The 72089-nt window shown below is 36.4% G+C and overlaps 2 protein-coding genes across 2 annotated transcripts; both read left to right on the top strand.

The window, feature by feature from the left end:
- Nucleotides 1–5003: 5003 nt before the first annotated feature.
- Nucleotides 5004–29817, top strand: LOC121422663. The gene is made up of 15 exons (XM_041617824.1): nucleotides 5004–5107; nucleotides 12476–12922; nucleotides 15069–17014; nucleotides 17690–17845; nucleotides 19231–19347; nucleotides 20072–20228; nucleotides 20801–20928; nucleotides 21284–21334; nucleotides 22108–22294; nucleotides 22850–23022; nucleotides 23998–24089; nucleotides 26645–26726; nucleotides 27155–27304; nucleotides 28297–28378; nucleotides 29124–29817. Exons 2-15 carry the CDS (start codon nucleotides 12505–12507, stop codon nucleotides 29195–29197), a joined length of 3813 nt encoding a protein of 1270 aa, XP_041473758.1. The 5' UTR covers nucleotides 5004–5107; nucleotides 12476–12504; the 3' UTR covers nucleotides 29198–29817.
- An 8875-nt stretch (nucleotides 29818–38692) lies between these two features.
- On the top strand, nucleotides 38693–71620 carry LOC121422920. The gene is made up of 6 exons (XM_041618162.1): nucleotides 38693–38822; nucleotides 43675–44125; nucleotides 44857–44986; nucleotides 60390–60486; nucleotides 68114–68348; nucleotides 69121–71620. Exons 2-6 carry the CDS (start codon nucleotides 43794–43796, stop codon nucleotides 69734–69736), a joined length of 1410 nt encoding a protein of 469 aa, XP_041474096.1. The 5' UTR covers nucleotides 38693–38822; nucleotides 43675–43793; the 3' UTR covers nucleotides 69737–71620.
- The last annotated feature ends 469 nt before the right edge of the window (nucleotides 71621–72089 follow it).

Here is a 72089-nt window from a genome sequence, read left to right as displayed (position 1 = left end):
TCAAGGCTCACCCACTACGCCCAGATGCTGCATTTCATTACACACATCTTTTGGACATCATTTTGTCTTCCAACTACTGAAAATTTTGTTTGCTCGCTCGAATATTGATAACTGTAAATAATTTCTTTAAAGCCATCGAAAAAAATGGTCACAGGGTTTTAACTGAAAGATGGTAGTATTATGTAGTATATGTATATAGTCATATACCCCCGTATATACATAGCCCTTGGCGTGGGGGTGTCCCCAAAATGTTGAATTTTCAGATCAATATATTGTTTGCTATCATATCCCCCCATCGGCTCATCGGATTTACGCCAGTGCTACAGCGCAGTTCGTAGTCTTTGCCACGTACAGCAGTGGCGTAACTAACAGGGGTCGGTGGCCAGGGGGTGGGGGAAGAGCCAAAAATGTCCCGGTCATACCATGGTATGAACAAGCGTAACGGTTTAATAAGGCGACGATTTTGAGAGGGCCAGATATTGCGTATCGGGCAGAATTTATCTTTAAAAAATAAGTTGCGAGCGAAGCGAGTGAACAAAATTTCTGACATTTTTAGTACAAAAATCCACTTTTGTATATACATTTTGACATGATATTTTCCATTCATTTTTGTCTCACCTGCGAAGCAAAGTGAGACTATAGGCGCCGCTTTTCCGACGGCGACGGCGGCGGCGGCGGCGTCAACATCAAATCTTAACCTGAGGTTAAGTTTTTGAATGACGTCATAACTTAGAAAGTATATGGACCTAGTTAATAAAACTTGGCCATAAGGTTAATCAAGTATTACTGAACATCCTATTAGAGTTTCATGTCACATGACCAAGGTCAAAGGTCATTTAGGGTCAATGAACTTAGACCATGTTGGAGGAATCAACATCGAAATCTTAACCTGAGGTTAAGTTTTTGAAATGTCATCATAACTTAGAAAATATATGGACCTAGTTCATGAAACTTGGACATAAGGTTAATCAAGTATCACTGAACATCCTGCATGAGTTTCACGTCACATGACCAAGGTCAAAGGTCATTTAGGGTCAATGAACTTTGGCCAAATTGGGGATATCTGTTGAATTCCCATCATTACTTTGAAAGTTTATGGATCTGATTCATGAAACTTGGACATAATAGTAATCAAGCATCACTGAACATTTTGTGCAAGTTTCAGGTCTCATGATTAAGGTCAAAGGTCATTTAGGGTCAATGAACTTTGGCCGAATCGGGTATCTGTTGAATTACCATCATAACTTTGAGAGTTTATTGGTCTAGTTCATTAAACTTGGACATTAATTAGAGTAATCAAGTATCACTGAACATCCTGTGCGCGTTTCAGGTCACATGACCAAGGTCAAAGGTCAATGAACTTTGGCCGAATTGGGTGTATCTGTTGAATTACCATCATAACTTTGAAAGTTTATGGATCTGATTCATGAAACTTGTACATTAGAGTAATGAAGTATCACTGAACATCCTGTTCGAGTTTCAGGTCACATGATCAAGGTCAAAGGTCATGTAAGGTCAATGAACTTTGGCCATGTTGGGTTTTTTTGTTGAATAACCATCATATCTCTGTAAGTTTATTGGTCTAGTTCATAAAAAGTGGACATAAGTGTAACCATGTATCACTGAACATCTTGTGCGAGTTAGAGTAGTATTCAAAGTCAGCACTGCTGCTATATTGAACCGCGTGATGCAGGTGAGACGGCCAGAGGCATTCCACTTGTGATCTTTACAACTTTGTACCTGTCATTGTCAAATCTCCATTATGTGTATTGCATTGGGTATGGATTTAAGTCCTTCTGTTAGTCATCATGTTCGCTAGGAAGATCAAAGGAGTCATCTTGCTACGGGGAATCCATTCACATGAGCACATCTTTTCTAGGACACCCAAGGTTGGCCTACTCATTTGAAGAATAGTTGACACATCGTCACAGCCTAATTGCGATTGGCGCAGTATAGCGCATGCATGTGCTAAAAAGCTGCTTAATATAAGTCCAGCGCAAGCGAAGCGAGCAAGAAAAAAATAATCTTTTCATGAGAATCTAACTTTGAGATATTTTTTGACATTATTCAGTAAATAAAATTATATCCTACACTTTTCCTTTTCTTTCCTCTTTTTTTTTCTTGGTTGTAAAAGTTTTTGGGACCATGGCCCAACCTTTCCATACAGTGGCGTACCTTGGGTCACGGGATTGGGGGGCACCAGCAAAAATTTCGAGTCACTTAGGAAGCGCGCTCAGTTGCCAGGTATACTGACCTAATAGAGATATTTAAAGGACATGTAGTGCCATTAAACAGATATGTATCTCACTGACTAGATAATGCGAGCGCGAAGCGCGAGCTGAAAATTTTTGATATTCAGACCTAAAAAAGGACATTATAAGCAAATTTTTGTAATCATGATCTGTCTCGCTAAACAAACAATGCGAGCGCGAAGCGCGAGCTGAAATTTTTGTATTTATTGACCCAAACAGGGACATTTTAAGGACTATATTTTAGGAATCCATTTAGAGTATAAATATCTCAGCATAGTCATCTAATGCTAGTGCCATCCTTTGCTGATTTTCTTAGAATTACATCTTAACACATGAAGCACTTTTTGTAGTCATTGTATCGTGATTATCATACGCATCTCACTAATCAAATACTGCGAGCGCGAAGCGCGAGCTGAAAATTTTTTAATTCACACCTGAAGAGGGGCATTCTAAGGCTTGTTTTGTAGGAATTCACTAAGACCTTACGTATTTCACTAACCAAATAATGCGAGCGCGAAGCGCGAGCTGAAAAATTTTGATATTCAGATCAGAAAAATTGACATTTTAAGGACAGATTTTAGGAATTCATGAGGAGCAGACATCTCACCAATCCACTAATGCGAGCATAAGCACGGACAGGAAATGTTTTATATTAAGACCTTAAAATAGGGCGATCACTTTAGGTAGTCATGAAAAGAAGCAAATGTCACTACATAAAACAATAATAACTCGAATTGCGAGGAAATATATTTGGTGTATATTGATTTGAAAACGGGAGGTTTTAGTACAACAGGATCATATATCCCGTTAAACAGTCTATGCGAGCACCAGGAACAATAAAGACATAGGCCCTAAGCAAATAATGTTTCATAACGTTATGAAAAAATGCTTCTTACGTAATATAACATAACACAATATAATATAACATTTTAATGAACAATAATTTCTTCTTTCCCCACTACGTTTCTCTTCCTTTTCCCTCTTTTTCTCCTTTTCCCCGTTTTTTTTTTTTTTTTGGCCAGCCGATTGGGGGGCACGTGCCCCCCATGCCCCCCCGTAGTTACGCCACTGTTTCCATATTCATATACGGCAGTTCTATGCGGTTGGGGTCCGGAACAGAGCCCCTGGAACTTATTAATATCACAACCATTTAAACTTCGCAGATTGCCGCTATTTTTAATCAAATCGTGGGTATATACAGAATAAAGCTTTTTAACAACACACTTATTTAACCCAGTTGAATCAAATATTTTGAGGGGGCAAAACATAGCAATGTGTGATAATTGGTTAAAAGTCGCCAGTGAGCAAAGCGAGCAGAAAAAAATTGCCTAGTGAAATTAAATTCTGTGATATAGATTTTTCATTATATCCAGCAAATAACGCATTTCATTGTTTCCATTCAATTCATTATACGTTGTCTCTTATAATTTCTTTTGTTTCCTTTTGGGTGTGGAACCAAGACCCCCTCACTCCCCCTGCGCGCCTGTACGCCAGTGATTAAAGGTAAAGCTAGTATGAAGGTTCCCTACAGGGGGGGGGGGTTAGAGCCATTTGAAAGTTATAGATGAAGAACCCCTACTGCGTGGAGTCTGGGGCAAAGCCCCCGGTACCTTATTTGCATAAAATTTAGCAAGCTTATAGCGCAATTTGTATGCAGTTCATCTTTCTTCCCGCTCTTTATTTTCAATCCTCGGCAGCCCGGTCGATTTATTAAGTTTGTTTTTCGTGTCCCTTTAAGTGACTTTGTTTTCCAATTTAGCTTTTGACTTATTTAATTCCACCTTCATTTCCCGCTATTGTTTGCCATTTTGTCATCTTTTAATTTATTTCCCATCATGCTATATTATATTATGCTTATTTCGGAATGATTCGTTCTTTCTCAAATGTTCTTCCTTTTCCATTGCAAAAAAAATCGCGCTTCGTTTTCTTTTCACTTAATTTCCCTTTCCTTTTCCCCTTTCCTCCCCCTTTCCTAGCTTTCTTTCTCCCTCCCTTTAGCTGTTTCCCTTTTTTTCATTTTCCCGGTGAAATCCGGGAGGGGGGGGCAGCTTGCCCCCCTGCCCTTTGCCTGTTACGCCACTGCCCCCGGGCCTAAAAATGGACATTAAAAAATGAAAAAAAGATGCATGGATATCCCGATGGATATATGTACCGTCTCTAAGCGGCTTGATATATAGGACATCAGAGAGAGGTCGAGTATTTTCCCTATGAATAATTATTAACAAGAAAATTTGGTTGTTGTTTTGCTTTTCGTCATATTTCCCGGGCATATTTCCTGGATAGAGGATGTGACCCATAGTGAACACTAGTTTGCATACATGATGTGACCATACTTGGGTGTAGCCGTAGGCGGTGTAGGCCTTCCGATTGACCACAGAACTTTGGCTGTGCACCAGGGGATCCCCCACTGATGACGTCTGGGCTTGTTAGAACTTGAGCGCGCTCAATAGGCCGCTGGGATAGTCTCCATCAAGTATAATCATCCACCGAGAAGAATATACAAAAATCATTAGAATATCAGTTAGGGCTATTAAAAAGGCTGAGTAATAGTTTCCCTAATACTTTCATTATTCTATTTTTATTCAGGACCGTGCAATCCTTTCTATTAATTAAAAGGTACACCATTACTGGTATGAGGTATAACTTTAAGAAAAAATCTCTTAAAACAGCTGAAACAGTTCTGACCAAAATAAATCGGGAGATCGAGAGAGCTAGCTAGAGCTAGAGCTAGCTCGATACCGATGATTTGCAAGCCTCGTATATTTATACACAGTGTTCAAATGCCTATGGACAAACGTGGTCGTGGTCTCCGAATTGTCGCAAAGAGCCTGATCAAATTTTGTCTAAAAATATTGGTAAGTAGCTTTAAAGATTTAAATTAACAGGTGCAGTATAACGGAAAATGCCGGTCTGCCGTTAATGTTATTTGGGAACCACCGTTCACTTCATACAGCAGCGGTTTATTCAGTCACACGCACGGTTCCTTATTTCCACCTCCATTCACTCTCTCTGTACACAAGTGCGCGTATACCCCCGGTACAATACAAATCGACGAGTGGTTCCCCCCCCCAAAAAAAAAAACACGATTTCATCATCATCTGGTATACGGGAGTGAGGTAAACCTGTAGATCTCCCGGTCGTCAACGGATAAAATTGCAAAAACTGATACATGATGCGTGTGTGCGTGGATGTCGTCATGGTTTGCTTTGCCAAAATTTGTCCAAGCCATTTTTGAAAGCGACAATATTACGTGCAGAGATAAGTGTTTCAGGCAAGGCATTCCATGAAGTAATAATACGTATGCTGAAGTAGTTACTTCTAACATTGAGTCTCCGATGTGTGCTAAAAAGCTTCAAAGAGTGACCACGAGTTGTACCATAGAGAGATCTTTCGAAAAAGTAATCTGGAGCAAGTCTGTCTAAGCCATTAAGTATCTTGTAAACTTGAATCATATCGGCCCTTTCACGTCGGTAGTGAAGAGAGAAGAGTTGAAGCTTTTTCAATCTTTCAGTGTAGGTTAAAAAAGACATACCAGGAACCATTTTTGTAGCTCTCCTCTGCACTGCCTCAATTTTACGGTCATCAGTTACAAAGCGTGGATTCCAAGACACAGTACAATATTCGAGATGCGGACGGACAAGAGTTTTATACAAAGGTATGAAGATATCCGGAGTTGTATTTACAAAGGCTCGTTTAATGATCCCTAGCATCTGGTTAGCCTTCTGTACCATTGCTGCTATGTGCTTATGGAAAGTCAGATTATTATCAACAATGACACCGTTTCATTCCATAAAGTAAAGCCCAGGGCCTGGTCAAAGTTAGCCAGGTTCAGGTTGGATTCTGAATTCTTAATTTAAAAAACAAAAATCTAACCTGCTAATATTGGTGCTTTTCTATGGGAGTTTGGACGGTGCTAATGTAGGCTGCATGATATTTGCGCTCATCCAACTCCAAATCCAATGCTGAATGCAGAATTTCCAGAAACTCGGACACAAGACTCGGTTGGCAGATCGCACATGTTTTTGTAATTCTTTTCACTTTTCTAGTACACTTGTCATGCTTGTTATAGGGGGATATCACAATTTTATGATAACCCAAGTGGAATTGCACACAACTTGAAAGTTAAATTTTAAAAAGCTTCTGAATCTGATTTTTGGAATATATGTTTGTCACTGCACAGTGTCTGTGTGATTGATTTGGTGAGTCACTGGTGTTGTGAGTGTGACAACACCAACAGCCCACTTACATTGACGAGTGGATACCATGCGCGACCAAAAAAACATGTAAAAAGGATGTCTTTTTCACGATAGGGCACGTAAGTAACGTGATAAGGGTGTCAAAAACACAAAAATAATGAAAAAAGGGTATCTATTTCGCTAGGAAGATTACGTGTTTAGGGTCGAATTTGCGGGGATGATAAAACAAAATTAAAATGTTTTATAAAGGATGTCCTTTTTGCCCCAACACTTCGTGTTTAGAGTCCGATTTGCGCGAGGTGTAGAAGGACGTGGGGTCGTACTAAACGAAATAAGGTAAAGCTGACGACCGAAGGACCCGTAACAATAAAACATTCCTGTACTTGTTTAGGGGTTCATTTCAGGGAATATTTGCCAAGAGTATCGTTTTGTTTCCAATACTTGTTAAGGGTAGGGTTTCACACGCCAGTACTTGTTAAGGGGTGCATTTTCAGAATATGGAAATTACGTGTTTAGGGTGCTTTTCGAGACCACATGGTCGCGCATGGTATCCACTCGTGAATGGAAGTGGCCCCCCACCCGGGACCAACAGCCATGACAACACCATACTTGAAGTGATGCTGGTGTTGGTTAGACCAAAAGCTTCGGTTTGTGTGTTATGTTGGTTGTTCCGCTGAACTTCGTTGGCTCCACTCACCAAATACAGAGACCGAAAATGTAGCTTGATCTGTACAGGACTCAATGACCATATGTTTATGTATTAAGCAGTGTTGTAGTCAAGGCTCAAACCTCCAAGGCCAAGGCCAAGGCCAAGGCTTTAATACCCAAGGCCAAGGCTTCAATAACCAAGGCTGAGGCCAAGGCATGGAAACCCAAGGCCAAGGCCAAGGCCTGAAAACCTCAAGGCCAAGGCCAAGGCCAAGGCATTTCAATTGTACAATATATGGAGAAAAAAAAATAGACAACAATGCTTAGGCGGCATACATGACACACAGGACCAAATGTATAAAAGGTGTGAGCGAGCAAAATTTTTGACCCTTGTACATTTAAAACGAAAATAATTTCATGATAGATCATGTAGATTTAGCCATAAAATTAAAATAAATATGTAGTTACCTTTGTACATTTAATTATTGTTCTAGGCGATTCACATTGCAATAATTATTACCAAGGTGATCTGATCCTGGCATGCCCATTCTTAACAGGTCTTTCTCCTCTACCTGGGACAGGGGAGGCAGAATGTATTGTTTTTGTGGGGGGGGAGGTCAAAGCCAAAAATGCACTTACAGTATAAGTCAAAATGAGAATTTTGGTGCAGTTCAGCAAAGCTTTTTTAAGTGATTTCTAATTGATAAGACATATATTTTGATTTAGGCTTTAATTTCCCGCTATAGAAAGCATAGCGAGCAAGTGGTTTTGAAAAAAAAAATCAATTTTGAAGTTGTAAAACTCGATTTTGGGTCAATTATGGTGCTAATCACTGTTAAAAGGGCATCCTTGCGAGATATTGTAATAAGATGCAATAAGAAATGAAATTTAAATATTTCGAGCTGTTTTGTAATCATGAAAAAGGTGTGCATCTTACTAAACAAATTAACGCGAGCACAAAACACAAGCTGAAATTTTTACTGACCAGAAAAGGAGGCTGTTCTGGACTGCATTTAGTGACTCATAAATAGGATACATAACTTACCAATCAAATAATGCGAGCGCAAAGCGCGAGCTCAAAAATTTGTAATATTCCGACCTTAAAACTAGACATTCTAAGCATTTTTTTTTTGTAAATTGAATGCGAACCTTACTTAACAATAATTTATGCAAGCACAATCCAAAATTTGTTGATTTTGAAACCTGAAATTTTGCTCTGTATGCCATGCTTGGCCCCTCAAAATTGTTTGGCTCATCATGCCATTGATGCCATAGCCCATTTGGAAATGACGAAATTGAAGTTTGTGTTTAAGTTTACCGAATCTTTTCAGAATATCATTAAGACTTAAACATTCTTGTTGGTCAAAGAAAATAATACAAGGAAAACCTAATGGAATAGAAATCAACCTTGTTATCATTCTTTAGAGTAAGCTATTTTTAAAGTATGAAAATTGTTGTCAAAATTGCAGTCAAATCTGTCAGAATTATTCCTGTCATAAAATCACTATAATCAGTGGCGTACCGTGGGTCACGGCATTGGGGGGCACCAGCAAAAACTTGGAATTGCCTATGAGCGCGCGAAGCGCGCCCAGTTGCCAGGTATACTGACCTAATAGAGATATTTTTATAAGGACAGTGCCAATAAACGGACATGTACAGTGTATCTCACTTGTCAAATAATGCGAACGCGAAGCGCGAGCTTAAAATTGTTGATATTCAAACCTAAAAAGGGACATTACAATCAATGTTTTGTAATCATGATACGTACCTGTCTCGCTAAATAATAAGAGCGCGAAGCGCAAACTGAAATTTTTGTAAATATTGACCCCAAACAGGAAGATTTTAAGGACTATATTTTAGGAATCTTTTATCTATTAAGATTATACACATCTCACCATAGTCATCTAATGGGAGTGCCAATAAGTGCTTGCTGATTTTGTTAGAATTAAATCTAAACATGCACATAAAGCGCTTGTAATCATGATTAACCTACCCATCTCACTAATCAAATCTTGCGAGCGCGAAGCGCGAGCTGAAAATTTAGGGAATTCAGATCTGAAGAGGGGCATTTTAAGGCTTGTTTGTAGGAATTCAAGAAGACATTACGTAGTTCACTAACCAAATGATGCGAGCGCAAAGCGCGAGCTGAAAATTTTTGATATTCAGATCAGAAAACAGAAAAGGGGACATTTTAAGGACTCATTCTAGGAATTGATGGAGAGCAGACATCTTTCAGAAATCCACTACTGCGAACGTAAGCACGGACAGGAAATGTTTTATATTAAGACCTTAAAATGGGACAATCACTTAAAGTATTCATGAAAAAGAAGCATACTATTGTACATGTAAAAGAATAACTCGAAGTGCGAGCCAATATATTTGGTAGTTTGGTGTATATTTGTTTGGTGTTAAGCGCATAGAGAACTAGACCAGTTATTATCATTGCAGACAAGAAATAAGGAATAATAATAGGATCCAGATTTAGTATCCTCTATTATTATTATCATTATTGACTTGAAAACAGGAGGTTTTAGTATAACAGGATTATATATCTCGGTAAACAGACAATGGGAGCACCAGGAACAATGAAGACATATGCCCTGAGCAAATTATGTTTCATTTATATGAAAAAAATGTTTCTTATGTAATGTAACATAACATAATTATAACATTATAATGAACATAAATGTCTTCTTTCCCACTACATTTCTCTTCCTTTCTCCCTCTTTTCCTCCTTTTTTTTAGTCAGCCGATGGGGGAGGGGCACGTGCCCCCATTCCCCCCTGTAGTTACGCCACTGACTATAATCCTAATCATAATTATTATTATTGATATTGTCATCCTTATTAGTCATGATTACATCATATTACCAATAAATAATATTAATTTTCATCACTTCTCTTTGTTACATAATTATGTGATGATAATTGCAATTGATGGCACTGCTAAGTACACTTACTGCTTCTGCTGCTGCTGACTGGTAGTATTTAGTGTCATTAGATGTACAGAACAATTGAAACATTTATAATTACTTGTATAAAACAAATGAAAGTACAAAATACAAAATGCCTTGAAAAAGCCTTGAAAATGCCTTGAAAATGCCTTGAAATTTCAAGGCTCAAAATCCTCAAGGCCAAGGCCAAGGCCCTCTCAAGGCCAAGGCTTGAATGTTCAAGGCCAAGGCTTTGAAAAAATAGGCCTTAAGGCGCCTTAAGGCCAAGGCCGAGCATCAAGGCACTACAACACTGGTATTAAGTTCAGATAAAACAGGGAAGTGAAGTTGAACGACCGCCGACGTAAGTCACTGTTCCCCAATTTGATGCATATCAGACCAAAATGGAATACTAATCTTTATTTTGGTACAGTTCTTTTTATATATTTTTATGAAATAAAGACAAAATTCAATGAGCCCCGTCGGGGATTTTGCATTGTTAACCCCTAATGGTGGCTGCACGATAGCGAGCCGTCTGTGTACGAGAATAAATTTTCAAAAATTAAAAATGTTAAAAGACTCCTCGAAACAGACGGCTGCCAGATGTCTAGTGTTGGGATAGACCAAAAGCTTTGGTCTCTGTTATATTGGCTGTTCCGCTGAACCTCGTTGGCTCCACTCACCAATTAGTGAATTAAAGAGGAGAAATTAAAAAAAATGTAAAAAAAAAAAACTCCTTGAAACAGATGACTGCGAGCTGTCTAGTGTTGGGAATGGGATTGACCTGGGAAAATATGACGTATTTCTGGCAGTTTGTGTTGAGCGCTGATGTTGAATGTTGTCTGCGCTGAACCGAGCACACTGCTGGTGTTGACGATCTAATTCCCCATTCACCATCACCCACCCCCAGCGATTGGGAAAATCGTTATTTTAAGTTCTGTGTTCGTGTTGGTGATTTGAAGTCCACAAACAGGTGGTGAACATTAATGTCGTATCAACGTACAATAATGTGTATTTTTCGGATTCTTAAAGTAATTTTAGCCTTTGCATTCTGTTCAATGAGATTTTACACTAATTTCTCTCCAATTTCACTTTCGTCATTGAGAAGTTCTCGCGTAAAGTTTAAATGATCAGCAGGGCGCGTAGTGCACAGGCATGACCTCATGGGCTATCCAAGCCTCCACACTAACTTTTTCTTGGTGGCCGATCAATCCACCAGAATCATCATTCTTGATGACCTGCAAAGCAAATTTGGTGGCCCTCAGGCCCTGAAAGAAAAGAAAACATTACAATTTATCAAAAGTTTGGTTGGCCAACTGGGCTATCAAGTGGGCTTTTCTAGAATTTTGTGACCTGACTCTAGTTGTTGGTTGCCCCGTGCCTCTGCTAATGTCAAGCCCTGGGCTATCGATAACATGATCAGTATTGTTCCTCTGAACTCAGCTTGGTGTTGGAGCTCGGTTCAGCAGCCTTTTCACTGATAGTATGTGCTGCTGCTAGTGCTGGCTTGTGAAAATAAGATTGCCTGTCATTCAAATCTTATTCTTGGCACATGTCATACGTGTTTCTACTTAAAACCGTTACTGTTAGATGAAAAAAGGAAGAAAGACTTGAATCTAAATAAATATTGATAAAATGATTTTTTACAGCTACATGTAATAACAGCAATACACCAGACAGTGGTCTGTAGGCCTGTTAGAAGAAGGTTTTTATCTGCCATACAAATTTAAGCCATGTCCATGATGTTTGAGCACTAAGTAAAATATCCCTCCCAGCCCAGGTTCTAACGTTACATGTGATGTACATTCACTAAGTTGTAAGACATGCAAAGATCCATGTGCTGCAGATGGTGTTGGCTGCCGACACAATGTTTTACAACACTTACACAGTTCTATGCCATGTTCTATCAGTTTATCAATGCATCAGCTGCTTGATCCTAGCAGGTTGGTTCTACTTTCTGCGCTGTGTGACGTGATGTTGGTAGAAGTGGGCCAGCGCCAGTTTAGTCAAAGCAGCACAGCGTATGTGTGCTTGTGCTGTGTGAGTAGCTGATGATTGACAGCTGTATGCAAATTATGTTGATCTTCGTATGAAGATGGCAGTTCATAACAAACTGTCCATTAGTGCCTTTTTGAGTTCCCGGGATAGATTATCTTTAGGAGACATGAATTCCTTTTTACATATGACACAAAAGTTCCAGTAAATATTGTTCCTTTAATTTACACCCGGCTTGCACGAATGTCCATACCAATATACTCCATTCTCCTTCACCAACTGATTCACCACTTCTTGAAAACCAAATAACTAATAAAATAGACTAGTTTTGTAGACCTTGATATTGATTTATGAGTCCTGTTACAATGGTAGTACAATGGTATAAAGTTTTATGCACCAGATCAGACCCGTAGTTGCAGATTTACAGAATTTTCCAATCTTCTCATCAACAGGCATGAGGTGAAGTAAAGAAGCATTCAGAATGGAGACAATCCAAAACAACGTAGCCCAGAACCTGATGGCCATGTTCCCCATGCGCCCGGCAGAGCTTATCTTGCAGTGTGTCACACATCCCAGAAACACATATGAGCCTGTTGATGAAGGAACACTCCTCAATCGCTGCATTGATGATCTCCTCTCAAGAGAAGACTCAGTAGCTGATAATGATAAAGTTGATGTCCAGAAGCAGGAGCCTCTCCTCCTCAATGAGTTTGTGGCCGACGATAACTTTGATTTCATGGTCGATGATATTCCAGATGGGGATCCTGTCGTGGTAGAGGACCCAGTGGTTGTTCCTGACCCAGAGGTCATTCTAGCGTCTGCTCCAAATCACAAAGACCTTGAAGTCAAGCAAGATGTGTCCAAGAAAAGTGACATTGTCATTGATCTCACCGATGATGGTAAGTTTTTGTCTCACCTGTGAAGCAGAGCGAGACTATAGGCGCCGCTTTTCCGACGGCGGCGTCAACATCAAATCTTAACCTGAGGTTAAGTTTTTGAAATGATGTCATAACTAGAAAGTGTATGGACCTAGTTAATAAAACTTGGCCATAAGGTTAATCAAGTATTACTGAACATCCTATTAGAGTTTCATGTCACATGACCAAGGTCAAAGGTCATTTAGGGTCAATGAACTTAGACCATGTTGGAGGAATCAACATCGAAATCTTAACCCGAGGTTAAGTTTTTGAAATGTCATCATAACTTAAAAAATATATGGACCTAGTTCATGAAACTTGGACATAAGGTTAATCAAGTATCACTGAACATCCTGCATGAGTTTTACGTCACATGACCAAGGTCAAAGGTCATTTAGGGTCAATGAACTTTGCCGAATTGGGGATATTTGTTGAATTCCCATCATAACTTTGAAAGTTTAAGGATCTGATTCATGAAACTTGGACATAATAGTAATCAAGCATCACTGAACATTTTGTGCAAGTTTCAGGTCTCATGATTAAGGTCAAAGGTCATTTAGGGTCAATGAACTTTGGCCGAATCGGGGGTATCTGTTGAATTACCATCATAACTTTGAAAGTTTATTGGTCTAGTTCATGAAACTTGGACATATGAGTAATCAAATATCACTGAACATCCTGTGCGCGTTTCATGTCACATGACCAAGGTCAAAGGTCAATGAACTTTGGCCGAATTGGGTGTATCTGTTGAATTACCATCATAACTTTGAAAGTTTATGGATCTGATTCATGAAACTTGTACATAAGAGTAATCAAGTATCACTGAACATCCTGTGCGAGTTTCAGGTCACATGATCAAGGTCAAAGGTCATGTAAGGTCATTGAACTTTGGCCATGTTGGGGTTTTTTGTTGAATAACCATCATATCTCTCTGTAAGTTTATTGGTCTAGTTCATAAAAAGTGGACATAAGAGTAACCATGTATCACTGAACATCTTGTGCGAGTTAGAGTAGTATTCAAAGTCAGCACTGCTGCTAAATTGAACCGCGTGATGCAGGTGAGACGGCCAGAGGCATTCCACTTGTTTAGAACAAAATTTTATTTTGTCAAAATTTGATATTCTAATTTTTAAAGATAGATTTGTAATTTTGCAAGTTTCCTTTCATGAAATATTGATGTAATGGTTATCAAGTATCACTGCGGGTATCAATTTAATTTTAGGTCACTTGATGGAGGTGAAAGGTAATTATGGGTCAAATCATAATTAAAATTTTGTTGAAAAATTGATGAAACTAAAGTAATGATTGTTATCAGTTATCATTAATCTTTTTATATAAATAGCATGTTACCAAGTCACAGTCAAGGGTCACTGAAGGTAATCAAACAGGTTTTTGTCATTAAAAAAATAATTCTGCTCTAATTTATTAACAAATCTAGACACTTAGTCTTATCTGTTTACCTATAATTTAAAGTTCTTGCTTAGTTTGGAGTTCATCTCTGGATTAATTAAAGATTGTCACTTGAAGACGTCAAAAGAAATACTGTGTTTTACATTTTAGTTGTACATGTACTGTAGGCTAATTGCATGAGATCAATGAGCTATGATTTTGAAAATAAGGTCAAATTGATTAAATTGCATTAAAAAAAATGAATACCAAATTTCTTCCATACAAAATTCAAGAAATCTCAGTACTTAGTAAAAGTAGTTCTTGGTAAAAGGATAAAATATTATCACTTTTAACTACACTAATGGTCTGATCAGATCTTGCATACTGTATTACATGCCATCTTTTCAGTTAAAGCTATAGGCCTACATATTATAAAATGCATTCACCTTTTTTTACCATTCATCAATTGAAAAAAGACTTCCACACACCTTTGAAAATAGTTAATTTGAAATCATTTATTCATATAGCCATGCCGGTCAAACAATTGTTAACACACAATAGCTCATGTTTCCAAACCTTTCTCTTACTAGAATAGACCCTCCAACTTCATTCAGTCTTGCTAAAAAGGCACTGTCTGTATTAAAACAAGCATTTGCTTGGGAGACTGTGATAGCCACAACTTTAAAAAAAATGTATATTTTTGTCTATTCTCAACTGATTTTTTTTTGTGTGGTGTCAGGTCCTGTACAAGAAGTGGAACTAGATGAAGTTGTTAGTACAGAGAAGGAATCAAAGACCACTGCTGGTAATAGCATCAATGAAACTGATGTAGGTCTTCCAGGTTTCCTCGGAGTTTCAGTTCAAAACCATACTTCACCTCATCTGAATCAACCCAAAACCAAATCACCAAGTGATACACTGCCAGCTGCTTCTGCGCTAACTTCTGGAAATCCACTACCATCAGAGATCCTTGTAGAATCTGTGAGAAAGACTGATCCTTTACCCAGGAATCAAACAGATAATGCCTTCCCTTCGGTAACAGGCAGTGTGGCTCAGAATAATATGAAGTTACATGATATCCACGGTTTTCAATCTAATTCAATTGAACATGGTATTCATTCCAGAGATAAGACTCCATTTAGTACAGGGATGTCTTTTCCTTTCAGAGAATCAGGAGCACCATCTGCCAGCACCAACTCCAGAACTATGCAGGTTGAGGTTGGAAAGTACCCTGGACAAGAACTGGTAACACATCGTGAAATTCCTCTGAATCAAAGCACATCAACGTTTGCTACATCAACATTGTCAGCTGACCGAACACTAAATGCTAATTCAAGACCTGTTTTCATTAATGGACCTGTCGGCTTGAAGAGTGTGAATGATAAGGTTGTGATTCGAGTTGGGAAAAACGGAAACTATATGGTACCAAGTTCGACTCCAAGGGTATTGACAGTTAGGCAAGAACTTGAAAGGAAGAGAGCAATTCCTGCAACTCTAAGTAGGGCACCAAGTGACGAAATGATATCAAACATTCAGGTTCCATCCCAAGCAAGCTCTTCAAATCCTTTCACACCAAAGACTGATGTTAAGGAAGATAACCCTACAACATTTGTGGTCAGAAGTGCCAATGCTGTTAATGGAGTGAAGAATGTCAGTTCTACAATAAGTGTTGGAAGTACTGGTATTCCTATTAAAGTCCCAACTCCCAATGGCATCAAGGTGCATTCCAAACCAGCAACATTAAGCAGGGCCCCTTCAGGTAATCTTTTGAGACCAGCAACTACAGGGCTGCAAGCAAACACAAGCGTCAATTTGTCTACACCAAACTTGAAGATTGGTTCCAGGCCTGTAGGGGAACAGATTAGACCTGTAATACTGACGCCTGCCAAGCTCCTAGGTAGTGGCACATCTCAAGGAAAGGGGAGGGGTGTGAAATTGAATTTACCCCAGTCCAACCAAACAGCCAATCTAAGACCTACCCCAAATAACAGCTTGGTACAGAACTATTTGCTTGTATCGTCAAGTTCTTCTACTCCTGCCCAAGGAATGGTGAAACAAAGCAATGCCCAGTTTGCACCTGACACCACCAGGAAACCTACTCCTGTTCTTCCTAAGAGTACAATCAATGGAAACGTTCCACACAATAGTGCCTTTAATGTCGTTAGACAAAGACCAGTAGTGTCTGTTCCACAAACTACTGCTCATTCGCAGGTACAAACTCCCCAAACCATTGGAAACCTTGGTTTGAAACAGATTAGTAAAACTACAGGAGGTGCTTGGGCTCAGCCTTCTAAACAAACAGATACCCTTCCAGCAAAGAATTATGCTGACCCATATCAAGAGCGATTGCAAGAGAGCTTACGTCAGGTCCAACAGCTGCAGAATAAGATAACTGAAAAACTAATGAACATTAATCGTGCAACTCACCCTAAGCCTCGGTCACCGATTCACCTACTTCCTCCTGTGGTTCCTCTTCACCCTCCCGTGCAAGCTCCTCCACCACTGCCACCACCGATACAGGTAGATGACCCGGCTGGAGGACTCCTCAACGTATTGATCCCAGAGCCTAACCCAGCCCCCAGACCTGCAACAGCAGCACAAGCAATGGGTCAAACTAAACCTGCAACTGATGGGGAAGGGATGAAAGCTGCTTCAACAGAACTTGAAGAAATGGTGCAATTAGTGGTAAGTGACTTTTGCGTGGCTTACTTTGATTATCTTGTAAGTTTTTATGCAGAATACAAGTCATGTATGTTGATCTCTCGTTTTTGAAAAGGAGAGAAAAAAAGAAAATAATCAGTGCTACTAAATGTTGACAAATTTCAGAATGAGATCTTGTTGATATATTAGACGTGTAGTTTGTGTATATTCACTCAATTTTATTTGCTACCTCATATATTAGTGCTCCCCTACAATGGTGAAAAAAACTTTTGATATAGTTTGCACCGAGTTGCGTTTGAATGCATCTTTTAATAAATATCATGCATAAGTCTTAAATGTGCGCTTCAGATTGGTTAAGAATTCAGTTGCATTTGATTTTTAGACATGCGTTAGGGTGCAACTCTTTCCGCAAGACCCTTTTGGGCCTGTTGCATAAAACTTTTTTACCTGAGAAAATTCTGGTAAAAACTGAAAACTAAGGTTAGTCTGATTTCTGCCATTGACTTTAACACAGGGCAAAAACTCTGGTAAATACAACCTGAGTTTTCTCAGGTAAAAAGTTTTATGCAACAGGCTCCTTGTCTCTCATTTCTGATAATCCATGTCATTTGAAGTAGCTGTGTTTCCCTCTCCATGTAGTAAGAATCAAAACTACACTGGCTAACAGTCCCTTATTACCAATGTTTTTTTCCTTCCTAGATGAAGATGTTTCCCACTGCCGATAAAACAGTTGTCCGAGGAATGCTTGTTGAGCACAGAAATGTCAATGCGACATGCAACTACTTGCTAGAGAATCCTGACGTTGCCAATGCAGTTGTCCCAGCTGCGAACCCAGTAGTAACACCTGAAAATAAGGTAAGTAATGATAAATTATATTTGCTCATGTAGTAAGTACATATCCCTTTCTATATCTGGCGATTGTTTCATAAATTCTCTTTTTTTTTTCAAATTATAAATCCTATAATCTTTTACTCATATTTTGTATGTAATTTTCTGATAAAATGTCTAATGTCTATTTTAAGTTGATTTAATGACATTGGTATATTGGTTATGATATTGACTCTTTAAAGGACAAGTCCTCCCAAACAGAAATTTGATTTGAATAAAAGAGAAAAATCCAACAAGCATAACAATGAAAATTTCATCAAATCGGATATAAAATAAGAAAGATATGACATTTTAAAGTTTCGCTTTATTTCACAAAACAGTTATATGCACATCCTGGTCAGTATACAGATGAGGAGACTGATGACATCACAGACTCACTATTTCTTTTGTATTTTATTATATGATATATGAGATATTCTGATTTCTCCCCATTGTCAAGTGATACAACGATTACTTCCTCCCTGAACATGCAGAATTAGCATTATTTAATACTTCATGGTTCAGTGAAGTTGGTCCTTATTGTAAAATCTGAAAAACATGAAATATTGTATAATTCAAACAGTGAAAAACAAAAGAAATAGTGAGTGAGGGACATCATTGTCTTATTTACATGTCACTGAGTTGTGCATATCACTGTTTTGTGAAAAATAAGCGAAACTTTGAAATGTCATAACTTTCCCATTTTACATCCGATTTTGATGAAGTGTTCAACATTATGCTGGTTTGATTTTTCTCTATTTATTCAAATCAACATTTTTGCGGGGTGGACTTGACCTTTAATAATGCAGCATAATTACCCTAGCTAAGCAGAGCAGCTCTTATGCACTTCTGTGTTTCAACAAATAAATTCCCGCTTTAGTTGACGCTTAATACACCTGGGTTATGCACAGTACCATGTGGACAAATTTGTTGTTGAAAGTAATAAATGCATGTAAAGTGCTAGGATTTGAACCCAAGACTCACTGATTAAGTGATGGGAATTCAAACCACTACAAAACAAATAAAAAGAATGGGAACATCAAGACTAACTGCATTCAGAAAATATGGCATCTTCAATTCTTCATCCAAATGTGTCTAGACATTGGTAGCATAAGGTTGTGTGCATTGCATCATTGAGTATCATTTTAACAACTACAAGAAAATTGGCATCCACAAAATTACATGGTAATGTTATTCATCTTTGCAGAAAGCCTAAAGAGATTAGACAACCTTGAGTCTTCTGGTAGAAGTGTTGAACAATAATGCCAACCATATCTAAAATAAAAAAAGAGCTGAAGAACAAGAACATGACCAACATCAACAGCAGTAAAATCAGTACACAAGATTACACAACTAACCTTTTTTTCTTGCAGGAAACTGAAAAGGAAATTGACTACCTCAATGTTGATAATCGAAGGAGAGGTATCTTTCCAAATTATCACCAGTACATCACCCAAGGCATAGATCTACTTTCAAATGATTTTGTCAAGGTAAGCAAGCATTAGTCCACTTTTTTTCATTTATGCTCCAATGAAAAGCACTTTACAAATGTTAATTGGTATTGATGTGATTTAGTCATACCTTTACCTGTAATTACAAAGGAGATATTTGTTTTTCTAACCCTTCTGACTTAATTGAATATAAATTATCAGTTCCTTTCATTTGGATTTCAGATCGGCTATATCAATTGGCATATTTAACTGTACTCTATGAACTTTGACTCTAATACCAAGACTTGGTAGACACTCAAAGGCTCGTTACCAAATCTGGATCACCTCTCTCTTCATTGTGGCTTCGGATCAGCAAGACCATTTTGTACCATGTGTGCAGTCTTTGAACCATTGCTCCTGTTACATAGATCCTCAAAGGATTATAAACAAATTTAGGTTATCCTTTCTGCAATTGTACTTTTAGATTAGGAAGACCACTGTGCTCATTCAGTTGCTATCAAACCATGGTTCTTGCACCAAAGATCCTCAATGGCTCATATATTTTCTTTGACACATCTTGTGATGAATTCTTTGAACCATGGTTTCTATGCTAAATATTCTCAAAGGCTTATAACAAACTTCAGATCATCCCTTTCATTTTGATTTCAGATCAGCAAGACCAGTCTGCACCTTTTGACAAATTTTCTGATCCATGGTTTTCTATGCCAAAGATCCTCAAAGGCTTATAGTAAACTTCAGATCATCCCTTTCATTTTGATTTCAGATCAGCAAGACCAGTCTACGCCTTGTGATGAATTCCCTAAACTATGGTTCCTATGTCAAGACCAAGAAGGTCTTAGATGATGCTATCCATGCAGATCCCAATATCCAGGTGATGATGCGTGATGACACCAAAGGATCATTCTTTAATGTGGAAAAAGGTGGGTTAACTCATCACTGACAAACACCCTTTTAACAGGGTGGTGTTTATGAGGTACATATAACTAGACGGTATGATTGGTGAAGTTTTCTGTGATGCTGAACCAAATATTTCATCATTTTGATGCCTATCATGTGGAATATGTGCAGGGCTAGTGTGTTACAATTACATTGGAATATATATCATCCTCATCAAGGTTGTCATGGTGGGGCAGAATATGAATCAGCCTCAATTGTCTTTTTAGTTATAAGAAATCTTCTTATCAAAAGATTTTAAATTTTTTTTAAATTAATTTTTAATGTTTGTCAGGGTAGTCCATTCACCAACAATTAGTGGTCTTCTAGTGGCCCTGAAAAATTAAAATTGTAGTTTTCATTTAAAACCAAAACAAATATACATCAAAGATAAAATTAATCTTCCATTATGATATGAAAATATTAAGTGAGTGGTAGCCATTTGCAAAATTTTATTATGCACATGTTCTTATCTAAGCTATTCATATATCACAACTTTGCTTCCAATCTCTGAATTAAATTAACAAACTTTTTCCTTTATTCAAATATTTCTTCACAGACGGTCGTAAAGCTGAGGTTCGGCTGATGAAAAAAGCTCGCAAACCTCTCCACATCTTTACACCTCTACATCCGGAACTGCAGAAAGAAATAGACTTTTACAAGAAGCATATCATCAAAGAAACTGCTGTAAGTTGTCAGACTGATTATACTTAAGCCACATTTTGTGGTTTGGTTTATTGACTTTTCATGCAAATCCCACATATCACACAAACTTCATTGGAAGAAAGTGTAGTAAAATCTACACAGACTGCTCATTTTCATTATATATATGTTTATCTTTTGTAAAAAGGAGACTCATAATCTTTTAATTTCAATGCAATTGAGAAATAAGGAAATCACAACTTTCTCAGGAAAAAAATTCTGATTAGTTTGAATAATCTTCATTTATTTCAAATGAATAATCTTTATTAAATTGAAGCAACAGTGGAAAAATACACATGCGATTACTTGATTTCTTATATTTTGTTTAAATCAATTGCAGAAAGCTGATTTTGAAGTTGCTCTGAAGCTGAATGAAGACCAGTATGAACAGGTGAGCTTAAATTGGCAACTTTTGCACTGAAATATCCCCTTCCAACTTTTGACACTCTGTTCATCACATTTCATGTCAAATTTGTGTTCCTTGTATGTTTACCTTTTTGCACCCCTGAAAGCAGCACATGGTATTATAGTGCCCTTTTGAACATTTGACCCCTTATTTATTATGCCACTGATTTAATTCAAAAGAGCAAGGTTGGTGCTACCCAGAAGTAACATTTTAGATGAAGATTTATGACATGATAGACACTTTACCTGCAGATAATTACTTGAACTTGAAGTAGCCTGGAAGTATTGCAGGTCATGCCACATCTTGCGTCTTTTGCACTTTCAAAGGACTTGGACATCACAGGATTCTTCCTGGCCACCCTTTACAGGGCGCGAGCATTTCAAGAAATGAATATTTCTTGGGGCCTGTTTCATAAAGAGTTACAACTGTTGTAACTTTCCCATTATGGCAACTATACCATGGTAACATAAATCATATGTATTATTATTATTTGTTTAGTAACAGGCCTCAGCAGCCAATCAGAATAAAGGTTGCCATGGTAGTTGCCATAATAGCAAAGTTACAACAGTTGTAACTCTTTATAAAACGGGCCCCAGGTCCCCGTTTACCTCATCCCATCTGGGTTGAGTGTAGCATAGTGTTCCTCTGCTGAATGATTTAATGCCTCTGCTAAGATTCAAACCCATGACTGATTGAAATGCAAGAGACACAACCACTCAACCACGGTGTCTGAAATCCTTCTAAATTTTCTTTTGTAGGAGGGTCAGATGATAGAATGTGGTTGCTGCTACCTGGAAGTAACCTTTGAGAACATGATCCAGTGCCTTGAGGGACACCTCTTCTGTCAGACCTGCCTTCAGAGGTATACCAAGGAAGCAGTGTATGGCCAGGGTAAAGCCACACTGTCCTGTCTAGAGGATGGATGTGACAGCGTCTTTCCAAGAAGTGAGTCTACAGTGTACAGTTTAGTTGACTTCCCAAAGTCAAATTAGATCAAATTGCAATGAACATTTCAAATACATGTGCTTGTAAATGTTCCCTCTGTATATGAGGAAACAAGATTGAGCTTTATCAAGCGGTTGGATATGAAAAAAATTGCAAGAATATTGTTTATACATACGATTACAAAGGTATGTGGTACATGAGAAAAACTTTCTTTATTAATACACAATCACAAAAATTTACCTGTTTACCTGTCGCTTGCTAGGCTGCAAGATTTGTCAGACTCTTTGAATTTAATACCGAAAAGAACCACACTGTACCACATACTTTGGTAGTATGTTACTCTATTCTTGAAGTAGTTCTGTTACTAGTTTTGCTTGATATCCTAGTGAATGAGGTACATCCACCTTGACAAATGCTCTGTTTATTGAAATTTTATGTATGTCACCTAGAACAGACTATTAATAAAGATAACATCCTATGCTGTCTTAGAAAGGAAATGCAAGCTACTTAGTAATTGGTTTGACCATTCTTATTAATTCACTCAATGATTTGTAGGTCAGCTGGAAAAGACTCTCACTAAGGAGATTCTTCTGAAGTATGATGAGAGGGTTGTAGAGGAATCTATTAACATGGCTGACATGGACAATCTCCTACGATGTCCCAACTGTAACTATGCTGCCGTCCTAGACAAGGATCACAAGGTCTTCTCTTGCCCTGAATGCCACAAGGTTAGTGTAGAATTGGGCTTTATTTTCCAGATAGTTCCATGACATTTGCTCGAGCAACAATTGCTCCTACAGATGACAGTTGTATGCATGTGACCAAAAATAAACCTTCACCACAAACCTACCTTAATCCTTACCCCACTGTTTACCCTCCAACCATTCCCACTCACACTATGTTGAACCTCAATCTTTCTCACAGCCCTGACCCTTTTCTTCTGAGAAATTAAGTAGGGTCTGTTTCATAAAGAATTATGTAAAAATCTGCTACTGTGGTAGCTGTGGCTCATCTGCCAATCAGAATCAAGATTTCCTGAGCGGTTACCATAATGTCAAAGTCATTACAACCATAAGTCTCAGTGACATGTTTTTTTTAGCAATCGTCATAGGAGCAAATGTCTCTGTCCAGACAAGTGGCATGGGTATCTCTTTTCTCTATTCGCTATTTACTGTACCTTGGAGATCTTTCATGTGAAATGATAAAGGAGGCACAGTTGAGAAGTGTTTAGGAAGTAGTAATTGTCCTGATTTAAAAAACCCAGCATGATTGGCCTGTGTTCTTGGTAAAGGAATTAGTCCTCTTTACCAACCCTCTTCCCTCAGAGAGGATGTAAAGCCAACAGCATAATTCCTTACTTAGAAGCATTCATGCTCTTCTAACAGACATGTAAAACAAAACGACCAACTTTTTACGTAAATAGTTTTATCTGGAAAGCGTTTCATGAAAGGATTTATCGGACAAATTCCATTTCATCCGACAGTTACCATAGTTACATTGCTTTTCAGCCAATCAAAATCAAGGAAAGTTGTCAGATCTGACAACTTGTGAAACGAAAATGTTGATGAAACACCACCCTGATTGATATGATGACATGGAAAAAATAGCTGTCACAATGAAAAAATTCTCTTTTTCATCACGCTCATCCTTTCTATTAACTTAATGTGTAATTGTTTTATTTCATATTTTTTTTGTGTTTTTAGGAAACTTGCCGTAATTGTAAAGAGCCTTGGAAGGATCATTATGGTCTGGAATGTGATCAGGTCAAGAAACAGTCAACAATGAGACTTTCATAGTAAGTAATTTCACAATTTTGATTTTTTTTTCTTAATACGATATTGAATTCAGATCTTATAATAAAAGATTTAAAGACAAATTGTTAAAAGACTCGTATTATGTCATTTCCCAATGATCGCATTTATTCCATGAGATGGCAAATTTATATCTTAAATATGAATTGGTCATAAATCAATCGAGAATGAGACTCTTGCAGTAAGTACTGTTATGCTGGCTAGTATTCTTTTCATAATATTTAAATCTGGTTGGATCAATCCACAGAGACTTGTATAAAGTACCTTGCAGAGTGCTATTCTGTGACCTGAGTGTGTTTCCTGAAGATTCAAGTCATGCTAATGCCGTCGTGCAAAATATTAAATGCATAATATTATTTATTGATATGCAGTAGGGTATGTCGTCTAAACATGATTTCAACAATGCAGCGATGTGTTTTATACTGCATGTTACTATGAATTTAAGAGTGACTTTATATCACACTTAGATCTTTGTGAAAGACCTGCAGGTGTCACGTTAAGATCTCGGGTGAAAACAAGGACAGTTGAATGAGACAATGCTCTCATGGTCTTAAAAGGGTGCTAATTTAGATTAAAAGGAAATTGTCATTTTCCCATTGTGTTATTCTGCAAAATGTCAAGTTCTCATCTGGAATTAAATATGGTCAAAATACAACATAAAGATTATCATAGTGAAAACATTCATACTGAATGTAGATTACAGCATATCCAGAGACCTTAAAATGGACATTGATATCATTTATGGTCTTTGTCATCATGATGTTGTTTTATGTTACACAGGAGATTCTTTCAATTAGGGTATACTTGCATGAAGATCTGTCCTCATTTTTTATTTTTCTAACTCACTTCAATCTTACACTCATTTTCTCCCCTGCTTGTTAGGTGGTCTGTCTATGACAGATCACCTATTGTTTTCGTCAGAATTTTCTCTATTTCTTTCTTTATTCTTGTCACCTATGTTTGTCGCCAACTTTTCTCGGAATTGGCTGAATCAATTTTGCTGATTTTTTCGTCATACATAGAATCTATCATAGAGACGGCATACTAAGCTTTTCAAGGTCATATGGTTATGATGACGTCATCTACGCGCCATTTTGTAAAATTCTTCATTTGATCATATCTTCATTATCAATTATAAAAAATTTAAAATATTTACATGACATTAACTTCAAAGGTCAACTGCCAATGTTATCAAAGGTCGTGTAAAGGTCATGACGCGCGCGTACGCGCGCGTCAAAGGTAAAAAAATTCTCCAAATGGCCTATAAAATTTTTTGGGTACGTTTCAGGTCATTTTAAGCATTTCAAAAATTTGCGCGCGCGTAACGCCCTAACGCAACACAGAAACACCGTTTTTTTTACATCATTGCATTAATAATAAAATTTTGAACAATTTGATACCTTGATCAACCTTCTACAACCGTTAATAACGAAATTAACACCCGTTAAACTTTGCAGCACGTGTGCGCGTGAGCTCTCACTATAGGCCATATATGGGCAAAAACATGCCTATTAAAAATTCACTGTAGCTCTTTAAATAGTCCATTGACCCCCAATTTTTTTTCATATATCGATAGAATATTAGTTGTAAATTTAATTTCATGTCACCAATGTCCCTCAATTTGATCATGACGTCATCAAAATGGCGCCTAAACTAAAAATTTCATTTTTTCAAAAATGACGTCATCAAATTTATGCAAATTTGGTTGTAACTTCTCGAATATAGATCGTTTTTCGCCCAGATTTGGATATGTTGTAGTTTAGAATGTACTCTTTCTCCTCAGTAAACATGAATTTTCATTTTGAAAAACGCATCATGGCGTAAAACAGCGATGAAAAGAGGCATGTCATTTTTCCTCATTTTGCGTGTAATCTCTATGGGACATGACTTTTTCTCAAAACTGGATTCGACATTCCTCTATTTCGTGAGCCATATCTCCATTTTTTAGTGTCACTTTTCCCTGAGCTTTTAGTATGATGTAGCTGAGATCCTAAGCTTTCGCAAGTGTCCCTCCATTTTTTTATCAGATGCCGGGATCATGCCCGTTTTTCACTTGCAAAATTGGAATTGTAATTCTCAAAATTGCTTACGTGTAATCTCTATGGGGAATATCGTGGCTCAATGGATAACGCATTTGACTTGCTTTCTCGAGGGCGGAGGTTCGAGTCCTGGGGTAAACAAGATGATTTTTTTTCCATTTTTTTTCTTTTTACCACCTCGTACATGATCCTTTATGATAATTTAAAGGTACAAAAGTTAAAATTTAGCAACATAAAACAGATTATAATTACTTTTTTTCATATCACATGTATTGTCATACATCAAAGAGACCCTTTTACAGTGCTTTATCATCTCCCGTCTTTCACAAGCATTCTATCCATAATCAACATTCAGTTGTCATCATGAAGATCACATTGATCTGCATGAACATGGTAATAGTGATCATGATGGCAATAATAAAGACAGACCACCTAATTCGTCCGCATGACGAATTAAAATCTAGTTTTCTTTTATTATCTCTTTGGCTTTTTCAATACAGTCAAGAGAGGATGACTGAAGCCAAAGTGCGGACATGCTACAAATGCGGGACAAAGTTCACCAAATCTGAAGGCTGCAATAAGGTAAGATGGATTCAGTCTTTTATCCATTTAATTTCATTCCATTTATTTCTCTTTGCATGTCATCAAAATGACACATTCAATAGTGGCTAGATAAAATTAATTTTAACACAAGACAAAAGACCGACAACAAGTACAATAGAAAATCTAAGGCATGAACATTGAAAGCTAAATAGTGTGTCCAGGTCTGGAAAAAAGCAAAGCTTGTCAAATCAATGTGGACACATTGATTTGGGGCTAAGGCCGCTAAGCTGTGCTCTATATACAATCAGCCTATCGATGACTATTGTCCTTTTGAGAACAGTGCAGCCACCCCCTTACAAAAGAAACACAAAAGCAACTGAGATGTCCTTTTCATAGTTGTCTTTATGAATGAAAAAAAAATCAGATTTTAAGTAAAGAGTATTTTTTAATGAAATTTTATCCCCTAGATGACTTGTCGATGTGGAGCTAAAATGTGCTACATCTGCCGTCAACCCATTAAGGACTACAGTCATTTTGACAACAGGGCGGCACCTCCAAATGGTCAAATGTGGATGCCAAAACAAGGGGAGAAGTGCCGGCTGTGGACCAACTCAGATGTAAGGATCATTGTTTTTTTTTGGAGTGCAGTACTTTAGTTGAGGTGTTGTGGAGCATTAGATAAGTTCCGTGAATCTGAACCACTAAGTTCTCGCTTCAAATCCCCTGTAGCTTTAAAATCGTTTGGCGAGATATTTATCTACATTTGCCACTTTCCACCCAGGTATGGGTACCCAGTAGGATGTGAAAAGTCACTGTAGAAGTCTTTGTAGATTGGTTGGCATTGTCAGTGCCTCCTGTGGTGACTGGCGGAATACTCAATGATCAGGGAGTGAAGACTGGCATTCAGTGTTATCAGTTCCATATTATTACCTTGGTTATTGGATCTAAAAAGGCTTGCCTCCACACATTGTACTGGAGAAATTCTGAAATATGGGCCCATCATCAACAAGATGCATGACAAGTTTTGATTGAAAACTGCTCTGTTAAACAGTGCAATGAGGGTGAAAGTAGATGAAGTTATTGGTGGTAACATTGTTTTTGTCAGTTTTAGGTACAGTTTAGAGCCTAAACACTATTTCTTTTTTCTTTTTGGGGGAGGGACTTGGAGGGGCGGGGGTGGGGGGGGGTGTACCTGGTGGTACCATTACTAAATTCCACAAATAATATTTCTATCAGTCAATTATACTGCAAGATCTTGGGAGGACATAAATGAATTTTCTTTGGAACGACAGCCAAGCCAAAGACCAGCAAAAACTGAAATTAGCACCTTGATTTAATAGCACAATTCAGAATCATTTGATTAATTTATTTAATTCTGTTCAGCAATCAAACTATGGCTTCATAGTATTATACAGAGTGGACAAGAGTGCATAGAAAGTTGCATTATTGTTATTAAAAGAGGAGCTTGCAAGTTGCATCAAATTGAAGTGGTGACCCAGGTATGGATTTTGGTGCAAATACAGAGATTTAAGGGAATATGTTTGCCCATGGTTTTTGAGCTTCTTCCTGGTATGACTGATGAGATGCCATTTCTTGTTTTGTTTACCAGGAGGATGATAATAGAGCTGTGAAGGAGATTGAGAGACAGATGAAAGCTGAGGAGAAAGCCATGAGAGACAGATCAGCAGCAGGTAAGGATACAGTGAAAGGGTTCGCTTTTATTAAATAATCATTGTTTTTGTACCTGTGACCTGCTTTTCTTTCTCTATTCTTCTTCACTTTTTGAACTATTCAATCCATGATAATATGAGAGCATTATAACCTTATGTATGAACTAGAAGAGAAAAATCATGTTGTGACGGTCCCACACACATGTATCAGGGGCCGTTTCATAAAGCTGTTCGTAAATGAAGTGCGTGGCTTTAAGAACAACAGGTGAACCTTTCTTAAGTGCTAAACCATCGGCCATGAATATTTTGATGTATACCATTTTTACCACAAGAAGGGATCACCGGTCATTCTTAAAGTCACCCTTAACTTACAAACAGCTTTATGAAATGGCTCCCAGTGCTGGACTACATACTAAATAATATGCATTGATAGAATATCCTATTCTTTTCCTTGTTAATATTAAACCACTTTTGTCTTGTCAGGCATGGAAAAGGGTGAAAATCTCTTTGTATACAGGATAATACAGCTTTCTAAAAGATATATGAGATAAACCAAACTACCACACCACAAACTACAATTTGTATAAAAAGTTTCATATCAGCCAATCAACTTTTTAAAGTAATTTCAGTACCTTTGAACTGTAAGTTTAAGTTTGTTGTAATAAGATTGATGAAACTGCCCAGTTCCAGCTTTGATGTGAGTGTATTTGTTGGAGTAAACAAAGAAAGACCATTAATTTTCATTTCTTTCCTGTTTGTTTTACAGACTTGAAGAGACCAAGCATACCTGGTGTTGATGACGGAGGAGGCAGTGATGCCAAGAGACCTAGAACAGGTTGAAAGTAAGAAGGATATTGATAAGAGCTAGGTCAGCCAAAGAACATATGTAACACTCTCAGGTTAAGTTGAGCAATGCAAGAGTTACAGCTCACTTCAGCATAGGGTGTGTTCTCTCAACAGTCAGCATGGGATCAGGTTGGCTAACTAAAAATCTACATCTAAAGGTCCAAAGGTGACAGGAGTTTTGATGATTCTAGTGTTTCATTTGTCTTCAGGAATAGTTTCTATCTTGAAATAGTTGGCATTGGATCAAGATGACTACCAGAGCACCTTCATCTAAAGAAGACGAAAAATAGTTCTGACGATTAGTGTCATCTTGTTCCAGAAACAAGAGGGCAGCACAGTGGAACTATTCAAATTCTTTAATAAGCATCTACTTCCAGTGAGGACTGTAGTTTCATGAGATGATGCGTGTTGCAGTCCCAGATATCATGTGGATTCTGTGTGTGTGTGAAGCATATTTAGAGATCAGGGTCCCGTTCCTTAAAGATCTTGTTATAGTAACTTTGCCACCAAATGGTAATTTCCATGGTAAACAATGCTCAGCAGCCAATCAAAATCAAGGATTTCAAAGAAGATACCGCTGGATGGCATTGTTTCTATAATAGTAAGATTTATGTAATAGGGCCCAGAAGAGATGAGGGACGGTGTTAGGGTGTTCCCCTTCCAACTAGGCACTGTAGGAAGTACCTTGTACAAGAAATTATCTGTTTGGATATATATTGATCATTTTGTTTTTAAAAACCATACAATTTTGGCAATATCAATGGCCAATCAAAATCATAGTTGCATGCACATATTGTTGAAAATACTGGCCAGAATCGAATCAGCCTAGGTCTTTCATACTTGCAATCCCTCATGAACATTTATCATAGGCCCCAGAATGTTGAAAAAGAAACTTAGAGATTGATGTCATTGTGCTGCCGTCTTAGAGGTTAGTGCTATTGCCTTGAATGCGTTGGTGATCTGCAGCTGTCGCATCTCTGACAATTCTGTTTACGTGTATTCCTATAGCCTTTGAGGGAGGGATCTATGAGATTTGATGTTACATGTTATGTATAAGGTCTTTGAAACGGGCGGTCAGTGTACGCATAAATTTTCCTTTGCCAGAAATTCATCCAGTGTTCTGCACCGAGTGCTGGAAGTGGAAGCTTGAGCTAAAACTTGAGTAATGCTACATGGTGCATCTTGGAATAGATAATTTCCAAATATATAAATGTCTATTAGTGGTATTGATAAGGACCTATAAATCCAAGTATCAGTTACAAATTCATATGAAATATATATCTTTTACCACAACCAAAATATGTTTGTACAAATAAAGGCTACCACACACCTTACGACTGTTCGCGATCCGATTTTGGAACAAATCGCATTTTGCTAATTTTCTGAAAATGTGAATGGAACATATCATTTTATTTGAGGTTAAAATTAATTGAAAGAATACTAATATAACCATTTTGAAAGATTGCAAGCCTTTATTTGGGAGTAAAGGCCAAATAAGTTTCAAATCGTAGTCAATCGTACGACTGCTATGACGTCATTATGACTAGATATTAAATTCACTTTTATTCTAAGAAGGATGATAACATAGTCACAGATTTGAACATAGGTATTTGTACGATGATTTAGAACATTGCACAGTAAGATATTCCGAGTCTCAATATTAGCATCAAATTCGACTACATTTTATTCTGAAATCGGGTCGCAGACCAATCGTAAGGTGTGCGGTCGCCTTAATACATGTAGAGCCTTGATTACTTACAGCTTTATAGTTTTAATCTTGCCACTTGTATGTATGAATAACTATCGTATCGTAGGTTTAATGTTCTTTTACTTTGTCATGTTTAAAGGAGTAAGTCAAATGAGTTTTTCTGTATGAAGTCGACATGGCATATATTGCTACATTCTACTAGGTATGAGATCTCAATTTACATTTTTTTCTTTGCTTTCTATCAAAAATAAAGTGGAATATTCTTTCATGCTTCTGTTTTTGTTCATTTGTGGGTTAAATATACAAATAATACTTGCCAGCATGGCTATATGCAATAATTAGATGCATGAAGAGCATGTTACTCTTGAAACAGTTCTAAAATGCCAGAGGCAAAAGCCCAGGGGGTTGTGGGTGATTATAATTGCCTGAGTTCCACTTATCTCTTGTTAGAAGTAAAATTAAACTCCTGTTCACTTTGAAGTGTGCTACCAATCATGTCATCATCTTGTAAGGGTTCAGAAGTATGACAGCTTACTTGTCAAACCCTTTGTCATTTATATGTGCAGGTATAGGGATGGGAACACAGGGGGGGGGGGGGCATTTTAAAATGGAAGAAGGAAGAGAGCAAACAAGTTTTTGGTCGCATACCCCTATTATTCAAATGGGGACCAAAAATATGTCACCTTTAGGTTGTCTCTCCTAACTTATGGAAATACCCTGGTGCTGCCTGTGCACTACATACCACCTTGTAATACATTAACCTAACAGCTCTGAAATCAAAGAGACTTTAATAATAAGCAGTAATAGACCAGATCGTAGTTACTTCATGGACAATTTTGGTCAAATGACCTTTCCTTTCTTTCATTATGATAGGCAGATTTCAATTCATTTATTTGACATTCTTTAAAAACATACAAACATATGTACAAGTATACAACAACAAAAGAGTAAAAGAATTTAAATCACAGTATAAGCAATAAAAAAATGGTAGAAATATAAAAGAAATGAAAAGAAAATGTAGCAGATGTAGGAAGTCAGAAAGGCCATTGACCTGTCAAAGCCTTGATTACTACATTATGGTACGATTAAAAACACAAATAGAATAGTGGCAAAAAATAATAAACACGAACATATCGACATTAACCCCCCCTATAGATAGGCAGTTGGAATTATTAACTATAAGTAGACAGTTGGTTTTGTTTCAATCTATGTTTCAATGATAAGACATTTCAAAGTGCTCAAGATATTAAGTAAGCTTGCCTTACATAGCAGGATGAAGAAATTGAACAGACCAGGTGACTAGAATAGAACACGGATGAACATTTTATAAAGATATTTGTTGCATTCCTACTTTAAATACATATCATAGCATGTTACACAATGTACTTGGCAATCTGTGAAATACCAGTCGTTCGTGGATGCATTGTTGTTTTTTGTGGATGTAAATTTAACCACAATTCAAAATAATATATGAATAATCAAGACATCAAAGTTAGTGCTTTTCTCATTAGATTTAGTACAAATGACCTTCCTCTGATCATGCATAAATTCTTTTGATCATGCGCAGAAAGGAACTACGAATTGGCTTATAAACTCAGCATATTATGTGCCAACTGTCTAAATTTGATTGGTCTTTTGTAGGAAGGCAGCAAAAGAAGATGTTAACTGCTTTGGAGGATAGTTTTAACCGTGCCCTTCAGAGCAGCCAATATTTGTGTACTATTGGCAATTGCTACAGAGTATAATTTGTATATTAACCCATAATCTTTGAATACCATGTGGTTGGTATCTATAAAGGCTATTGAGATATAATAGAGTTTGTTAAGGTTTTGAATTCTTATTCAGGGAAGAGTTTTGTGAGCAAATGTTATTGCCATCTAGAAAAACGTAAAGCATTGAAATTATATTGTATATAGAGATTGTGTTTATTTTTATTATAACTGTATATGTGTCTTATGCAATCACACAGTAAGTGCCTTCTTACAATAGGAAAATAAACATAGCAACTCACCAATTATTCTGTGTACACATAAGTCCATTCTTTCTTTGATTGTAGTGTAATGCATAGTCTGCATACACATAGATAAGAATGGAAAAGGGTTGTTCTGTAAGTAACTGTTTACTGTTCATTTAGTTTATCATCAGATTTTGTCCATACATGTATCCCTTTCAATTTTTTATTTCCTGTTTTCAAAAATGAAAGCTGTAGTAAGTGACAATTTAATATTATTGTTATTTTCTGTGACAGTTGGATTTAGTTTCATGTATGAAATAGCCAAACTGTGGCACAAAAAGATAGCTTTATAAACTCTAATAACACTTGATAACTTTAAGCATCTCATTTACTCTTAACTGTCAAATTGTGTTTTAAGTCGTGTATATCTTTTCAACTAGCTTTAAGAAATGGCAGCTGTTGGGTAACGTTTGGGTTTTATTCCAGTAATTGAAATAGTCCATTCTTTCTGTGGGCATGACATCTCTGCACTCATGCTGAAATAATTTGAGGTGAAAAAGGTGAGAAAGAATAGAATTTTACAAAAGTTAAAGATTTCGATGAAAATAAGAATGTTACAGATTTAAAGCATTTTTATTTTTTGGGGGAAAGTGTGTCATGCATATTATTGGAGTTATGCATTGGCTTTGATGATGTCATAATCCCAATTTCTCTGTTGTATTTTATTGTATGAAATTCATATTATTCTTAATACCTCAGTTACATTTACTCTGCAGGGGCTGTACGGCAAGTCGAAAGCAGTCTTTCAAATATTTTTTTGTATGAGCTACATGTAGGTGGTTTGAATAAAAATGAATTTACGCCTGTTTTCGACTAGCTGTACGGCCGCCATAGAGTAAATATGACTGAGGTATAATGAATGTCAAAGAATCACTGCTTTGTATGAAATAAGGTACGATTATGGCTGCACATGAACTTAACCGTGCTTAAACTTTTTTGAGCTTGAAAATTAAATTTCTGGGTTTTCACAGAATGAGAATGTTATGTAAAAATATTGTTTTGGTAATCGCCAAACCCATAGTATACATGTATGTCCGACCTATATATGTGTTAGGTCTCTGTTATTGAAGTTCAAATAAACAGATGTAATGTTCTTGTATTATTATGGCTTGAGCAGTAGAGGGTATCTTATATAGGCTGTTTATTTGATGATATATTTTTTTTTTACTTATATCACTCCATTGATACAACTCATTTTAGCAGGGGTTGATCCAAAGTCTTATGCTCTGAGTCATGTCCTATCAGACTGCTTGATAAGATTAAATTCTTGCATGCGACTCTGACTGAGAGCTAACCAAGGAGGCCAAACAATTGCTTCCCGGCTTGCCTTGGATCCATCTCTACAATTTAGCGATGCACTTGCCCTTTTTTTCCTATTACAATTAATTAAAGTGTTTGCTTGAACATTGATGTATGCGGTTGCATTATTTGTGAACTCATGTTTTCACTTTGTAAGTGCCAAATACAAATACCTTCCTTTGACGTAGTCAAATGTACAGAACTCACGTTTATGATCCATTTGAACTCCATTTCCTTTCAATTCATGTAACTACACTGAGCGATTTCAGGTATTGGTGTTACGTGTTAAGGTTAAGTGTTGAGAGTGGAAACTCATGCTGTGTAACTGAGCACCATGTGTCATTGAAAGGTCAACACCATGGTAATGTTTAATCATCATCATTCAATTTTTGAGTGTTGTTTTGGCTGGTGTGTGTTATGCCTCTACTGTTAAAACCTACACCAGTGTAGAAACTCTGTACTTGAAATCACCTTCAAGCTTCTAGCAAAATTTCTGGTTAAGGCCTTATATATCGGGAGCCAAAACAAGTAGAACCTCATCTGAAGAAATGAAGAAGTAGAATACAGTTATACAAGTTTCATGCAATTCTTACTACTGTACCGTACCTGCTGAGTACTAATATCTTTTTAATAGAGACACTCAAATTCACAACCTTTTCAAATGGGCTTTGTTAACCTACGTTTGTATGTACAAATTGTCAATCATCTTCTTGCTTTCCAGATTATGAATTCAATTTTAAAAACGATGTGCATGTAAAGAATTTGCTGCTAATAGTGATAAAACCTCCTGCTCTAGAACGTTAATTGGGCCAATTTTTATCAGTTGTTTATTAGGAACAGATTTTCACCTGTCTCTTTCATTCAGATTGTTCTTTACAGATTTGTCTGATACAAATCTAGATCTATTGTTTTGCATCCATTGAGGGCTTAGGAACAATTCCAATTTTATTTTCATAAACTTTTTTTTCTTCAAAACTATAATTTATAATCTGGAAAATAATCAAACTTATAGCACATAATAATCACAACTCTGTTTCCACAAGATGATGCCATGCAGTCTTAGAATTTGTGCCATGCAAGAAAGCCCATTTTTTGGGGCTTACAAATATGAGTGTTTCTTAGCCAATACTGAGCTGATAGGCTGTCAATATGTACAAGACGGGTAAAGTTGTAGTTTGTTGCATATTAGCTTTCTATTGGTGTATAATTTATCGCTTTATATTTTTCTTCTGAATATACTACAATGAGCTATTTTCATTTTCTCTATTCATTCAATTTTGAAAGATTTTATTGTAAATCTGTGTTTAGCCATCACTTTGCTTTAATTGATGAACCTGCATTATGTCCATTTTGTCAAAAGTTAACTCCTTTAGAATTAAAAAGACTTAAGTTGACAAGCTAATCATATCATATTTTCACAGTAGTTGTTTGCAATGTCCTTTTTGAAGAATTATTGGCAGCTTTTCGTAAAGAGCCAACAAAACACATGCTTCTCTGATATTTGTTTTGCCTCATAACCATCTTTGACAGAAAACATCACTGATAGAACTTGTTGCTCCATGTTTAAATAAGCCTTCTTTTCTTCATAATATATGGATTGACATTTCTGCTTTCATTCTCATGTTAATGAAAAATGTTTTTGACTTCTTATGAAATCATTTTACTAAAAAAAGATGAAAGTTTACATTGATTAAAAGAAACCATATATTGATCTAGCAATAATTGACTCTTTGTTTTGTTTTTCATTTTATTTGATTAATTTAATGCCGAAGCAACATTTACCTGTATTGCTAGCAAGACATTTGAATAAATAAATACATTTTTTTTTTAATTTTATGGATGTATTACTTTAAATGAAAATCCATATTTAATTGTTCGAAATAGACATGAAATACTCTGAAAATTTGCGTTGCCCAATGGATCGTTGCATGGCCCGGCAGCCGCTGTGCAGCGCCAGATCAACGAGGCTCTATCCTTTTAATCGTTGAATGCCAAACAGGGTAGCAGCAACTCACATCTTTTAATGTCTTTTGGTCTGATACGGCCGGGTTTGAACCCAGACCTGGTTGTGAGATGGATGCTCTACCAACTGAGCTAACACACCGGTATACAGCCATGTTTTGTCCATAGTAATGTTTTCCCAGCTTTTGCCAGGAGCCCCGCTTTTAGATCAGTAACAAAAATATGGAGTATTTTGGGCTTGGGACCTTGTGGTGTTTTAAGATTGAACTATGACTTAGGTTTCAAGGTTTCAAGCTACACTGACTGCCTCCTTCAATCCTGAAGATTCTTGTAGAATTGTAGTACCGGGGACCGGCAGGTGCAATACACTTATTGAACACCCTACTCTTCGACGAATAGTGTATTGGTTTTAACATGCATAGGTTGTGACTCTCCTGAACATGGGACTAACATTTATGTCCTTTCCAATGGAGTGTATTCCAACTGCATTCACACCTGTATTGAACACAGCGGTGAGGCACGCTAACACACGCTAGCATCAGAATTTTTTGTGAGACGTCTTCCGGCATGCTGTGGGACTCGAACCCACGCAATTGAGATCTACGATCTTATCCGGAACAGGCGCTCTAACCGAATGAACTATGCTGCCTCCTTGACTTAGACTTAGAGTTGCATTTAAATGTCTAGTTGCGCACTGTAAAAAAGACATGACCAAATTGGTCACATCACGCCAAGAGGACGCACACTACTTCTTATTGATCAATGTGATTGCTCGCTGCATATCATGTATGCATCGGTATTTAAATGTTGCTTAAGTTATACTTAAATCTTTGTCTATTAGTGTTTCACAAAGATTTAAATGTGACTGTAAAGAAGTATGCTTTGTGCTGATGGGCACATGATATGTTACGTGCAATCTTGTTGATTAATGCGCAGTTACACACATCTTTTTGGCATAATTTGACTAATGCTGTGATGCCTTACATGCAGTGCATACATTCGTAATTCTGCAGCTTCATTTTTCCGAAGGTTCGTAAGTCCGAAAACGAAATGAGGTTCGTAATTCCGAAAGTTCGTTAATCCGAAAACGAAATGAGGTTTGTAAGTCCGAAACGTAATGATCAACGAACCTTATTTTGTTTCCGGACTAACGAACCTTTGGAACAACGAACCTTATTTTGTTTCCGGACTAAAAAACCTTTGGAATATCGAGCCTTATTTCGTTTTTTGATTATTAAACCTTCGGAATAACGCCACAAATATTTGGATTAATGAACCCTTTTATGATTTCGGATTAACGGACATCGAGGTAGGCCTATATAGGCAATTTACGTGTTTCGGAATTATGAACCTTTGGAATAAAGAACCTTTGAAACACCCCCCCCCTGATTGTGCCTCCCCGGACATGTGGCTGGTTTGGGGAAATGTGATTAATATCATCACAGCTATATTGTTGGACAATTTTGCATTTCCTCTTTGTATTTTGATTTCAACTGTCAATTCATAATATTGTTTGTATGAAACTGGTCAAGTTCCACATATTTGCTTCTTAGGAGTTTCCACCTTTCATATGCAAACCTGTCACTGGCTTGGATTTCACTTGATACAAAACACTGTCTTTTTGTTCATCATCGAGGTGGTGGAAGCCTACATTTGAGGTGGGGGAGGGGGGGGGTACCCCTCCGAAATTTTCTGTTGATAACTTTTTTTTTTTGCATGTCAATTTTGTTTCCTGCATCCCCCGAAATTCAAGTGGACCCCCCTAAAATTTTGGTTGATGAATTTTTTTTGCTTCTCAAAAAATTGTGATGGTCCCCCCTAAATTTTTGGCTTCCTCCGCCATTGTTCATCATGATGATTTTGGTCAGGTGGTTGTGGGGGGGGGGGGGGGCATGCAGGGAATTTTTTTGTGGCAGAATATAATGAAATATATTCAACCTGTCTGTGAAAGTTCAAGTAAAATTGGAATGAGGATGAAATTATTTAATCCTGAAATTCGAATCAATAAATATTGTGACTTGTTGAAGGTAGTTTTACTATGTATTCAAAGTTTTGACTGATATATATATATATATGGAGAGAACATACCAGGTCAAAAGGTAATTTTTTCCAGGGGGCATGATTGACATTTATACAATTTTCTTCTTTTTACATTGACCCATGATTTCTTATTATTTGTCTTAACCACCATTTTCTCAAAATAATGCTCCCCTGAAAAAGATAAATTTCCCCTGAAATGCCCCCAAGTTTTTTTTTGACATCACTTCCTTTCTCTCCTAAATTAATAAATGAACATTTATTTCCTTTTGTACAATACATTTAAAAAAAAATGAATTATGGACATCTTTGTTTTACTTTTAGTTGTACTAACATACACAAATATATACAACAAAAATGCCCCTTCTCTAAAATCATCTGAAAAGCTGACCAAACATGTTTTTTTTCTCAAGCTGGCGCTATATGCCACAATCTGATATGCTCGTACGATCCGATGCGCCGATGTGATGCATGATATAGGAAAAGAAAACAATGTCTTGCGTTAGAAGCCGTACACAGACAGAAGATATCTGACTGAATTCTTGCGATAAAAGAAGAGCGGTACATTTGATGAAAGTCATTTTGATATAATTTTTGAGGTGAGGATATATTTATATTGCATTCATAGATTTTTTTTTAATCAGTGCTGTGTCAGTGAGAAAGTATGGAGTTTTGTGAGGGTGGTCTGAGCTGAGCGGACTGGGCCGAGCAGCGCATGCATTGTGTCAACTTGTAGTTTTTGTGCCTGGTCCCATCCGTAAAAATCCGTGAGGGTAGTATAGTATTATGTGACGTTTGAAGCCTTGACTTTCAACAAGAAAAGCATAAGATTTATAGTTACCTCCAAGGAACCCTTCTCCTCTTTAGTTTGCAATGCATGATGTATCTAGATTTCAAATGGGATTCATGACCGAAAATTTAAATCCACATTGCCATATGATTGGCATTGTTTGGGACGTCGTAGCCTAAATTATAACGAATAACGTTACGACTCTGTGATTTATGAATCAAATATGAATCACGATTTTGATAATAATACATTCGGGATGTATGAATCACGATTTTGATAATACATTCGTGATGGAATGACAATATCAAAATCATAAAAATACATCACAGAGTCCTCTATAGGCTAGTTGGGACGAATTGTTGGGGGCCAAATGTAGCTATGTGCGAATACGGGCATCGCGAGCGCTGGTTTTGGTGGCACGGTTTTTGCGCGGGTTTTGCTGCGAGTGGCATCGCCTCTGTCTGGGCGGCTCATTGAAAATGGGGTTTAATGCGCATGCGCACATAGTAGGTGCAATCTCGTGCCTTTTAACAGACAGCTGAAGATGTGCTCTTTCTGTACATATAAGTTTCAATGTGGAAACTCGCCTGTAAAGTGTGGATATCGGAGCTTGAAAGTTCATCAAATTTTTGGACGCGTAAATGTTCGAAATTTTTTTATGGTAAGTAAAACAAGAATCCGATTAGGTATACAATTTGACTGGAAATATATTTGAATTATCAAAAAATCCAAACTTACGCGATTCTGACGTTGCGCAGTCCAGATATAAGAGATGCCAGCTACCCTTGTCACAGCCGGTCTCTCGGCAGTCGAGCTGCCCGATGCGCCTGCGGTTGGCAGGGCGATGCTACCCTTGTCACAGCCGGTCTCTCGGCAGTCGAGCTGCCCGATGCGCCTGCGGTTGGCAGGGTGATGGGAGCGGTCGATAGTGAGTCGTTCATGCTGGATTGAACTAGATCGTAAATTGCTTACTTGATGATTATGTTGTGCCTTTTTGGGGAAATCTCTGTCATTATACCGTAGATTATTCTGATATTGATTTTAATACATACATTTGTCACAGAAAGATTTTATCATCCCAAGGTTATGTGACTCAAGTCAAGAGTCTAGGTGGTTGATTATCCTTTTCATTTGGAAACTGGATTTGCTTTTGACAGTGTAATATCAATGTTGACTTTTCTAAAATTAAATTCATGGGTGGAAATCCCAGGGGGACACGTCCCCCTACCCAAAATAATAGGGGGACATGTAACAATAATACATTTTTTTTTCTTTCTTTTTTTCTTTTTTGGTCAAACTTTTTTGGGTCAAAATGACCTTACAACAGTTTGGGGATAAACTTTTTTTAACTTGTCAGAGTTGCCAGCATCCATAGGTGGCGAAAGCTGGGGGAAGTGTACCCCCCCCGCCCTTAATTTGAGGTGGGGGACGATCCCCCCACCTCAATTTTTTTTTTGATAACCTTTTTTTTTCTTTTCTTTTTTTTTTTGCTTGTCAAATTTAGTTTTCTGCGTCCCCCTATAATTTTTGGTTGATAACCTTTGGTGTATTTTTTTTATTATCAAAATAATTTGGTGGTCCCCCCTAAAATTGTTGGCTTTCGCCGCCGATGCCAGCGTCCCCCTACCTTTGGGGCCAATTTCCGCCCATGATTAAAATGCAAAAAATTTGTTGTTTAATTTTTCACTCTCAGAGGAAATATTTCACTTCCACTATTGTCTATTTTTTTTCTATGTTATTCATTTTTTTTCTATTTTATTATAATTATTATTTTTCTTTCAAGAAGGGTGCAGGAGGGGGGGGGGTTGTGTTCATAAGTTGAAATGGGGATGGGATTTGTATAAGTTTTTGTGTCACTTTTGTTCTCTTGTTTTGAGTGTTGGAGCTTTGATGCCTGTTTTTGTTGCTGTTCAGAGCTTTATTTATGTGCAGTGATTTCACGCTAGAATATGAACTTATTTTTCATTAAAAAAGGAGTGCTCGAACATGGCCTTTGTTGTAATCATACATATCTAAGAAATGCATATATTAAAGCTTAATTTTTATGTTTCCTTCTTGATACTTGAATTACATGCAATGCTACATCTTTACACAATCAGACTCTGCTGCTCATCCTTCCTAAAAAAAATTGGAATCGAATGACCACGGTCTCCAAAATGAAAGCAACATTATCGATCTATAAACAAATTGTTGAAACAATAAAATACATAAAGAATTGGTGAAACAATCAAATACATCAGAAAAGCACACTTGTATTTTTATACCATACAAAGTACATGTACAAAAGGAATGATATTTTTCATTTGTAAAAAAAAAGACCCCATACATACATGTACACAATACTAAAGTTGAAAAAGAGCTAATTGTAATTTATATCAGAAAAACAAAGAAATACATTAGAAATTACAAAAACAATACTTTAAACAAATTCATTTAGGAAATTATCTACATGATGCTGTTTTGATGCCAACTAAATTATATACAAATTATCTCTCATCACCTTCATTTGGCAAAAAAAGAGGCGAGTAATTGTAATTTGCATAATTAATTAGAATTAATTAAAAGAAATTATTTTACGCATAATAAGAAGAAAAATTACCAAGTGAAATGATTACACATCAATTGAGTTTTCTTTCACCTTTCCATTGATACCAAAATTACTTCAAAGGGCTCAAAAACAAAGAAGTTAGAGCCCGTTGAAGACTTGGGTTCAAAATGGTCACAAAATGGTCACAAAAATCGGTTATGCACTCCATTGACTTTACATTAAGACAATGACCACAAATTTGGATAAATATGCGCGACTTAAACTGGAATAACTTTATAATTTCTTGATGAAAATTTGAGTTCTTGGTATCATTTGAAAGGTCTTTTTAAGGGCTTTCAAATGATACCAAATTCATTGAGATTTGAGGATTTTCATTTTTTTTGTCACATACCTACCAAATGAGGCATGACGACGTCTGCACACTTAAACTAAAAAGGCCTTAAGATGAAACATGATTTTCGTTTCATTTTATTCTACCAAAAAAATGAAATGACTATGGGCCTGGATCTATGTTTCTTATATTGTCATGAATAAGTGCGCCAAATATCTCACAAAAATGTGAGAGAAGAATATGATTATCTTTTTAAAAATTATTAACGTTAGAAATAAACCTTGACCAGTCATTTTAAGTGCCCCATGTCTGTGCACCCATTCACTTTACACACGACTCTGGAATTTTGGAGAAAAAGTCTGCATTTTGAGGCCATCACATGAAATGCCTGAAAATCAATTTTCCACCATTTTGAGTCAGATTTTTTTAAATGAATACCTTTTTATGTGTTGCAGGTGTAAAATTGAGTAACGTATCTTCTATATGATGGTGGGCCCCAAGTCTGCGCACCTAACAAATTGAGATAAGACATGAATTTCTTCTTCTTTCACAAAAATTTTCAGTTAATAATGTTCCTTATATTATTTAAAGTGTACCAAATTTCTCATTAAAAAATGAAAGAAAATATTAGGATTTTCTGGAAAAAACCTGGGGCAGTCATTTTCAGATTGAAAAAAAGGTACCCCATGTCTGTGCACTCATTCACTTTGCACAGGATTCAGGGATTTTGATGAGAAAGGCTGCATTTTGAGGCCGTCACATGTAATGCCCTAAATTCATTATTTTTCCACCATTTTTGAGTCAGATTTTTTTATGAATACCTGTCTATGTATTGCTTGTGTTAAGTTCATGCTAGTTGCGTATCTTTGTGCAGATATGCGTGTGCGTAGACAAGGGGGACTGCGCAGACTTGGGGGAACTTGCCATACTGGTACTAGAATCATGCAGACATGCATGTGCACAGACAAGGGTGAATGCGTCTAGACTTGGGGGACCTTACCACATATTTGACATTGATTGTCTGATTTTGTCAGAGTAAATTATTTCAATGACAATGTCATTGATGGAATGATGACGACAGAAAAAAAGAGGAAAAAAACACACCCAACCCAGCCAAACACAACAACTGTTGACTGTTCTACATTCCCTCTTCTGAGATGGTCTCTGGGTCAGACTCTCTTTTAGGGGCAATCCATTTTTTTTACTCTCAAGACGTGACAAAAAATGTTAGTAAATTGACTAATGAGCTGGCACAAAGATGGTAGTTTGGATGTGCGCAGCGATATTCAATATTTCAATTCCTGTATTGCTGGCATAAGGGCATTAGCTCAACCATGTGCTACATGAAGAAACGTACAATGTCCTTGAGAGTTGCCTGACCAACAGGAATGGAATACTTAAAACAATTACCCCTATGCTAGGCAGTTGATGAAATAGTCATCCATCTTTATAAAAACTTTTAAGTTATATTCATTAAAATTTCACTTTATTATTTTGACAAACATTTCAAAAGTGTTTCATATTTTTGTATTGATTTGCACTGAGTCAAGTGAAAGTTTGCAGAGTTTAGAAAGTTGGAAGCTGAATAATATTAAAATGGTTATCGCTAGTTCATTTAGACTTTAAACTAGACTTCAGCCTCTGTGATAAAAAGAATATAAGAATCTGGGCAATTCAACCTTTAGAATTTAAAAAAAAATTATTTTGGAATAAAAAGAATTAAATGATGACGTGTACATTTGGGATTGAATAATGAATGTTATCAATTCTCATTCAACACAGATAGCCAAAAGCTCATCTCAATGCAAGAAGCAAAGGTGTCTACCTTAAGACTGCTAGTAGCTTTTCATCATGAACTATAGACCATGAGCTCATCATAGGAAGACATTGATGTCATCCCCATGGCAACGACAACAAGCGAGACGCTGCCTACTGCGCCGAAGGATCGGAGTGACAGCCACAGCTCTTGTGACAGCAGTTGCGGGGTCACCGCTAGCAGTGGAAGCAGCAATGGAAGCAATGCTGGAAGTGGAAGTAACAGCGGTAGCAGCAGTAGAAAGAATTCTCTGACTGCCAGGACTGTAGGCAGTAAGGGAAGCAATGGAGGGAAGACTAGCTCAGGAAAGAAACATAGTGGGGAAGCGTACATAGAGGGCGACATCAAGTTAAGATTCCTTTGCCCGGAGGATGTAGAGGCTGTCAAGCAACTCTGTAGGGACTGGTTTCCTGTCGAGTAAGTTTACCTAGTAGCCATTTATAGCAACATTTTATGGTCACATTAATTGGAGTAAGGGTGGGATGAAATTTAGTAGATGCATCAAAGAAATGTCTTCACATTGAGTTCAGATTAAAAAAAGTAAAGAGTTTGGTCTTTGTTTCATGACTGCGTCCTAAATGCAGTTTGATGGTACATGTAATGTCAAGGTGAACAATAAATGTCTATGAACAGATGCATGCTAATATACTGCACAGACCCATGGACTGTGCAGATGTTTTAAAAGTTGTTCCCTGTCAAAAAGGTTCAAAGGATATTTGTTTTTAATAGCGATGTAATTTGATTCATGTCTCCGGTCCTGTTGCAAATAATAAAATGTTATGAAAAATTTCAGAGAAAATTTGCTTTGTTTGGATCAAAAACTTAGTTTCTAATGAACATTATTTTTATGTTTTTTAACAAATTCTAAATTACGAAATGCAGACCTTTGAAAACCTTGTTTGCTTTTAGAACTCTAAGTAATATTACCATGAATTCACCTTTGATTTGAGTTATTTTGGCATAGGTCAGCTTGTGAATAATATCTTCCAATTGGAGTTCTGCATAACTTGTTATATTCTATGGATAAAACATAAAGTGATTGACTCTGTTCAAACAAATTTAGGAATTAGAATTTACCTATCTGTCATTCTAGCATACTGCATATTATATGACTGATTTTTTTTATTGGTTTATTATTATTAAAACAGGTATCCGGATTTCTGGTACAAGGATATTACAAATGATAAGCGGTTCTTTTCCCTTGCTGCTGCCATTGGCTCTACAATTGTGGGTTTATTAGTGGCGGAGGTCAAGACGAGAGCCAGATGTCACAGAGAGGTAAGTAAAAAAACTTTAAAAGTGGCATTTATATATAGCGCGAATTAGCTAGATATTATCATTTCTGAGGCATCTTAAAATTATTATTACCCAGGCTTAAGCTCAAGCTGCTGCTTCTAGCATACATTGCATTCAATGAATTAATCCTGCCTGGTATTCATTCACCTGGGTTGAGTGCAGCAGAATGTTCATTGATTTCTTGCTGAGGAATAATGTATGGTCTGCTCTCTGTAGTCTTGTCTACAGGTTTCATGCTGATGCAATGCATTTGATAAGGATAGTAACATTGTTGTATTTTTTTAATACTACAATAATCTAATCTACAAAGATCACAATATGTTGGTTTAGTGAGGTTTTTCCTTGCAGTTAGGTGTATATGTACATATTGATACTTACATGTAGGTCAGTCTTTAAGAAAAAAATATTCATTGTCATATTCCACTTCATCATCATCATCATCATCAACTTCATCTTGGCATCATCATCATCTACATGTATATCATCATCTGCATCATCATCTTCATCCATGAAAGTACAGTCCACCAGGTGTAGGAATGTGGTTTGGTGAGAATGTGCATGCATCAATTGTGTGAGGATTGAATTTGAAATGGTCTAAATGCTGCAATACAGTGTGATCATTTCCGTTGAAATTTATCGGGGGGGGGGGGGGGGTTTACTTCATAAATGTCTGACAAAAATTGAATTCCCATAATGCATCACTGATTGTTCAGACCATGCTCTTGGGACATGTGCTATATTACCTATGGTAAATCATTGTAACATGTTGGCCAGCAGTTAAGTATGACTCAATTAAGTTTTTCTTGATTATCCCCCAGGTTTTATTGATGAGATATACAATTACTTAGCTAAATGAATACTTAGAGATAATAATGAAAAAGTTCAGCCTTAAAATGAAACTGCATTTACAATAATGTATACTGTGATGGAACTTCTATCAATGGGGCAGTCTTCCCTTTGATATGAATGTTGTAGTACAGTGTAGTTTCATGTTTGAACTAAATGTGGACAGGCCATCTCTACAACATTAAGAATGTTTTGCCCAGTTGACTTGTGGGTTCCAAAGTTAAACATAAGATGCGAATAACGATTGCATTCAAACTATTTTCATTGGTTATAGACATGATTGGCTTTCAAATGCAAAATAAATTTATGTAATGCTGAACTTGTAATATTGCGATTGATCGGATAAATCAGAACTCTTTGTAAGATGGGCCCCAGATCTCATTTGCAAGCACTGAATTGTGCATATCACTGTTTTGTGAAAAATAAGCAAAACTTTAAAATGTCATAACTGTCGTATTTCACGTCCGATTTTGATGTAATTTTCAACGTTATGCTTGTTTGATTTTTCTTTATTTATTTATATCAACATTTCTCTGGGGTGGACTTGACCTTTATGGAAAATGCATCTTGTTGGGATATCACAATTTATTTCAAAGTACTATGTAAGTAGTACTTGTTTCATGTAATTAACTTTAACATACCAATCATTTTTACATGCTCATCCAATTTGAAAATTGATCACAAATTCAACATTCTCAATAGTGATTACATTTTTATATTGCATATAATAAAGTGAGATAAAGCATATGAATTCAATTTTGTTTGGAGATAGAAAACTGGATTTATGGTTAGAAAAGCATACATGTACAGTTACTTGCATTTGAATATTTTTTTCTGATTAAAATTAAAAAAAACGCCTCCAGAATTGATCAAATAAAAATAGAAAGCTATGTAAAATGATATACATGTATTTACCCCTGAATAGGTCTACTGTGTGTATTGTAGTTCCACAGTATGAGCATTGATACATACAATGTACCTGAAACTAGACCCTGATAATATTCATGGATATAAATATTCAGATATAAGGGTGGGCATGCATGTATTGTTTATGGCAGTGAAGGGTAATCATCTGTTTAATTGCTAATTTTCATGGAATCAATCTGTAATTTATTACCATATCATCTATTCTTGAAGGGCCCTCACAAAGAGTTGTAATTGATCCGATCAATCACAACCAGAAAGCAAACAAAGCTAATGGATGATTTCAGGTACGGTGTCCGGTATTGGTGTTGAGAGCGTAAAAACGCCGCTGAACCGAGCTCTAACTCCGAGCTGGGTTCAGAAGAATGATACCAATCGCGTTATCGATAGCCTATGATGTCACGCCGCTGCACTACTCTATCATCTTAACTTTACGCGAGAAGTGTTGACAACGAAAGTGAAATGGGGGAGAAATTGCATTAAAAGTGAAATGGGGGAGAAATTGCATTAAATTCTCATCGTACAGAATTCCAATCCTTTAATCAATTAAAAATTCGAAGAGTAAACATTATTGTTCAGCAAAATATATATATATAGCTCAAATGATTTGTACTCATCTTAAATGTAAAAGCTAATTTTATGGGGATGTTTCATTGTGTTTGGTGCCTGTTCACGAGCTTGAGATTGCCATCACCAACACTGAACTTGAAATCATGATTTTCCCAATCCCTAGCTGGGGGTTGGTTTTGGTGAAATTACAGGTACATGTAGATTGTCAACACCAGCTGCAATGCTGGGTTCAGCAGATGACAATCAACACCAGTCTTCAACACAAACTGCTGGAAATATGTTATATTTTCCAAGGTCAATCCCAACACCAGCCTTATTTCAAGTACGATGTGGCTGGTGTTGATGTTGTCACAACACTAGCACCAGATTTCAACACCGTACTTGAAATCACCCAATATGCACTATGTCTATTCAAAATGTTTGTCCTGACCAATCAGTGTGTCCCTTTTGGGGTGCGTTTATTCGCCAGTTTTTCATCCTAACATGATTTAAAACATGCTTTGGAACACATTTCTAGCAGAATCACATTCACGGTTGTGTTTTAAGAATCAAAAGTAAAAGTAAAAATGTTTCAAATCTCACACAACATAACATGGAAAAAAGGGGTGTTCATTTCCTTGATGAAGAATAATGACCATGATGTACTTCCATCTATGAGATTGATCAGAACAATTACATGACAACTTTTTAAGATAGGACCCCAACTGCACATTGAGTTATTGCTTCATGATTGTTTCCAACTTTCCATCCATAAATGTATTAGAAAAAAAAATTGTGCTCTGTTTCCTGAGATGAAATTTTGTATTTTGAATAGCCAGCTAAAATATTAATTGCAATCCAGTCGTCAACTATAAATCTAAAGTCAAAACAGTAAAAAAGGATCCAAATAATTTGATTGGTATAAAACTGTGCTGCTTCTAGAGTACTGAATATTATGCACTTGATGTGAAATGTCTCGATTATGAAGGTGTATGCAAGCAGAGCTTCCCAGTAATTGAGAGAAATATTCAATTTACCTTCACCTTATGGCCTTTTGACTAATGACCAAAGACTGTTCAAAGTTTCACTTAACTAATGTTCTGTCCTGGAGGTCTATTACAAGCCGTGGAGATGAAATTGATACCTTTCTGAGATTACATGCTGATTGTTCAGGCCCTCAGGGACATTGAACTCCACGCTGGAATTTGGCTGAATTTTACGAGGGACGTGATTGCCTTGAAATCGTGTTCATGCATATGTATTATGCCATGTATTCACAAAGATTCTGAGTGGTAGAGTAGTACTATTAGAGTCTGCTGGATCTGTTTTTTTTACATATTGTCAATGTTTTAAAGGACAAGTCCACTACAAAAAAAGTTAATGTGATTAAAAAGATAAAAATCCAACAAGCATAACACTGAAAATTTCATAAAAATTGGATGTAAAATAAGAAAGTAATGTTTTAAAGTTTTGCTTAATCACACAACAGTTATATGATCATCATGGTCGGTATGCAAATGAGGAGACTGATGACATCATCCACTCATTATTTTTTTTTGTATTTTATTATATGAAATATTCTAATTTTCTCCTCATTGTCAAATGAAACAACAATTAATTCCTCCCTGAACATGTGGAATTAACATTGTTAAATACTAATTGGTTCTGTCAAGTAACCCTTATTGTCAAATCTGTAAAAAATGAAATATTTTAAAATTCAAACAATAAAAACAAAAGAAATAGTGATTGATGGACATCATCGACTGTATCATTTGCATGTCACTATTGGCATATCACTTTTTTGTGAAAAATAAGCGAAACTTTAAAATGTTCTTACATGTACTTTACACCTGATTTTAATGAAATATTCAGAATTATGCTAGTTTGATTTTTCTCTATTTCAAATCAACATTTTTCTTGGGTGGACTTGGCCTTTGATCCAACCCTTTGGTGCACATTAAAAACTGTTATAATTTTTGAAAACTGAACTCATACCTGTACGGCGTTTACAGCTATATACTTTAAAGGCATACATGTAGGCTGTAATATGATACAAAGATTAGGCCCGGAAGAAATAAATCACATCTGAGAATCATTATTTAGTTGTTCAAAAAAATGAGTGAGTGAGTGAGTGAGGGGGGGAGGCAAGTAGGGGATGTGCTATACTACTGAGACATTAGATTCAATTATGCCAGATTAATACTTGATTTGGCAATACAATAGGTGACTACATCCACTGCAAATGCATTTGGATTTAGTTTGAACCTGTATTGCATTATTGTCACTAATTTGTGAAGCGCATTCACCATCTAATAAAGATGGAAAGTGCACTATGTCTTTAAATTATCATATAATCATAGTTTTTGTATTAATACTCAACACACTTTAAAGATAAATTCCAGTATTGGTAACGATCTCAAAATGACTTTTTACAGAATCTTATATAATGACCACCCAAGTGTCTGTTTGTATGAATAAAAAATATGTGCCAAAGGATTTTGGAAGAAATTGTGTAATTGCTGAGAAATAAGCAAAATAAGCGCGGATTCGGTCACTTCCGTCGGGTCTTTATTCCAGCAATAATAATACACTGTCCCACGTGTGCCTTTCTGTGTTGGTTATCTTCAGTGTGAACATTTTTCAGCGTAGATTTCAAGATTTCACAAAGTTCAGTTTATGTAACTCTACCAGATCTAGATCCTCGATGATATACTGACAATTAAGCCTGGTTTACAGACTTTCTCATGAAATCAGTGTTTACTGCAACTACTGGCATTTCTCTTTAATAGCCATCAAACATTGTCTCAAAAACTACATACAGGAAACGGCTTGGTCATTGGAATGATAGAAAATTATTTGTTCATTAATTAGGTCATGAATACATGCTGGTACAAGGAAGTGCGATACCTGATATTGATAATTGTTTTGCATCATTCTACATTGTTCCTGGCACATTAACAAAGCCCATTAAGGTACAAGCAGAATTACACATCGTGTAGGCCTACATGATACATGTATGCCATTATCAGGTTGGGGTTGGATTCAATGAAATCTGATTGTCTTAGAACTTGTAATATAAACAGGTCCATGGTACATGTATAACAAAGTAATGTTGTGTGAGCTTAAAAAAAAATTGGTGGGGGCTCGGCTATTTATTCAGCTCTTGAATTTAAATTCCCACCAACAGCACTAATTTGGTCCATACAGAAAATGTTCCCCTTGTCTTTGATAAATTTTCAACTCTATTTTGCTATAAAAGATGACCTTTTCATGAGTATGAAAATGTAGTTAAGTGTATGATTCATCATTGCTGGCAACAAGATGTGATCATGTTAGGTACATGTTGGCCTACAGCCTACATTTGCAACCATGCGGTATCATTGCTGGTAGAGATCAAGAAAACGTCTGGTAGCTAGCTCACTCACCGCAGACACCTTTACCGTAGAATGTCAAGTACATGTACATCCTGATTGGAAAGGTGAGGGGTCTGTGCTTAATGTAGCGCTCATTTGATTACTACGTCAACAATACATCAAGGGCCGTTCACACGTGAGCACTCATTTGATTACTATGTCAACAATACATCGAGGGCTGTTCACACGTGAGCTCTCATTTGATTACCATATCAACAATAAATGGAGGGTTATTCACACATGGGCACTCATTTGAATTTGATTTCAATATCAAGTGCCGTTCACATGTGAGCTCTCATTAGATTACGACATCTACAATGTAATAAAGGCTGCTCACATGCGAACACTGTCTTGATTACATCATAACATTAAATTTTCACATGTGTAGTAATTTCATTATAAGATACAAATGTGCGTAGAGACATGAATCTTTCAACCTTTATGTAACATTGTACGTCATATGGCAGTGATACTCTCTTGATGCTCAGTTTTGATTTACAGAAATTATTTATGAAATTAATCAACATTTAAAAGGTTGGAGGAGTGACAACCTGTTCCAAATAGAGGCCAACTATATGTTGGGTCAAACCATTTAAAGTGGTAAATGCAACATTTAGGAAAGGATGTCTCTCCAACCTTTCACATGTTGATTAAAATATTTCAGTCTTCAGAGTGTGATTACAAGCCAATAAGTACCCTATTTTCTTTATAGTTTGATTGAAATGTGCATTTGATGTTTTAACCCTTGAATTTTTACTTCTGTACATATGTGATCGTTGGTAAATGTAATGAAAAAATACAAGTTTTAACACATGATAATGCATTCTGAAATACATTATTTCATTAAAATATGCTTTATTTCTTTAGCTCCTATTCAAGTTGTCATTAAATTCTACCTACATGTTTTAAACAACTTGCCAGAAACATCTTAAAGGTATTATTTAACTTTATGAGCAGCCGATTTAAAAAATTCTCAAACCAAGATGAAACATGTGTACAAGTGCATGTATTAGAACTAATAAACCCTGAAAACAACCATTATTGAGAATGAAAAGCTAAAACTAAGGGGCAAACCCCAATTTTGTAAATAGGCGTCTTATAGACACCTAAATAGTACACATAAGTGTATGGGATGAAATTAAGATGGTGTTTCCGGTCACATTATATTTCAATTTTTGAAGCACTAAATAATCATTTTCGAACGCAATTTTTTCTGGGCTTCATTTTTGGAACATATCACAGACACAGGTGACAAGTGTGACCTTCTTGCTCAGATTTTTTTAAAGGCAAACGAATGTTAACCAATCACTTTAAGGCCTGGTCCCACTGCACTAGTGTGTACAGATGCAGAGCATCCATTTTGTCCATTGTTTGGAGTGGATGAAAACGGATGGAGCCTTCCCGAAATTCTGCTTGTCCACTGTATCCGTTATGACTATGAATATGTTTTGTGTCTGTCGGCCAGTTGGACCAGGCCTTTAGCAGGAATCTTGCTAGAATAGATACATATGCGTTGCTCCATTGCATCTTTCTTACAGTCCCTATTCTGTCTATGGTGTCTTTGCTGAACAATCATAATGAAAAACTGCTTGCAAGATTCCTGCATAAAATACCAAGCTTTACTTTTATTCTGACCTTATACATTTATTACACCAGTGAAGTTGTAAAAAAACCCACTTAAACTTTGGTGGTTGAGGATGAGATCCTGCATGATCATTCCCCTAATTCCCATTCTTGAAATTTCTCTTGCTAAGCCTATACAATAATCTTTTATAAATGAAATTACTCACACAGCTCTCCACAGCCTAGGTTTACCTGGATTCTAATCAGCCCTGAGGATTGTAATCTCGATAGTAAACCCCTTTAGATTAGCTTGCTAATTGCATCTTCAACTCTTCATTACAAATTACCTCACAGTTCTGATAGATAATTTGCCACATGTATCAGAAATAGCAAGATGAATAAAAGAATCGGGCTGTACAAGATAAATGGGCATGTTTTGAAGTTGGAAGGTTTGTGTCAACAATGTTGTAAAGAATTAAGATTAACTGAGCATTCTTGACAGCAAATGTCAATATTTGATTTTTTTGGACACATCACAAATTAACACATGTACAAAACATGTGCACAACCTCTACATCTTTGTGTAGATATTGGTCTATGTTTCGTTTTAGAGCTAGAATGAAAACATGTTCCTAACAAATATGATGATTGGGGACGTAAGACTGACTGAACCCTTTGAAAATTATCAGTGAAGCGAATTGTATTGAAATATTGTTCTCACATTTCAATCTTTCAAAAGTAAAGTGACTGCTTTCTAATTGTCCTTTCTGAGAAGAAATTTTTTTCTTTATCAAATCAGAGTTCAAAGCTTTTCAAGAAAACAAATTCCTTGGTTTTTCCCCTATGAAGTATAAAAATTCCCTGTTAAGTTTTTAAACCCATTCCCAGTTTCGCATGTTTTCTAAGTTTGTGAATTACATGTATATTCAGTATAAAAACAATAATATAAAACTAATTAGTACCTCCATTAAACCAGTCATTCAATGGATGTTGTTTTAATATGCAAATATACAAATTACCATGCTTTTGACTTTTGGGCTGATCAAAATTCCTTAATTTTTCCCTCATTTGAGACATTTTCCACTGATTTGAGGTATTTAATAAAAATCAATTTCCCAGAATTTTCCCTGACTGGAAAAAAAATAAAATAATTTTCCCTGATGGACTGGAAACCCTGTAAATTGGGTACCCTCACTCCTTGTTATACAGGCTTTAAACTCCCAACTTCATGTTAATCATTGAGCCTTTGTGAAAAATTGTGTGCAGCATTAGTCAGGCTCGGTAAACAGGTGTATTTTGGGTAGTCATGCTTTTTCCCCACTCCATTTTGGTGCTTTCGAGGGGTGGGTAGAAAATGAAAGGGGGACTGGATGGGAGAAAGGTCTGTTATATATGATCTCGTCTACCTGCATTAAGATCGTTGTATTCTTGTATGATTCTATAGAGCTCTACATCCTGCTCGACTCTGAAATACACATTGTACAGTATACCTTGGCCTTGCTTGCACTTATATTTTTTGTTGTTGTTCTTGACAGCTTGATATTGAAGGTACTGAATTTTTTTCACCAATTCATGTCTGCATTCATCTTACAGGTTTTTGTCATAGCAATAATTAGGTTATGGTATGAGGTGGTCGCAATTCTGATGGAGTAGGAGGAAAAGAAGGAGGAGAAGATGGGAAGGAAGGGGGAGGGGATGGGAAAGGATAGGAGTAGGAGGAGAAAGAGGGAGAAGGAGTGGGGGCAGGCGGATGAAGGAGGTGGAGGAAGAAGAAAGAAGTTATTAGACTAGAAGGAAGAAGGAAAGAGGGGGAAGGAGCAGGCAGAGAGAGAGAGAGAGGGGGGGGGGGCAAGGAGAATTTTGTAGTTGAGAAAGAGATGTAAAATAGAGTAGATGCAGCGGTTTCCAGAGAGTAAAGACAAAGTTATTAATAGATACTTAGGGTGAAAAGAAACAAAGAGAGAAAGATGATAAATGACTTTGGACACTTCAGGAAATTCAGGAGAATGATATTGAATGCATAAAATTAAAGTTACTCTGCCACAGAACAGTCACTATCCATGTTCTCCAATAGCTTGGGCATCCACATTCCACATTGGAGCATACTTGCCCATAATGAAGTACCGCTTATTTAATCTAGGATACAAAACTCAATGTCAATTAGTGTCCAAGTTGAGTTGGTATTTACAGTGAACCCATTATGCATTGTGGTGATGGGATGTATACTTGACTTCTAACCCCTCCTCTGTAAGTAAAGCTGGCCTTGATCCAGAACATCATTAGGAAAGAATGAGAGAGGAGAAAAGGGAATTAAACGGCCGTCTGCACTAGCCCGAGTTTTCAAATTAGCGTGCTAATGCTGATTCTGAAAATTATCCCGATCTGAACAATCTCGAGATTATTTGTAATGGAGACGCAATTATCGTGCTAGTTCGTAGGATCTATCTCGAGATTGCAATCCCAAGTCAACTTTGGATTCTTTGCAAAATAGCGCGCCATTTTACGAATTTCCTCGCTAATTCGCAGGTGCAGACTCACTCTGAATTATTTATTCAGGGTGTCAGACCATAAGGCATCGATGCCTCGCTCGAGCAGGAATCGCTCTTCTTGCGATGGTGAAGACAGGGTTTCTTGAATCTCGAGTTTATAATCGCGAAGAGGGCCGATTGGGCTAAAATCTCAAGATTGAACAAACTCGGGCTGGTGCAGCACCGCCTAGAGAAAGAGATGGGATTACTTATGGAACTGAGAGACACCCACTTCTCTTGAATAGAAAAATTACATGATTTTGCCTGTAATAGTGACAAGTTATTGTCAGTTTATTTGCTGCTACACAAATCAGTGGGTCTATAATAGTTTTGCATCAGATATATGTTCATGGTTTAAATTTTGTTTTGTTTTCATGGAACCGCATCAGTGGCATGATTTGGTTTTGTTATCATGGCAGAAGATTTCACATTTTTGTTATGCGGTAGACATGTTTGCTAATTGATTCAAACTTCTACGCTTTCTCACTTTTACCATGATAATAATCATGATGATATCTTCACTGCTTTTGAAATAATTGATGCGGTCTACATCAGAAGTAATTTTTTTATTGCTGGGACTATGGCACTATGCTATTCTGATCCTAACTATTCACCCGTAAGGATGAATTCATGAAAGCGAAAGGTCACATCCAACTCATATTTGCACCCAAATTTGAGAGTGCAAATATTAAATCAAACTAATAAAATTCTTCAATCGGTAAAAAAAACATTCCAATTCACTTCATACACAAATTGAATTATCTCAATATTCAATTGTTATTCAGATGATGCTAAAAATCCTCAATTGAAATTTGGGTTCAATGTGTCTAGACATCTTGATTCGCCTAGTAGAAGGTTTCAAAAATAAAATGACTATGTTTGAAGGTGAAAAGCTAATTAATGACCTTCTGATGGTTAATGGATCATAACAAAAACAAAAGAAAACAAAGGAATGGATTTGATCATCACAAGTAGATCAAAATATGAAAATGGGGGCGAACAAATACATGGATATGTGTACGCAAGCTTTAACCTTCAAAATGCATTAGGATTGTTGTTATACTTTTGTTTGGACGAGATGGGAAAATTTCTTGACTCGTATCTGATGATGGATTGCCGTGGATCCAGTTGTGTATTGGGAGACAATTTGTTTTCCATTAATATGGAGGGAAAGGAAATTTATCACAGAAATATTCATGAGTTTAGGGATAATAATAGTATCACATTTCAGGGGAGGTAGAAAAATGAGGTATGGAAAGGCAAGGCAGAAGGTATTTATGATCAGAGAAATTTTTGTATCATAGGGGTGTTTACTGAGAAGATAGAATTACGTTGCAGTTTAGAGTCAAAACGTTGTTATATCTGTATCCTAGGTACATGTATGAACTATTATAATGCATCAGTAAAGGTTATATGCAGTTCATGTACACATAGCATGGATTCTCAGATCTCCCAATATGGTCCATGGTAGGACATTCACACTCGCCCAATCTGGGAAAATTCATGTAAATTACAAGAAATTATTTAAAATTTGGTATGAAGTGCTAGGGCTTGTTTATGTACAGCAGGGCACCCTTTTGATTTTTTGAAACAAGAAAGAGTGTACAGCAAACACTTTGGTGTTGATTGAGAGCCACCATAGTTATTTCACTCTTGGTGTTAGATCAACACTTATGGGTGTTATTATAACACCTTTGGATGATACTATTTTGTTTTCAATATCTAGGGTGTAATATAACACCACAGGGTGTGGTCCTTTAGGGACATCAATTGGTGTCAGTTTTAACCCCAGTTATATATTAAGCATCGAACACTGTGCTGGGGAAGCTTGTGTGCTAAGCCCCCATGCTCAAAGGCCCAGTGCTTTATCATCGTCATCATTTATCCATGTTCAGTCCACTGCAAGGCAAAGGCCTCCTCAAGTTGGTGCCAAAGGTGCTTGTGTTGTGCTCATGCAGTCCACTTTGTGCCTATGAATTTTGTGAGCTTGTCACTCCATCCCGGGGGACCACTTCCATTGACGAATGGATACCATGTGTTACCCCCCAAAAAAAACCCACGTAAATAGGATCTCTTTTTCAAATAATGGCAACTTACGTACATGTACGTAATGTAATAAAGGTGACTAAAACGCTAAAATAATGAAAAAGGGTATATATTTCGCTAGGAAAACTATGTGTTTATTGTCCAATTTGCGAGATGTAGAAAATTAAAATGTTTTGCCCCAACACTACATGTTTAGGGTCCAACTTGAGCGAGGCGTGTGCAGTCGGGATGGTACTAAACCCAATGAAAGTATAAAAGGTAAAGCTGACGTCCGTGATCACGTCTGTGACATAACAATTAATATATTGTTGTACTCGTTTAGGGGGTCAATTCAGGGAATACTTGTCAAGGGTACTGTTTTTGTTTCCAATAATTGTTAAGGGTAGGGTTTCACATGGCAGTACTAATACGGGTTGCATTTTCAAAACATGGAAAATGCTTGTTTAGGGTGCTTTGCGAAACCCCATGGTCATGCATGGTATCCACTCGTCAATGGAAGTGCCCCCCCCTCCCGCCCCGGGGCTCAATCTCAATATTCGTCTCCCCAGATTTTGTGATCCTAGCCATGGTCTCCATTTTGTGACACTTTTGATTCATCTTTGTATTTCCTATATATATGTTGAGATGCAATGGCTGTAACATTCGAATTCAAACTGTGTAAGCCTGATTTTACATTTACAGAAAGTGACAGCCTTATTAAACCGAACACCACATTCATACCCATGAGATTACAATGGATAATTTACATACATGTAGTTCAATGTGTAAGGAGTATTCGTGTTGAGAGCGTGATTTGAGCTGTTCTAACGAGCTCCAAAATCAACTTTTGGTATTTGATACCAGTCACATGACTGAAAATACTAAGTGATCCCAATCCTAACATGATCTTTAAAGGGGAAGTTCTTCTTGAAGAAAAGTTTGTAGTTAAAATACATGTACCAGACAAAGCCCTCCCTGGATAAAATGCACTGGTGATGGTATGAAGAAAATCCATGAAACATTAAGAAAAATAATACAATTTGATTTTTTTTATTTCTGATGTCATATTTGAGCAGTTACCTCATATGAAATACGTATTGGATTAATGTCAAATTTAGAATTGCTCATGATGACTAAAAAGGTTTTTCTGTATTAAAGGAGCGAGTGTGAAATTGGTTGTCTGAGATTTAATAAAAATTTGAGAAAATGACATGTCATTGATTTTTTTACAGCATGACATCGGGGAAGCTGCTCTTATACAGTAGGACATCACAACTCCCCCCCCCAAAAAAAAAAAAAATCAAAATTCTGATAACTTTTTTATGCATGGATTGATTTTCCTTGAACCTTCACCAATATGTTTTATTATTTTTCTGCTATTTTTACAATATAGTCAGGGTGAAGTTTTTCAATTTTTCAGGGAAGGTTTTCCAATTTTCCATTGTTTTTCTAAAGAGTAACATAGCTGCATACAACTTGACATGTGAAGAGAAAAAGTTGAAAAATGTGTAGCTCATGGCAAAGAAATCAGGTTCTTGTAAGATTGGCCAGTAAATGCAAACACTGTTCGAATCTCATATTCTGGAGAACTGTTTTACGGGAGAAGGGCGCTTTGTAATTAAAACGTGAGCACTGAGCTGCTGGCTCCAAAGCTTAACTAAACACTCCCTTGTCTTTCCACCGCTTCGGATCACTTAGCACCAGACAAGTATTCCAGGCTTTCCAGTGAAAGCTTGGGTGTACATAGTCTACAATTCCAAACCAACAATTTCATTAAGACAATTTGATGATAAATATGGTTTGAAAAATTATGTATTTATTCAGTTGTCAAGGAAAGTGTACATGGATGCATGACTAATGCAAGACAAATAACAATAAAGAACAAAAACACAAAGTAAAGAATATAGGCCTAATTGATTAAAAAGATGAATGCTGTGTTCAGCAAACCCTAATTATTTTGTCTTTTAAATAGACAACAATGTAGTAGCTGACAACACACAGCAAAGACTGATGTGATACAATTTATGACATTTCAATGTAACCCGTTAACCTTTAATAATCTTTTGCAGTACTACTGGCATGTAGGCATTGGTACATGTATCATAAGAAATCTTTGAATAATTTTGATTGCACTATAACCAGCTATATCATTGACTTTTTGTCCTAAAAGCTATTGATATAAACACAAAAGGGGTTTCTTATTAGGTGGTTTCAAACCGCCTCGATCACAAGAATCCCCGTTAAATTACGGGAACTGTTTTCGGCTAAAAAATACCCATTAATTATTCCTGCATTCACACCGCCCCGAAACATACCCTTCGGGATAAGTTCCTGAAGTTACGAGCATGCGCATAGTATGGTCTGATAAGCAGGCAAGGCGTGAGATTCAAAATCACTAGCCCAGCAGCCACCCACAGCTCCCGCGCCCAACGACACGCTGGGCTAAAAGTTCCCGTAATTTGCTTTCACATCGCCAAAATACCTGCGACCTTGGAAAAATCCCCGCGAAAGTTCTCGTAATTTCGCCAAGTACCTACTATTTAGCGGGTATTTTCTTTCGGGGAGATTACGCGTAGTTTGCTTTCACATTACCAAAATACCTGGTATTTTCTGATCGGGGTAAATTTCCCGATCAGAGAATACCTGGAGCTGACGAACTTCGAGGTGGTCTGAAACCACCTATTGTAGACTATTAGACTAGAGTAGCTTTCACTTTTGCCATAGGCCTCACATGTATCGTGAGCATTGTTTGCTTATTGGAAGATCTATAGTAATGCAGTCTATAATTAATTGCTATCTTAAGTGCATTGTTCTGCTCATTTTGAGTAATTACTTTAATTTGTAATATGACAGATTCCATTGTGTAATGTATTTTATTCAAACCTATCCAAGCATGCGACAGATGAAAACATGATGATTGTCAACTTGATATGCAAATGTTTTGAATAATGGTTGGACAACAATAATACTAAAATATTTTCTGTAAGTTGGCTGTAGATATATAAGTTGATTAAAAACACTATTATAGCCAATGTGCAGAAAATATAATTAATTTTAATTGAAAACTACATGTACATTTTGTAATTAATGTTACCAATTAAGTGGTCTACCAGGGCTTTCATGTGAAGTGGGCTATTATTTTTTAGTGGAATCCCCATTGCCCTCATGATATCTAGCTAATGTATGCCCTCTTTCACACCAGGTTGCTATATATTGATGGTGTACATTGTATCAACATGGTGTCAAGCAATAGTTCATACCCACTAGAAATTTTAATTTCTTTTCATGATGTGAATCACTTTCTCTGTGTTTTTTTCTTGTCTGCTTCAGTGAGAACTTTTGGACATATTTTCATTTTTTTATGCAGTTTTATACTACGGAGCATTCAAGTACCAGTAGGGGTTTGATTTGAATGCCATATTAAAGATACATCAAATACTTTTCATTTGAATTCAATATTCTCTAAATTTGAATTGAACTAGCAATTCATTTCTGATACATTTTTTTTTCTTTTCCCACATCTTTTGTTTTCCTCAGGATTCTAACATTTTGTCGGCAACATTTCCAGGGTCAACCCAAGTTGCTTACATTTTAAGCCTTGGTGTTGTGGAAGGATACAGACGGAGAGGCATTGGTAAGATTTCTTGAAAAAGCATATATTCAGACTATACAGTGTGTCCCACAAAAAACAAAACCGAGATCTATTGATGATTTATCATAACTTAATCACAAATACAATAGACAAATGACCTACCATTGTAAAGCTTGGAATCTCCTCTTTAATCTGAAATAACATAGATTATTTCTCAATCACGCATAAGTGAGCAAAAACAATTTGAAGAGGGGATACCAAAAGAACATTTGGCGGGCTTTATCTGGGTTTCAAAAAGAAAACCAAATTTCTAAAAAGTTCAATATCTGCTCTTTAATTTAATACCTCAATTACAGAAAATGGTCAAGAAATTAGAAAGTTCTGGTTATTTGAAATAAGGCTTAAATTTCATAAAATGAAGAGGTTTTACAGGCTAGCGTTCAAACCCACTCGACACTCCGTCTTGTTGACGATCAGCCATGCATTAAGTCTTTTGTTAACCATGTGATAGCTTCTGTGGGATACCGGTGAAAACATGTTTATTTAATGAAATTATGGAAATACAAGCAATGTTTCGAGGGAACATAACTTTTTTACTTCTTCACGATTTTTTGTGATTAATAATAATAATATTAATCCGCTTTTAAATAGCGCTTAATACATCGAAACGACTTGTCTAAGCGCTTTACAGATGTATTATTACCCCGGTCATCGGATTCAATCAGTCATTCCCGCACACAATGTGTGCACATCCTCCACTCCCTGGGGAGTATTCCAGTCAGTCGCCGGTGAGGCGCACACAGTACTGGACAAGCTACAATGACTTTCGCATCCTACCGGGTACCCATTTAGCACCTGGGTCGAGAGTGGCAAAGTGTGGATTAACGCCCTGCCAAAGGACGCCAGACCGCAGTGGGATTTGAACACACGACCCTCTGTTTACAAGGCGAGAGTCAGAACCACTACACCACGGCTCCTCCGGAGGTATAAAATTAAAGAGCAGATATTGAACATTTTAGGCATGTGATTTTCTTTTTAAAATTCAGATACCCCGCCATATGAGTTTTTGGTATCCTTTCTTCAAATTGTTTTTGCTCACTCATGGGTGAATGAAGAATAATCTAAGTAATTTCAGATGAAAGAGGAGATTCTAAGCTTTACATTGGGAAGTCATTTGTTCATTGTATGTATTTGTGATTAAGTTATGATAAATCATCGCTTAATCTCGGTTTTTTTCTGGGACGCACTGTATAGGCCTCAATTAGACCACCTCAAAGTTCTGGAGTTCAGTATTCTCTGATCAGAAAATTCAAAATACAAGGTATTTTTGCCGATGTGAAAGCAATATCCATGTAATATCCCAAAAGAAAATACTCACTAAATAGTAGGTATTTGCCAAAATTATGAGAAATTTTGCAAGGATTTTATAAGGTTGCATGTATTTTTGAAGTGTGAAAGGAAATTCGTTTTTCTGGGACGCACTGTATAGGCCTCATTTAGACTACCTCAAAGTTCTGGAGTTCAGTATTCTCTGATCAGAAAATTCAAAATACAAGGTATTTTTGCCGATGTGAAAGCAATATCCATGTAATATCCCAAAAGAAAATACTGACTAAATAGTAGGTACTTGCCAAAATTATGAGAAATTTTGCAAGGATTTTATGAGGTTGCATGTATTTTTGAAGTGTGAAAGGAAATTTAAAGAACTTCCTCAACCTAGTGAGCATTGGACGTGAGCGCAACCTGACTATACTGTGCATGCTCGTAACTTACGTCGAAAACAATGAACTTTGGGTCAGTAGTAAGAATATGGTAATGATTATCAGATGTTTTTTATTTTTAACATTTTCTCGTAATTTAACAAATACTCTGGTGATTGAGGTGGTCTGAATACACCTATTGGATAATATCCAACTGAGTAAGGCCTGGTCACACTGCCCGAGCGTTGTTGGAGCGGTAGGGAGAGGGGGTCGAATTTCGCTCACAAAATTGGGGAAAAAATCAAAACAAAATAAAAACAATCGAAAATGATGAATGGGAGCGAGCGGTGATGATTTCTCTCTGCTCCAACAACGCTCGGGCGGTGTGACCATGCCTTGATAATCTGTATGGTAGTAAATTCAGTTTTGTTTCCAGTGATGTGTGTTATTTTTTTATATAGTAAGAGATACTTCTGTTTGTAGTGAAGAGTTTTTGTTCAGTGAAGTGAGTGGTTCTTGGAAGGAGAATTATATATTTTACTTTAACAAAGGCTTCTGCTGTAAAAAACATGCATGTCTTAAATCAAAGAGCCAGAATGGTAGACTTTACAGTCTTAGCTTGAGAACAAGTAATGAATTCTTTTTAAAAAGGGAGGTTCACCCTGACAACTAGTTGGCTTTAATAACAAAAGGAGAAAAATTAGAGAAAGTACATGTATATTGGTTAAAATTTGAAAGACATCTAAAGGAATACAATAGTTGATTTGCGAAATTCATATGCACGTATGCATGTCTAAAATCAAAGAGCCAGAATGGTAGACTTTACATTCTTAGCTTGAGAACAAGTGATGAATTCTTTTTAAAAAGGGAGGTTCACCCTGACAACTAGTTGGCTTTAATAACAAAAGGAGAAAAATTCGAGAAAGTACATGTATATTGGTTAAAATTTGAAAGACATCTAAAGGAATACAATAGTTGATTTGCGAAATTCATATGCACGTAGCTGCCTGACATATAAATTCCCTTAATTGATATTTTATTTTATTGATATTGACCGGGAGGGACAAGGGATGGAAAGTTGTAAATTTTAAATAAAGCAATGAAAATGGAGTGATAGATAGTTAAAGATAAATACTTTTAGTGGTAACAATCTCAAAATGAGTTCGAACAGAATCCAATAAAATTACCACCCAAGTGTTGATGTATTGGGTTGGGTGGTGATGAAGATGAATAACCCTAACCCTTTCTTTTACCTCTATTAAAAACAGTGGTAGAAATGAGCAAGGGAGAATGAAAAGAAATATGAGACAGGAAGTTTTTGTCTCACCTGCGAAGCAAAGTGAGACTATAATAGGCGCCGCTTTTCCGACGGCGGCGGCGGCGTCAACATCAAATATTAACCTGAGGTTAAAGTTTTGAAATGACGTCATAACTTAGAAAGTATATGGACCTGGTTAATAAAACTTGGCCATAAGGTTAATCAAGTATTACTGAACATCCTATTAGAGTTTCATGTCACATGACCAAGGTCAAAGGTCATTTAGGGTCAATAAACTTAGACCATGTTGGAGGAATCAACATCGAAATCTTAACCCGAGGTTAAGTTTTTGAAATGTCATCATAACTTAGAAAATATATGGACCTAGTTCATGAAACTTGGACATAAGGTTAATCAAGTATCACTGAACATCCTACATGAGGTTCATGTCACATGACCAAGGTCAAAGGTCATTTAGGGTCAATGAACTTTGGCCAAATTGGGGATATCTGTTGATTTCCCCTCATAACTTTGAAAGTTTATGGATCTGATTCATGAAACTTGGACATAATAGTAATCAAGCATCACTGAAAATTTTGTGCAAGTTTGAGGTCTCATGATTAAGGTCAAAGATCATTTAGGGTCAATGAACTTTGGCCGAATCGGGGGTATCTGTTGAATTACCATCATAACTTTGAAAGTTTATTGGTCTAGTTCATTAAACTTGGACATTAGAGTAATCAAGTATCACTGAACATCCTGTGCGCGTTGCAGGTCACATGGCCAAGGTCAAAGGTCAATGAACTTTGGCCGAATTGGGTGTATCTGTTGAATTACCATCATAACTTTGAAAGTTTATGGATCTGATTCATGAAACTTGTACATAAGAGTAATAAAGTATCACTGAACATCCTGTTCGAGTTTCAGGTCACATGATCAAGGTCAAAGGTCATGTAAGATCAATGAACTTTGGCCATGTTGGGGTTTTTTGTTGAATAACCATCATATCTCTGTAAGTTTATTGGTCTAGTTCATAAAAAGTGGACATAAGAGTAACCATGTATCACTGAACATCTTGTGCGAGTTAGAGTAGTATTCAAAGTCAGCAATGCTGCTATATTGAACCGCGTGATGCAGGTGAGACGGCCAGAGGCATTCCACTTGTTCAAAATGAAAGAAGGGCATTTCGAGGAAAGGAGTATGCAGTAAAGAAAAAAAATAATAGTAAAAAAAAACTTTTATAATCACCTATAGTGGACAAAGTGCAGATTAAACAATGAGTTGAAAAAAACTCAATATTGAAATGCATTTTTATATGTTTTTACTTAAAAATATGCCTGTTTCATACAATAAACATGATTTTTTGTACCCGGTAGTCTGAAATTATGTTTAAAAAATGAAAAGATTTGGAAACCAAGCTACAAAGTCTCTCAAGCACACTTGGTGTGTATGTCATCTATACTGTATGTACAGAAATACAAAGGATGCTGCATTTTGTATTTTTTTCTTCTTATTCATGAAGTGTGAAAGGTGTTTTGTTTCTTCCATCATGTGGAACTGATGCTGCAGCTCTAAAATCATATTTTTTTTTCCAGTAGAACTGAGGCATTGAATAATGGTTGAGTTTGCCATATAGATTCATGATGTCATAATGTTATCTCTGTTGTCATGGTAACCTTCGTATATAACAACATGTATATTGAGATGAAAGGTTACTTGTATGTGTGCAGGATACCATATTTTACCAGGCAAAGCTTTTATGGCATAGATGGCACATTCATTAATGATACCAATTTCTCAGTCTATTTTTCATTTCATCCATCGATTTGGCAATAATACTGTCAGCTAGTGAATCACTGGTGAAAGTCCACATACATGTATACACACATATATATATATATATTTTTTTACTGATTTCAGAGAATGTATGTGAAATAATTGGTTTGTCTCTCTAATTCATTACCCATGTTTGCTTGCTCTCATTATTTCTTTCAAATTGAAATCTGTGAAAATCAAATGAATAACAATAATTGCAGATTTTCACTTCCATATAGCATTAAAACTTATAACATTATAAGCGTGGCGAAAACATTCAAATGCTTTGATTATTGTACTGTATATTGCAGGTAAATTTCCATCGACCAGTCTTCAGTTTTCTTTCAAATGCAGTGTATAGAAAAAATAGTTTGTCTACATGTAGTTGAATCCAGGCCTGTACAATTCATGATGGACAGCAGTAATTCTTCAACTTTCATGTTCACTTTAAAAGCAGTTCTTTATTCCCTTTGAAATACAACATTAAGTATTCATGGGTAATGGTGAATGCATGATATGTTCCGGTAAAACTCTTCAGGCCCTTGATATTTAATTCATATCAGACCATTGAATATTTCATGCTTAAAAAGAGAAGAAGAAATAAAATTTTAGGGATAATGGAACATCTGATTTCCTTATTTTCAAGCCCTCGTGCATTGTGCATCGTTGAATTGAATATCAAGAGCTGCATCATAAAGTGCCATTAACATAATTTTCTTTCCATGCGACCAACATAAAATTTATTGAATGTATCATGTTTTGAGCTAAATGTCTTGTAAATAAAAATGCAAAATAGAGTGAAAGTAGCTGCTCAAACGCAACCTATATTTGGCTACATGTAAAGGTCTGAAACTGGGTTATGAATGAAAATGCTCTTTCATGATTGCAAGTTAATGTATGAACCAATTCAGGGGCAGTACACATACTTGATCATCATCAATTGATGGTTTGAACTTTGGAGACAAGAAATACGAACGAATTGCAGCCCGATGACAACAATTGTAAATAATTTTATAACCAAATAGGATCTGGGGTAGAGTCATTAATTCTGCCTTTACCATATTAAGCAACATTCCAAATTGACAGTGCAAATGTGGCTAATAACACACAGACTCGTTGAAAAGTCAAGGGTCATTTCTGTATTGCACATGAATGTATGTATGTGAATTGAATATAAATTCTTTTTGTAGGTATAGGGGCAAATTTAAAAAAGATGATTGCCCCCAACATGAGGGATTGAGGATTTTTAAGGTGTGATTTTGGATTTGCAGAAAGCAAAGTCACTCATGGTTTTTCTTTGATTATTTTCTGATTGTGGTTACATGTACTTGATGCATGTGGCATGGAGAGCTACTCACAGCATTAAAGGTCAAGTCCACCCCAGAAAAAATGTTGATTTGAATAGAGAAAAATCAAACTAGCATAACGCTGAAAATTTATTCAAAATCGGATGTAAAATTAGAAAGTTACATGTATGACATTTTAAAATTTTGCTTATTTTTCACAAAACAGTGATAGGCACAATTCAGTGACATGCAAATGAGACAGTCGATGTCCTTCGCTCACTATTTCTTTTTTTTTATTTTTAGAATTAAACAATATTTCATTTTTTTACATATTTGATGATGAGGACCAACTTGACTGTTACCATGTACATGTAATTTTAAACATGCTAATTCCAAAGGTTCAGGGAGGAATTAATCTTTGTTTCACATGACAATGAGGAGAAAATTAGAATATTTCATATAATAAAATACAAAAGAAATAGTAAATGGAAAGATGTCATCAGTCTTCTCATTTGCATACCGACCAGGATGTGCATATAACTGCTTTGAATAAATCAGGTCAATAAATCCAATGTTTTAGTTTTGCTGATTTTTTTTCTCCTATCTTATTTATCAAATCAATATGTGTAGTTCTCTTGTATCTTATTACGTTCATTCAATTTTTTTCCTCCAAGATCTATAAAAATTGGATTGACAACTGATTTAGTGCAATAAATATTTATTGCTGCAGCATATTTCATTATAAGGGAGACACACTATTCACACAACTATGAAAAATGAAAAAAATATGATTTTATGTAATACCATAAGAAAACGGAAAGTGGAGATGTGACATCATTAGCCCACCTAATGAATATTCATGACAACAGTTTTCACAAAATTTTGCTAAAATTTAAACTTCAATAACTTAATTATTTGTTATCCGATTTTGATGAAATTTTCTGCATTTTGCTCAGTGAATTCTACTCTACTTATTAAGTTATAAATGCATGTGGTTATATTTACATGTATGTAGGTTGTATATTGCACAGCAATAATGGCAAAAAATACAATTTCAGTATGAAACATCATCCAAGTCCTTGAATTCGGTCTTTATGAACTTATGCAATTAGTCCAAAGGCACTGAAATAGCTGTATGCAAAATGCTGTAATTGGGTTCAGATCAATTGTGTAATGGCCAATTATGTTAAACATGGACTTATCCATCTTTTCCTTGTTGTGACATGTACATATCACTGGATATATTTGTCCCACTAACAATATTTATAGGTAATCACTTACGAGAGGTAGAGCCTTGTAGATTTAATCATATGCATTTTTTAATGGTTAACATTGGAGTATTTGCAGCAGTATGTTTATTATGGCCTTTCAATGTAGGTTTACAGTGGTTTTTATCATATTGGTTTGTTTCCAAAATTATGTTTACAGTGGTTTTTATAATATTAGTTCATTACGACAGCATGTTTACAATGGTTTTTATCCTATTGGTTTATTTGCAACTGTTAGTATATGTCTATATTAGTTATTAATCATATTGGTTTATTCATAACAATATGTTTATAGTGGTTTTATTCATTTATTCATTCATTTATCTTTCTTTTCCTTTCCAGCTTCTGCTCTCCTGGACAACTTTCTAACATCGTTGACCACAGGTCCCCGGCAGATTGCCAAAGCTGTCTACCTCCATGTCCTAGCCACTAATACAGGAGCCATCAGGTTTTATGAGAAGCATAAATTCCAACGCCATGAGTTCCTTCCATACTATTACTCTATCCATGGTCAAGCCAAGGATGGGCTCTCCTATGTCCTGTACATCAATGGTGGTCAACCACCCTGGACACTCATATATCCTTTACTGAAAACTGATTCTTCCTTCTGGAAAGTTCTTGGGAATTTTCATTTGATCTTAAAACATTGCTGTCTTTGCACCTGGCTTATAAAGAAATGTATTCCTCTTGTAGATTGCTACCATGTCTGACAGGGAGAAAAATAATACAAACTTTTTCTGGGGCTACTTTTGAAGTTCACAACAGTTAACATTAGACCCTAATGGAATTTCCGGGGTTCTTGGGGCATTTTGTTGTAAATTTGACTGAGTCTCTGTTTCATTCCTTTTCCGGAGTTCAAATAATGATGTTTATTTATCTTTCGACTCATCCATCAAAATGTCCTAAGTTTACATAAGAATGAAACAGTTAATTAAGACTGGATTCTGCATAGAATATACTTGTTTTACAAGAATATTTCTGTGTGATTCTTCCAGAAAGAGAAGTTCACACAAAGTGATGGATAATCAGAACTAGAATAAGAACATTTTTCTTGCATCAAGAAAAAGATTATGTGAGAAAAACAAGCAATAAACATAAACAGCCCATCTTAACTTGCTAACAAACAAGGGGCAAACGATGAAATTGAGTAAGAAAAAGCTTGTATACATAAGTCCAGTTTTTATTTGTACCTCTTGAAACCAAGGTTCAATAATGTTTGTAGTTGAATTCAAGGCTTGTGTCTAATATCTGTATATATTTGTATGAAGAAGATGCATTATTAATCAGAAATTTGTGGTGGACTTAAAGAAACTTTTGAAAATGACAATTTCCTTGACAGTTCAGCTCACAGATTATATGAAGCACTTCGGTTCTTACATCTCACGCATCCAACCGTGCAATCTACCTAACGCCATGGCTCGTCACACGCGCAACTTCTTCTCAGCGCGACGCAGCTGGGTCCACTTGCCCCACCTTCCCAATATGCCTAGCATGCCAAACATGCCCAATATCACTATGCCAAACATTCTATCGCGCATCAGAGGTCAAGGGTCATCGTCTGTGGGTCCGTCAGGGCCATCGTCGTCATCAGGAGCAGGTGACTGTTCAGATTCTTCATCATCCACATCATCGGTGGAAGCGGTGGCAGTGGTTGAAGACGGCGCAGGGGCTTCATCCGGGGATGCATCGCTCCCAGTTCCGGAGGTTGTCACCGTTCCCATGTCAACAAGCGAGGGCGCTGAATCATCAAGCTCCAGTCGGCGCAGCTGGTTGCCCAACAAGCTTCCGAACCGTTTGCCGAACTTGAACAAGTCGATGCCCAGTATGCCTAGTATGCCTAGCATGCCTAGTATGCCGAGTGGTATGAGCCTGCTAACCAGGTTTGGTGGACAGTGCTATGATAGCGGAGAACAAAATGAGCCAGATGAACCGGAAGAGTACACCAATGCTGATCATAAATTATAATCATTTTTAACCTGAAATGCCAACAAATCGGGTAAACAATCCTATCGTGACATTCTTGACAACTAGGATTATGCTATGTTGTAAGGAATCAACTGGTAGCGTGGAGTTTTTTTTGTGTGTAACGGAATCTACCAGTGCTACTTTCAGCTATGTTGAACGAATACAAGGTCTCGATGACAGTTTGGATTTCAAGAAAGGAAGGGCTATGTTGTTCTTTGCTTCTATATGGGGTCAAAGTTCAATGAGGGAAGAATGAATATGCATGCGTTGCATGATACATGTATATATATAGTTTTTAACAGTAAATGCAAAAAAGTGGTTATTCCTTTAAACGAATGATCAACCTAGACCTCTGTACAGAGAAGACTTGTACCCTGCTGTTGAGGGCATGTAGGGGGTTCAGTGTATATATCATTTGGATTCATGCAAGTGTCAAAGCAATCTTTTAGTTTTCTCAAATTGAGGAACAAGTGAATTGAAGGAATGCACAATCATCTTCCGCAGCTCAGCCTGTTGACATTGAACATGTTATGCCTTCTGTGTTATGTGACCAAGCCTCCCATTCTATATGGCAATGAGGTGAATTCACTTCTTTGCATTATTAAAGGACTTCACATGGACATCATTGATGCTGTCATCGGAGGCTATTGCCGATTGGTAAAAACTGTTGACAACTCTCTATAGTATTTTATTTTAGTCCCTGATAAAAGAAATTCAATTGGTCTTAATGCCAAGTTGTACCTTATCTAAATTGATGTGATTTTTTTGGTATACCAGTGGACAATGTTGTTACATTGTGCTGTAGAATGTAATCAACAGTAAAACAATATAGTATTAAGATATTTGTTGCTTCTTTAAAGTTTCTTTTCTTTTATGAAAGGAATGATAATAACTTTCCAGGAAGAAACAAGTTTTATAAGAGTAGGTTTTAACAAACTTCTGTATTCAATTTTTTTTTCTTTTTCTTTGGTCCCCTGTTGTGCAATTTTAGTACTATTCTAATACTCCAGAAAAAAAAGACAACCTTACTTTTAAAAATTAAATTCAGTATTGTGGAAGAACTTCACTTCTAATGATGTCTACAGGTCGATAGTACACATAGTTTTCCTCATAGTTTCATCTAGGTAAAGTCTCTTGATACAGAAGAGAGCTAATTTGTTAAGTTTTCAATGATATTTGGCATTGGTTTATGTGTGTGTGCATCTTCATTATGAGGCTGTGTATTAAGTATTTATTTGATGATTTTGCCGTTAATTTGACAGTTTTCAGTTAGCACATACTACATTTATATGTTAGGGTCAAATGTTAATGTAAAAATGCACATTTGAGCTCATATTTGTTGAAGGACATTTAATTGGTCTTTAATTTTGGTAGCATTATTTTTAGTTTTTCCAGAGCAGTCTCTATTTGATTGATGGTTTAATAATAGAATATGTTCTTTCATTTATTTTGAATCATATTTTTTATTTTAGGTCTAAATGCAGTAACATGGAACGGTAAAGATTTGAATGAGAATTATGCTCAAGACCCCAAAAGATAAATAGAAATTGAATTTGCAGTATATGAACATAAAATATAAGTGGAATAGTGTTCAATTCATTTGGAACAGGCACTTGTACATTGTGCAAAATACACTCACAAACCTATACCTATGTCTGAGCATGTATGAAACGATACATCCCTATGGTCCCAAATGGCTGCAATATTCATATCTGTCAACTTAGATCCTTCAAACCAGTCCTCTTTTCCACATAAAATGTGGTACATGCATATTGCAACTAGATACAAAGATTCTTGCTTTAAAAAAATATATGAGCATTGCTGCACCATTAATCAAATGCTAAACATAAATTTTACACAAGCTAAAAACAACTTAAGATAATACTCTGTTCCGAAATTATAAAGTACGTATATCATGGTTAAATTAAATCCAAGAATAAACTAAAGTGTGCTTTGATAAAGAATACTAGTATTATCCTCTTTTGCAAGCTTGACGATTTGTGAAAATCATACTGCATTGCAACACATTGTCTTGCATAATCTGATCTAAAATAATGCTCTGTGTTTAGTGATTATTCCATTTTGATAATTGAAGGTTGACTTAAGCAGATTTTACTGTAAGTATTGGTTTGCTTGAGAAGACAAAAAATAGACAAGGAACTGAACATTTTCTAAATAATGTACAGGCTGGTTACATTTAAGTGTAGATTATAGCTATCTTTACTAGGTAAACTGTGTGATATGGCTAAGATAAAAAGGTGAACTTGGAATTATGCCAACTTCTTTACTATCATTTATGTTGGGTTTTGCTTGTTAGTTTTGCAAGATTATACCTGTTCATTTTTTTTAGGGC

This window comes from Lytechinus variegatus, chromosome 10 (assembly GCF_018143015.1).
Source record: "Lytechinus variegatus isolate NC3 chromosome 10, Lvar_3.0, whole genome shotgun sequence".
Lineage (NCBI taxonomy): Eukaryota > Metazoa > Echinodermata > Echinoidea > Temnopleuroida > Toxopneustidae > Lytechinus > Lytechinus variegatus.
This window is presented reverse-complemented; position numbering and strand designations above follow the sequence as displayed.

Excerpts from the sequence above, each read along its gene's own strand:
- LOC121422663 (XM_041617824.1), top strand. The coding sequence starts at position 12,505 with ATGGAGACAATCCAAAACAACGTAGCCCAGAACCTGATGGCCATGTTC. Across the intron at positions 21,335-22,107 it reads ATGAAGACCAGTATGAACAG|GAGGGTCAGATGATAGAATG; the intron begins GTGAGCTTAAAT and ends TTTCTTTTGTAG. Across the intron at positions 24,090-26,644 it reads TCAACAATGAGACTTTCATA|TCAAGAGAGGATGACTGAAG; the intron begins GTAAGTAATTTC and ends TTTTCAATACAG.
- LOC121422920 (XM_041618162.1), top strand. The coding sequence starts at position 43,794 with ATGGCAACGACAACAAGCGAGACGCTGCCTACTGCGCCGAAGGATCGG. Across the intron at positions 44,126-44,856 it reads AGGGACTGGTTTCCTGTCGA|GTATCCGGATTTCTGGTACA; the intron begins GTAAGTTTACCT and ends TTATTAAAACAG. Across the intron at positions 60,487-68,113 it reads ATACAGACGGAGAGGCATTG|CTTCTGCTCTCCTGGACAAC; the intron begins GTAAGATTTCTT and ends TTTCCTTTCCAG.